The sequence below is a fragment of the Nuphar pumila genome, chromosome 9 (genome assembly GCF_984573655.1).
Source record: "Nuphar pumila chromosome 9, dmNupPumi1.hap1.1, whole genome shotgun sequence".
NCBI lineage: Eukaryota > Viridiplantae > Streptophyta > Magnoliopsida > Nymphaeales > Nymphaeaceae > Nuphar > Nuphar pumila.
In genome coordinates, this window is record NC_143257.1 from 288,513 (window position 1) to 360,601 (window position 72,089).

The following is a 72,089-nucleotide window of genomic DNA, read 5'->3' on the forward strand; positions in this document are numbered from 1 at the left end:
AGGGTGCTCTGACGGCAGCAAACAATGGCAAAGGGTAAGTCGTTAATCGGAGTTCCTGTTACAACAGATGATATATCGCCAAAGGGTGATCCAGAACGTTTAGGGTGACATATTGCAGAGGACTTTACTCCTTAAGGCGAAAACGATGATGATTTTAACCCTTTTTGGCAAGGAGACATTTTTGTCCTTTACTCGAAACATCGTTTTATGGCGCTAATAACGGAAAGGGTACTTAAGTCTTTGCAAATGCACCAGACTTTGATGCTAAGTGATGCTGACACACACGGGGAAATGAGCCCCACACATGCTTAAATACATGGCGCTCATTCAGACCCGAGAACACGCAACTGCGTGTTCCGGGTGGGGTGGGGGGGGGGGTGTCATATAACCTGCTTCAAATTTTTAGATGTAATTTGGTTCTTTTGGACTCACTACAAACCTATTTCTCATGGTCTGTCTCCTGATTTCCCTGTACTATACTGGTTGTTGAATGGAACGTGTTGTCTCAAACAAAAAAAAACAACGCAATTAAATGACGAAAGATTGTTGAAAACATTATGCATTCCTCCTGTTTCACCTAAAATGCATGTCAATGGCTCATCCAAACAGCCCTTTATGTTTCGTTGATCTTAGCAAATGCTTTTGTATCAGAACAGATATGAAACCATATAATCTCATCTGAAGTACTATCCATTGCCCGATTCAGGCATTTCGCAAATACAAACTCATCAAATCAGTGGTAGCAACCTAATACAAATCTAACCAAAGGGGGCTCAGCGTGGTTGGTAGGAGCTGTCAGTGCACATCTCCTTGTGGTGGGACGTTGCAGGTTCAAACCCCAGTGGTACGTTGAATAATAACTGGCGGGGATCTGCCTAACCCCAGCTTGCCTTTAAAAAAAAAAACTTGATACAAATCTAGCTCCCGCCTAGGCATATGCTGCATTCAAGAGTTAACTATTGAACACCAAACCGATGGAAAACAAACAATAGGCTAGATAAACCCAAATTCTACGTCACAAGTACAGAACAAAACCAGCGTTACATAAAAAGGAAATGTACAGAATTTCCACATCCATACATCAATATCGATATGTTTCCAATTTATACCATGATTAGACCAACTATAAAAGAATACACAAGAAAACACACCCACAAATGCCATAGGGTCATCCATCCATCCCATGTATCGCTCATAAACACAACTTCAATGGATGATTCTTCTTGGTCTGAAAATTTGGTCTCAATGACCATTTACAATCACATGAAGACAATCCATCACTAGCGTGCAACAAAAAACCAGACAGCACAAATCTCCATCCAGCACAACTCCACATTCTTGCATTGCCTTAGTTGATTTGATCGTAAAAATTGACACCAGCTGAAATAAATTCATATCGGCACCAAAGACATGGTCCAATCACTTCACATGATTCAAGACGAAAGCTGCAGCCTACCACTGGGTTTTCTCTTTCTCCAACCCTGATCATAACCCAACCTACATTAGAATGCTGAACCCCGTCTACATCACTGCTAAAAGAAATTTCCAAGTTTAAGCACTTACAAATGCTGCATAATAAACAAACGTCAGAGCAGCTAGCGCGATAAATGCAATCTGGAATACATTATACCTGCAAATGTATCATATCCATTAGAAGACTAAAAATGAAACAACCTTAAGCTGGGCTACAATTCCCTTTAAAATCTCGATTGCAGTCATAATTACAAAAGGAATGCTAGCTAGAGCAAACCTGTAAAGATATTTGATACCGCGAAGAGACTCCAAGGTGTGCCCAAAGATTTCTTGGGCAGCAGTTGCTTGTGCATAGTAAGCGAATGCAGTAGCACAAAACTGGATAACACTGAAGTTGGATAAAAATAAATACAGCATAAGATCAGAAAGTTGGCAAATTATACATAAAGCATAGGTTTATTTTTTCATGAACCAGAAAAAAAAATTAACAAAATCCCTGAACTTATGCAGGTGGCTTATATTTAACCAATTATGTTCAATGCCACCCATCCATATCAGCTAAGTTTAAATTTCCAAAGCCAAAACACAGCATATCACCATGATAAAGACAACCCAACCTGAGAGGTCCAACTAAGCCAGGTCCAATGGACACTCTCCCATTGACAGTCCCCTAGAATTCATATTTGCTGTCCATATAGGAAGTTCTCTTATCAACAGTAGCCTACTCTGCAACACCATTGCCATCAGTGTGTCCAGAGGTGAAAGACATTCTTAATAGAATTAACTAATAGTGGAATCAGGTGCTTAGGCCGAAAGGGCATGGACTAATGTTACTGCACCCACTTATTTGAATAGTTGAAACAGTTCTTCATGTTTCAGGGATCAATTTTTGTTTCGATTACAAAAAGAAAAAGGCAGATTAACAGGGAAACTATTCACTGGACGCTTAAGGGGCTAGTGTAAAGACGATCCACTCTGACGGATCTAGCATCAAACATCTGTTTCCAGGTATTTTGAATCTTCTCAAGCCTGATCGTGCATACTCTCCAGCCAGTGAATGCATATTGACTTCCATACTTTCCTCAAGCTATACATGGTAGCAAATTTATTTTCCTTTAAAAAAAAAGATATACATGGAAGCAGTAGAATAGCTGTTACGGTATTTTGTCTTTCCCATTTTAGTGACATGATATGCCTGCAGTGCAGCCCAATGGTTGTGCTTGAAAACAGACAACACATATCCTTTCTACAAAGATGACCCTCAACTCTCCCAAGAGTTGAGCATTTGCTTAACGCTCATATCAAGTGCACTAACGTTAAGCACACTGCTTATCAACATCTTTCAAAAATCTTGGCAGCTCGCTTCAGAAGTGTGAAACCACAATCCTTCTTTAACTCCTTTGAAACTTTATGAGGTGGCTTTCAAAGAAAAAACAAAGGCCTTGCCAAAATGTAATTGAATTTCCCTTGTATTGAAAATGCACTTTTCATGTTAGAAGAATTGTACATTCTTCTTAAGATCATGCTTTTTTTTTACAAAATCTAATATTGGCTATTTTTCATAAGGCTTGACAGATACATTCAAGTGAAAACACATGTTTTACCTACTTTTTTTATGGCACTTCCTACTGACTTCCATTATCTTTTCTTGTTTTCCCTTATGGTTCCTAAATGCTTCACACTTCATGCATTAAGACATTTGTTTCCTTCTCTCACCCACTTCTTCCTCAATAACTATGTTTAAGCCCATGCATAATCCTTACACTCTAAATGCACACTCCAAATCTGTATTTTCATTTACTGATCTATTATTTGTTTTGTTGGTCATCCTACAGACTTGTCTGTTCGAGTCCTTAAAAAAAAATGTCAATAACTTGTCACTTCATAGATGCTGATAGACAAACCAACTGAAATTCAAAAAGAAAAACATTGAGAAAGAGAGACCTGATCGAACAGAGAAGAATCAGTCCCACATTGAAAAGGAATGAATTCATTAGTGTTGCACCCCACCTGAAACATGGAGATAGACACATCAGCAGAGGACCCTGTTAGTTATAGAAACCTATTTTAAAGAAATGCCTCATTACTTCATGGGATGAATGGTGATGAAAACTAATCTCAAACCAAGCATCATTGCCCCTGCAATCACAGCAACCAGCAGGTAGAAGCAGAAGAATGCAAAAGCTGCAGTTCCAAGGAGTCCTGGTTTGAACAAGCATTCTCCAAGTCAGATCCATGAACAACCCCAGACGAAAGAGGGAAAAACAGAAGAAGAAGAAGAAATAAGTAAAGGTTATTTGCCGCATACCCCAAACATTGTCTAGTTTGACGAAGACCTCATTAAGGAATGGTGAAGGTGGACGGTGAACCAACAAATATATGACAATATGCACAATCCATGCCACTGAAACAACCAACCTGAGAACAGAATACATACAAGCAATGTTACAGCAATATATAACGTCATCAACAATACTGGAATGGACGTGAATAACTCTCTCTAAACAACAGTTGAAATTATTCAGGTCCAATATTACAAGATTGAGCAAACTGAGCAGTTTTGGATCCGAAGGTTCAATAAAAAATTTGCAGTCTCACAGTCTCACTACCCAACATGAACATAGGGTAACATCCTATCATATGATTCAGCATGCAAGTTTTGCCTTCAAGACAAGATAATTAAGGTCTGTCAGCCAAAAGATGCTTCCAGCTGGAAACATAATTAGACAATTCCAGAAATACTTCATGGTTGATACAGGAACACAGGAAAAATTGGTCGACTTTTGGAAATACATGGCCAAGGCCATTTAATTGTAAAACAAAATGAAATGAAAGCTTAGGCACTTTGAGGGGGTGAAGGCTTAAAAACTAACCCACTCACTTTCTCTCATGTGATGACATTGATCATATGGCCAAATTAATACCATACTTTAATTGGTTCATTTAGCCTTAGCCGTCATGCAGCAATGAGCAATCCATGGTAGCAGCTTTGAGTTGATGATGTGATGTGTTTTGGAGCTATCACTTATCCTGCATTACTTTTTCAATCCCTTTCATATTAATTCTCTTTTATATATAGAAAATACACAAAATACCCCTACTTGATTACCACTTATACGAAAAGGGACATCTCAAAGGTCACAACTAGACCATGGTGCAGCAACACAATCCATAGGATGCAAGACTTTGACAAGCCACAACTATTAATTTATGCATGTCCAACTGTGCATGTTTTTTATCCACAATCCAACAAGATAATTCAGAGAATGCAAATGCTGCCCTTCACAAGTTATAACTATCAGTGCATGTGTCTGTGCTCACATGCATGCGTGTATGCATATGTGCATGTACGTGCCTATGCATGTGTACAAAAAGAACCAAGTATACAAATTTCTCAAGAAATTCTTCACTCAAATAAATGGAGATATACTCATTAATACATTTTTTATAAAATCCACATTTACATAAACAATTATGGCACTCTCCACCAACACTCACCCAATGATGCCCAGAACAAGTTTTGCTAAGTAACCAATAACAGTCAGTGCCCAATCAGTCTCTGCCTGCAGAAAATGGAGAAAATAAGCATGACCATTGGTACAAATGGGCACAAAACTTGTAGTTACCAGGAATCAAATGACAATCACTTTTTCTCCGTGAGGGTACATCTCCTCCAGTGCCTTCATATCCTCTTCTAGAAGTAGCAACTCCTGCAAGATCAAGCAAAGCTTGTCACTGGTGTTCTCCAATATAACCCAAAAACAATTCTTTATGGTGAAATGCACAAGTCATCAAGGTGCAAATCTATCTATTTGAATCCCATGCAAGATCTAAAGATCCCTTTTGGACAAAAAGAGAAGTGAAAACAGGTAAATTCTGTAATGTGAAAGCACAAGATGCTTTTCATTGTGATTCTCCCTAGAAAAAAAGGCAGGCAAAACCCTTAAAAGTACACAGCAATGACAAAAAAGTAGAGGCTAGGGGGAGCTAATCAGGACAAGCAAATTTCAAGACAACAAATTCCAAATAAGACTACAGATAAAACAATTCAAAATCTTTTGATTACATATTCTGCTATCAGATGCAAGGGACAATCCCCAAAAAGTACAATTTTTAGGACATGATTTAACGAGAGAAGAGTTTTTTCATGATGTCATGATCTCTCTCTCTCTCTCTCTCACACACACACACACAATATGTATTATGTAGTTGTACAATCTAGTTGATAAATGCAAATGTGATCTACATGGTTTGTGTAGTGGGGATCAGCGCTTGGGTGGCTGGATTTGATCGTGAGAGCAGGTTTTCCTGGCAATTAAAAAATAATGGCTGTAAAAGCATTCAAAATTCTCAACTGATTGGATCATGTTTTTTACCTTGAAAACACAATCCAAAGGTGAAATCCTAACACCTCAATCATGTTGAACACATACACGGTGTTAGATTGACTAAAAAACACTTGCAACTATGATTTCTCAACTAGATTTCACATACAAACATTTTAGCAAATATATATTGACAAACCTATTGTGGTTATGGAGTCTAGACCATGATATCATACAGTGGTAGAAACTTTTGTTTGTGTGGGTCTAACCACCAAATACTGGATCTAAAGTCTAAACATACATATATGTTTAGCATGTTACTTATCATGTCAGCAAGTTAAATCATCTTCCAAATATCATAAGTTTCAATTTTCAAGATGATAAGAAATCAACTGCTCAAGATTCATGAGAATGGTTACAAATTTCCCAAACATCATATTAAAGTTAAACACATGAAAATAGTAAATAGATCATGCTAAACATGATCCAAAGTTTAGTTTTGGATTTTGGTGATTAGATCTATGTAAATCAGTGGTACCACCATAAGTTATGGTGGTTCATATATATATATATATATATATATGGGCCAATATTTGATGTTATTGAAGGCACAAAATTATATGAAACTAATGAGTTGAAAATCATAGATTTTAGATTTTTATTGTAGATTAAATCCTACTATGTGAAATAGCTTTCCCCGTATCCAATGAAAATACATTAAATGGCTTTCAGAGATAATTTATCTCTTTTATGTAGGAGCACAAAACATTTACAACAAAAAATTCATAATCTTTTGAAGTTGGATGTCTATCATAAACAAATTTTCACAAGGAGAAATATTTTGTAGGTTTGATGATGGCATTCGATTTATCAAATATGTTAAAGTCAGGACGGCTTCGGCCTAAAAAGATTCTGGAATATCTTTAGAAATAAAGAGAATCCTAGCAGTTTCCATAATATGTCTATGTTTTCTTTCCGCTTGCCCGTTGTGTTGGGGAGTTCTAGGACGAGACCTTTGATGGCAAATTTTATTTTGTTTTAAATAGTTTTGAAATTCATTTGACAAATATTCTCCACTCCAATCGGATCTAATTATGTAAATGTTGCTTTGAAATTTATTTTTGACTATCATATGAAATTCTTTAAAGAAAGAAAATACATCGGATTTTAAATTGAAAAAGTAGACCCATACATATCTAGTAAAATCATCAATAAATATAACATAATATGAATAACCTCATTTCAATACAACTGGAGAAGGGCCCTAAACATCTGAAGGCACTAACTCAAAGAGTCTTTTAGAAATGAAAGTTCTATTTGGAAAATGAATGGATTTCATTTTGCCAAGTATACAATTTTTGCACACATCTTTTTCATTACAAAATTTTTTCTTAAAAGAAAAAAATACATTTTTAAATAGCTTGGATGTCCAAGTCTTTTATGCCAAGTTTCAATATCATTATCTTGGACATAGTTGCAAAAAGATTTTGATGAAAGAGATCAAGATGTCATGAAATAGAGATCTCTTCTGTGGCCTTGCCCAATCCGTTTTTTGAACCAGAGATCCTGCACAAAACAATCTTTAGATGAAAAGAAGATTTCATATTCATGGTCGAAAATTTGAGATACGAAAAAAATGTTCAAATTTAACTTTAAGAACAACTCCAATTTTTTGAACAAAAAAAGTTTTGAAAATTTTTAGAATCTAAATTTTCAATACTTTTAAGTTTTAAAGATGTTTCATCGGTGGTAGAAACACAAGATAAATTTGGGTTAGTGCATATATCAGACAAGACATTCTCATGTGGGGTCATATAAAAAGAAGCTCCTGAGTCAATAATCCATGAGCACTCACCGGGATAGAAAGAGAAGGCAACAACGACACCTAATATAGAGGATGAAGATTTGAGCATTTGTTGAAGCACCATAATTAGTTGACAAAGAGTGTCTTTTAGTTCACCTCCACTTGCCTTCTTTCTCTTTCTTTGGTGTGGATTCTTCTACAGAAGCCACCTTGTTTCTAAGCTTTGGACAAAGCGGTCTAATATGACCCAACTCATTATAAAAATGACAAATTGGCTTTTTTCATCCTCCATAGTTGTTGTTCCATGAGTCATTTTGTCTCCTAAATGGTGGAGGTCTATATGTCCTTACATTGCTCCCAGACCTAGATATAGTCAATACTTTATCTCCTCTTTTAGCCATGCCAAGACAAGTTTCCACTTGACACACTTTGGCAACCACATCTTCCAAAGGAAGTGAAGATGTCCTATGAAGGAAAGAAGATTTATTCAAACTCTGAGTGTAATCCATAAAAAAAAATTAAAAAATTATTCATTTTCATTTGTTCCCACCTACGTTCCAAATTTTCGATACCCACCCACTTAGGTTCTAAAAGTGTCAATTCATCTCAAAGACGGGACAATGTACTAAAAAAATCACATACACACATGTCCCCTTGCTTGGCTCTAATTTTCTCTTGCAAGTAATAGTGTCTTGTAAGATCTTTTGATTATACATTTCTTTCATGAACAACCAAGCTTCATTTGCTTTTTTAAAATTGCAATATTAGCACAAATTTTTATTTCAACGTTATTCACAAACCATGCAAGTATCTTTACATGATTGCTCTCCCAATTTTCTATTTTTGATTGATGATTTTCAATAGATTTAGATCGAGCATCTCCTTCAAGAGCCTTTTCTTGACCTCTTTCAAAATTGGTGAGCTTGAGTTGAGGTTCGTGAATCGTGTTTGTCATATATCTCCAAAGCTTCTTTCCTTTGAGGTTGCCCACATCATGTGGTTGGTGTCATTGAGTTTGAAAGAGAGATCAATTTTGTGGTCAAGTTCCATTTTGAGTGATGGAAAGGGAGAAAGAGAAAAGTGTGGAAGAATATGTCCACTTGCAAGCACCACAAACACTTTATGGTCACTTTCCACAAGATCAAGAGCACTATGGCTCTGATAACATGTAATGAAATGAGTGAAAGATAAATAAAAGCCAATTAAGGGCATACAAAAGCACAATTCAATGTGCACAACCATCAGTCCACTAGGGACAACACAAAAAGCCAACTAAGGCTTGCAACAAAAATAAAAAATAGAGGATTTTATTGATAATATGCTTAGCTAGAAGCATTGTTTGAATGGGGACAATGTGTCCCTATTTATACACAAAGACACACGAGGCAAAGAGCCTTGGGAGCTCCCACAGATCCCCTTAAGGCTATCCTAATTACATTATTAGGACAAAATGAAAAAACAACTAACCTATCCCTATTGGACTGAAATAGTTACATGAAATAAAATGACCAAAATACCGCTCTTGGGAATTATATATATTCTTTTATATTTAAGAATATATACATATTTTAACAGCGCATTCCTAGGAAGATTATGATTCAAAGCTCATTTCCCGCTAAATAAAACTTGTGGGTGCAGATACGAGTGCAGATGCGGCAATGCGACACTTTAAAAACTTGGGTATATATATAATTTTTAACAATTTTAAGTTAACACTAATGAAATAAAAACAATTATCATATCATAAATTCATCATGCAATAAATCAAATTAACAATATGCAATTGCTATTCCTCGTCAATAAAAAATAACACCACACTAGTGCGGAGGTAAGGATATATTAATATATGCATGTATGTATGTACACGTGTATGTGTGTGCATTTATGTATTTATATATATAATATAGATAAAACTAAACTTGGTTAGGATTAACTGAATATACTTTTAGACATAAATGGACCTTAGTGTGGTTGACTTCACCTGACACAAAGGAAGTTGTATCCAAGTGTCGCATCGGCATGGGTGCGGGTGCGACACGGATGCAGTGCACTATTAGAAGAGTCTATGTTACATAAAGGGCAGTAAAAAAAGATACAAATATTTTGATTTCAAAACAACAAACTTTATGTTTCTATATATGTGACTTTCTTAGAAAATGAGAATGGTTTTGATAAAAACAATGAAAAAGAAGTAGATTATATTTTTTTATTTGATCTCGCTTCAAGAAATGATAATTCTAATCATGATAAGTTTTTGAATAATGAAGATGTTGATGATGACCATCCTAGTATGAGAGTATAGAACCTTGTGATAGTCATACTAAAGATAATGATATAATAGATGAAAGATCTACTAAAGATATATGTGTTTATACCCAGCGTGAGCAAAGCAACCCTCAAAATGCATTGGAAAAGTATTCTTCTCCCAAAGAGACTTTAGATCGAAATTTAGAGATTGATCATAATTCTTATATAGAAGAATTTGGTCTTAGAAGATCTAGTCGTACTTACATTCCACCAAATAGGTTTGTGTCTTATAGTCTTGTCCCCAAACTATAAAGCTCGCTTACTAGCATTATACTCTTATCATGAACCATCTAATTAAAATGAAGCTAAAAACTTCTCATTGGATGCCCTTATGAAAGCCAGGACATGGGAAATAACTACTCTACCTCTAGGAAAGAAAACCGTAGGTTGTAGACGGGTGTTGAAGGTTAAAACAATGATGGGAGTCTAGAAAGATTAGTTGCCAAAGGTTATTCTCAAGAATACGAGATTGACTATGAAGAAACATTTGCACTTGTAACTAAGATCACTAGTGTTAGATGTTAAATTGTAATGTGGTTTTTTGTCTTTGTATATATATATATATATATATACCCGATAGACGATAAAACTGTCTTTTTACACATATTCTCTTTTGAGAATATGTTTGTATTTTCTTTTTTTTCTTTTTTCTTTTTCCTTATATTAGACATGAGGGGGCCCATAACATACACGTTAGAGCCCCCTCCAACGGTTAGAATTATAACCGTTGAAGGGGATCCAACGTATATGTTGGAGCCCCTCCATGTCTCTAAGTGCCCCCGTTGTGTTTTTTCCTTAAGGCTTCTTATAAAGCCCTTTCACATTCAATAAAGAAGTTCATTTTTTTTATGCCCTTGTGCATGTGTATCTGTGCCATTGTGCACTTGTGAGAGTTCTCCATGTGCCTTTGTGCACAGTTCTTGTCTCAAGTATTGTGTTTGTAGTTGTGTACACATACTTTCTTTATAGAGATTTTCACATGGTATCAGAGCAAGGTTTTTGAAGAAAGAAGATCATGTACTTCTTCATATGATCGGGTGCCTCGAAAGACGTGCCTTCAATTCATATTTTTGGTGATTGGCGTGAAGACTTTCTTGAATACATTAGAAGAATACTACAACAAGATCTAAAATCTTAGTGTGGTACGTACCTTTGTCTCTCTTCTCTCCTCTCAAATGGGTGAAAAAGATTCTCTTTTCTCTCTTGGATTCAAGCTTAATGGCTCAAACTATCATGTTTGGGCCGAAAATATAAAAGCCCATATAAAATGAAAAGGGCTTTGGGGTTATTTCCAAGGCTCAATCCCGAAACCGGAGCCTAAAATCACTTTGGTAGAAAGAGGTGAAATTAAGATTCTTGAAGGAGAAGAGAGCACTAAAGCTTTTGAAGAATATAGAAAGAAACGTGAGGAGTGGGAAATGAAAAATTTCAAGATCCTATCATGGATCTTCTCATCCGTTGAAACAAGAATCAACACGAACATTATAAACTTTAAGAAAGCATCTCAAGCATGGGAATACCTTGAGAAAATGTACACGTCAAGGGACTTATCCCATAAGTACTACCTCCAAAAAGGGCTTTGACCCTTCTTCAAAGCGAAATGACCATTAGAGAATATTTTGCCGAACTCTCTTCTATTTGAGATGAGTTTGCCATGCTCGAACCAAAGTGGAGCGGAGAAGCCATAGAGCTTACACATAAACAACTTGAGAAAGTTAGGTTCTTTAATTTTTTGAATGGGATAAGGCCCGAATTGAGCAAATTAGATATTCTCTTTTATCTTCCTTCACTTCTCCCTCTTTTGAAGATGTCATTACAAAACTAAATGGAGAAAAAACTTGTATGGGCATAAGCAAGCAAAATCCAAGTGTTCTTATAATGCCTTCAAATCAAGAAGAAAATGATAGAGTAAATGTTGTTTCTAGGCCGGGGAACAACTTGAGAACATACAAACCCCCTCATTTTAAGAATCAAAATCAAGGATCTAATGGTGGACAAGGCGGAAGAAGGGACTATAGCAAAATCATGTCATTTTTGCAAAGAACCGGGGCACATCAAACCGGTTTGTCCCAAATGAAAGAAATTGTTGGCTATGACAACTACATCCCAATCTCAAAAAGAAGAGAGTTCATCTACTTCCACAAATGGAGCTCTCTCTAAATCAAATTATGGAAGCTCTTCAACCTCTTCTTAAGGGAGTCATTTTCGGAGCCACCGTGTCTACTTTTTCTCCTTCAGGTGAAAGTTCTTGGCTCTTAGACTCAGGTGCCTCATATCATGTCTCTAAACGCTTTTTCCCTTTTCAAATATTCGAAAAATGCATCACGGTGTTTTATTTCAACCGCGGATGGCACTTTTCTTGAAATTGAAGGTATTGAAAACTTTGAATCACAAAATTTCTTTATCCCCAAAATTAGATTTATACCAAAATTGAATTTAAATTTATTTTTTGTCTCTCAACTCTCGGACCATGGATGTGACGTTAAATTCTCAACTAATAAATGCTTAATACATGATCGTCGGTCTGAAAAGTTGATTGGGAAAGGCTCAAGGGAGATTTGCTATATGAAATCTCTTCAAATATCTAAAAACACTTTTTTGTAATATTGCCCAACATAAAGATATAAATGTTTGGCACAAAAGACTTGGACATCCCAACATCACCAAGTTATCCTATTTACATTTTGTCAAAAATCTTTGTAAAAGTACTTTCTCTTATAATGATTGCATTCTTGGAAAAATGAGAAGTACGCCTTTTGAACAAAGATCTATGTTTACCACTAAACCTTACGAAATTGTTCATTCAGATGTTTGGGGACCGACACCCGTTATATCAAAGGGAGACTTTATATATTATGTGATTTTTGTGGATGATTTCTCTCGATATTGTTGGATATATTTTCTCAAACATAAGCATGAAGTTTTTTCGTGCTTTGAATCATATCATATGATGATTAAGAACCAATTTAATAGCAATCTAAAGATATTTATGACCAATTCCGGAGGTGAATACCTCTCCAATGAATTTAAGAGGTATCTTAAAGACTATGGTATTCTTCACCAAAGATCATGTCCTAAAACCCCGCAACAAAATGGATTGGCCGAAAGAAAACATAGTCACATCATTGAAACCACTAGAACCTTAATTATATCCCAAAGCATTCCAAAAAGTTTTTGAGCCGAGGCGGCTCTTGCATCTGTTTATCTTATTAATCGTCTTCCATCAAAAAATTTAAATAAAATTTCTCCTTTTGAAATACTATACAAAAAAAGAACCCGATTATAATAGATTGAGAATTTTTGGATGTAAATGTTTTGTTCTTACGGACAACAATGATAAACTCTCACTAAAAGCCATTCCATGTGCTTTTCTCGGTTATTCTAAAACACAAAAAGGGTTTCGATGTTATGATACTAAGAATGATAAATTATATGTCTCTAGGAATGTGACGTTTTTGAAAAATGATAGTGGTTTCGAAAAAAATGAACCGCATTTAGAAAATGTCGACTACTCATTTCTATTTGACTTATTATCTAGAGATGATATTTCTAGTGATGATGAATTAACATGTAATAGTGATAATGAATTGGATGAAAACAACAGTGATTCCAACCCATCTACCACCCATCATCAAGAAGAAAGGACATCTAGAGATCCTATCACTTATATACATAGAAATAATTTTAGGAGTGTGATTGAACAATATAGTGAACCCAATGAAACTACCTCCACACATGATATAAATACTAGAACTGAAAGAACTAGGAAAATTCTCTCTAGATTCGTATCCTTTGATTCATTCTCACCTAAATATCGAGCTTTCCTTAGTGCCATTCACTCATATTTTGAACCGAAAAACTTTGAGGAAGCCAAAAAGTGTGTCGAATGGAGAGAAGCCATGAAAAATGAACTCAAAGCCCTTAGAAAAGCTAATACATGAGAATTTCAAACCTTTCCTAATGGAAAAAAAAACTATAGGATGCATATGAGTATTCAAAGTCAAAAGCAAGAGTGATGGATCTCTTGAAAGGTATAAAGCTCGCTTAGTAGCTAAAGGGTATAGTCAAGAATATGTGATTGACTATGAAGAAACATTTGCTCCAGTAACACGTATGGTCACTGTCAAATGCCTCATCACCAATGCTTCAATTCAAAAATGAAATATTTTTCAAATGAACGTCAAAAATGCTTTTTTGAATGAAGATCTTAATGAAGAAGTCTATATGGATGCTCCACCAGGTATGAAAATCCCTAAAAATAAAGTTCTCCGCCTTTGAAAAGTTTTGTATGGTTTGAAACAAGTTCCCAAGGCTCGGTACAATAGATTTAACAATGTAATGCTAGAAAATGATTTTTCTTCATGCTATACTGCCACTGCATTGTTTGTCAAGAAATCTGATGTAAGAATTGTTATATTGCTATTATATGTTGATGACATGTTGATAACAAGTGATGATACCAAAGGGATCAAGAGCATTAAATCCACATTGACAACAAAATTTGAAATGCCAGACTTAGGGTTTCTGACATATTTTTTAGGAATTGAGTTTACCTATTCTCACAGATGCTATTTTTTATCTCAAACTAAACTTGCTTGTGAGATTATTGACATATCAAGAATCACGGATGACAAGATTTGCGAAACTCCTAAAATAGTGGGTTCAAAAATGAAGATTGACAATGGGATTCTGCTAAGAGATCCCACACCTTACAGGCAACTGGTTGGATCATTAACATATCTCAGCATTACCAGACCTGATATCTCTCATGCAGTACATGTTGCCAGTCACTTTCAACATGCTCCTACAACTGTACATATAGCGTTATTCTACGGATTGTGAGATACATAAAGGGAACCATAAACAAGTACTTCTGTCCTCTTCTTCTGAATAAAATTTAATTGCTTATACTGACTCTGATTGGGGAGGTGACCCAAATAACCGTCACTCCACCACTGGTTTTTGCATTTTTAAGAGAATCCTTAGTTTCATGGAGATGCAAGAAACATCATAAAGTATCTCTCTCATACACTAAAGCTGAATATAGAGTCATGACAACCACTACCATGAAAATTGTCTGGATTCGAAGATTACTAGAAGATATGAATGTACGAGTTGAAGGGCCCACGAAACTATGTTGCGATAATAAAAGTGCAATCTACATTGCCAAAAATCACACATTTTATGAGCACACAAAGCATATTGAAATGGATTGCCACTACGTTCGTGAAGAGTATCTAAGAAAATTTATAGATCTTCTTTATGTGACATCAAAGTATCTAAGAAAAATTATAGATCTTCCTTATGTGACATCAAAGTATCAACTGGCAGACTTCTTCACAAAGGCGCTCTGTTCTACTAGATTCAACTTCCTCGGCAAACTTTCAGTTATTTTACCCTAAGTTTGAGGGGGGTGTTAAATTGTAATGTGGTCTTTTGTCTTCTTTGTATATATATAGAGAGATACATATACATATATATTTCATATATATATATATATGTGTATCTATCTAACTATATAAATATGTATAAATACCCGATAGAGGGTAAAACTATCTTTTTACATATATTCACTTTTGAGAATATGTTTGTATTTTCATTTTTTCTTTTTTCTTTTTTCTTTTTTCTTTTTCCTTATATTAGACATGAGGGGGCCCACAACATACACGTTAGAGCCCCCTCCAACGGTTAGAATTATAACCGTTGGAGGGGCTCCAACGTATATGTTGGAGCTCCCCATGTCTCCAACAATGTATAAATAGGGGTGCCCCCCTTGTGTTTTTTCCTTAAGGTTTCTCATAAAGCCCTTTCACATTCAATAAAGAAGTTCATTTTTTTTATACCCTTGTGCATGTGTATATGTGCCGTTGTGAGAGTTCTCCTTGTGCCTTTGTGCACACTTCTTGTCTCAAGTATTGTGTTTGTACACACATACTTTCTTTATAGAGATTTTCATATCAAAACCCTCATACTCGTTGCTTCCATACAAAAATAGCCTATCCATCAACTTGATGTCAAAATTGATTTTCTCAATAGAGAATTAAATGAAAAAGTTTATATGGATCCTCCGCCGGGCTTTGGTATTGATAAAAGACAAATCCTTAGACTTAGAAAGGCCTTATATGGTCTCAAATAGGCTCCTAAAGCCTGGTATGATAGATTCAGTAACGTTTTGACTCATTTTGGTTTTCATTCTTGTTATAATGACATTGCGCTTTTTGTCAAAAGTACAAGTACCAATATTGTTATTCTTCTACTATACATGGATGCCATGATAATAATAGAGAATGATTAGGGATGGCAGTGGACCGGGGGAAAGCGCCCCCCCCCCGTTTGGACTGGGGATGAAGGGTATGAAACGGGGATGGAGGCGGGGACGAAGGTTAAAATCCATCCCCATTCGGGGATGGAGGCGGGGATGGACGTACCCTTTTCCCCGCCCTGTCCCTGCCATTTTTCCCCGCCTCATCCCTGCCCCACCCCGCCTCATCCCCGCTTGAACCGGGGATGGAGGACATGAAATGGGGATGGAAGTTCTAATCTTGAGGCGGGGCAGGGGTGGAGACCTTGTCCCCCACCCCGCCCCGCCCCACTGCCATCCCTAAGAATGATGAAGGAGTTAGTGAAATTAAAAATGTTTAAAAAAAATTGATATGATTGATTTGGAATTTTTAAGATATTTTTAGGTATTGAAGTCACCTACTCTCTTAGGGGCAATATTCTCTCTCAGATGAAGCTTTTTGCGGATATTTGTGCTAATTCTAGAATTACAAATGACAAGAAAGTAGAGACTCCTGAAGTTGTCAATGAAAAGCTAAGACTTGAAGATGAGATACTTCTGAAAGATCCTACTCCATGTAGACAGTTGATCGGGTCACTCACTTATTTCACAATCACCAAACCAAACATAGATCATGTTGTTCACTCTGCTAGTCAGTTTCGACATGCCCCAACCACCATATATACATGAGTATTGCGTTATGAATTGTGAGATATATAAAGAATTTCATAAAAAAAAGTCTTTTTCTATCCTCATACTCATCTTTAAATTTACTTGCTTATACTGATGTTGATTGGAGAGGAAATCCAAATGATAGGGTTTCAACCCTGTGTTTTTTTAAGAGACTTCTTGATTTCGTTGAGGTGCAAGAAACAACAAAATGTTTCGCTATCATTTACTGAAGCTAAATATAGGGTTATGAATACGACAACTATGAAACTTTAATGGCTAAGAAATCTGCTCAGAGATATGGGAATAGACATCTCCAGACCTTCGAAGATGTGTTGCAACAACAAAAGTGCCATCTACATTACCAGCAATCACACCTTCCATGCACACACCAAGCATATTGAAATGGACTGTCATTATGTATGACATGAACATCTGAAAGGAGTTATTGAGCTATCATATGTTACTTTTGGGTACCAACTTGCTAACTTCTTCACGAAAGCTCTTGTTGCACCTCGTTTCATATTTTTATTTATCGAACTTTCAGTGTATACACCATAAGTTTGAGGAGAGGTGTTAATGTATCTATATATATATTCTTAAATATAAAAGAATATATATAATGCCCAATAGGGGCATTTTGGTCATTTTACTTCATTTAACTAGGTCGGTTCAATAGGGATAGGTTAGTTAGTTGTTTTTTTATTTTTTCCTAATAATGCAATTAGGATAGCCTTGAGGGGATATATGAGAAATACCCATAGAGTCGTTGGGATTGCTCCCAACAACTATAAATATAGCCGTTGGGAGCTCCCATCGACTCTATGGGAGCTCCCAAGGCTCTTTGCCTCTTGTGTCATTGTGTATAAACAAGGACACATTGTCCCCATTCAAACAATGCTTCTACCTAAGCATATTATCAATAAAATCCTCTATTTTTTATATTTGTTGCAAGCCCTAGTTGGCTTTTTGTGTTGTCCCTAGTGGACTTGTTATTGTGCACATTGAATTGTGCTTTTGTATGTCCTTAGTTGGCTTCTATTTATCTTCCTCTCATTTCATTACATGCGCATACCCCATTTTTGTCTCACTCATCTCGTTTTCTTATCTTTTTTCTCTCATACTAGTGAGTAATTGCTCACATTATCATTTCACAACATTCGGAAAATCCTTTGACATGCAGGGACAACATTGTGATGTGTCATGGCTAAATGATGCTTCAATCGAGAGATATCACCCGAAACCATATGATGGCAATAGTTGCACTCCATTTTCAATAGGTTTCAACTCACTACTTGAGTGCCCCATTGCCATGTCAGATCATTTGATGTCATCTTCTCCCAAAAAAAATCAATGGGAAACAAAAAAATACAGATTTGTTACCTTAGCCTACTCCCTTGAGTTAGAAAATGATGGAAATGCACTCTTACGTGAGAAATCTGCAAAATCTCTCTCCCTTGCGCAAGAATCGACCCCCAAATTGCTCTCACGCCTCTTAGGGTGTGTGAGTTCTCCTCTAAAGGCCTCTACGCAAATGAGAGAATCGGTCCTAGGGAAGTCTTTAAAACCCAAAATTTAAAAAGTCGAGTTTCGTCCCTTTTAAAGTGCGTCAAACACATTGTATGATACATGGTTTATCATACGATATATAAGTATATAACCAATACGGATTCGATACATGCTCGTAACGCGATACGAGTGTGTACGTATCGAGTTAGGCCATAATTATGATATGTATTATACAATACCATACGATATAGTACAATACTTACAACATTGATTATGACACATAAGTAGGTTTTTTAAGGGCTTCAAAAATCAACGGTCCACAATGCACTAAAATTTCATGACTCAAAAAATCATATTTTTAGATCAAAATAACATGATCCAAGGTTTGATCCTTAGCAAACAAACCATCCTGAACACATCGATGTGGTCAGATTGAATAGATAAAGCTTGAACCCATGATTTCAAGCCCAATAGTTCCATATAATTCCATGCTTCAATAGCACCAAATATTAACCCATATATATATATATATTAGGGGTGGCAATCGGGTCGGGCTAACGGGTTGGCGAGTCAGAATACCTCAACACGAACACGACCCGTTTATTAAACGGGTCGGATGTGGCAAACACGAGCATGACCCATTTATTAAACGGGTAACCCGACACGACACGGTTAACCCGTTTAATAAACGGGTCGGGTCGACACAACATGATTACACGACACGATGATCCATTTATTAAACAGGTCGACCCGATAACATAGACACGATAACCGACCCGAGTAACCCGAATAACCTGTCTAACCCGAATAACACAATTAGAAACACAAAAAAAAAATACATATTATACTTTTTTTCTACAAATCTCAATATAGAATTGTACTACCAACATTAACATAAAACATCAACATAAAACTTCACCATAAAGTCATAAACATAAAGACAACATCAACATAATTGTCTTACAAGTTACAACCATACTACAAACATATCCACCAAGTTGTCTTACAATCATCACGATAAACATAAATAATTAAACGGGTTGACCTGCCCACCTAACCCATTTATTAAACGGGTCAAACGGGTTGGCGGGTTGGCATACCCTTAACACGAACATGACCCGTTTAATAAACGGGTTAGGCGGGTCGACCCGTTTACGACACGAACCCGTTTAAGCCAAACCCTAACCCGGCTAAGAAGCGGGTTGGCGGGTCGGGTCAGATTTTGCCACCCTTAATATATATATATATATATATATATATATATATATATATATATATATATATATATATATATATATATATATATATATATACAAGCAAAAGCAAAAGACAACCAACAATAAGCATGCCAAAAGGAAATTTTGAACTATAACATAATCAAGGAAATAAATATCAATATAAGAAATACAATTGTATTATTGCTTACACATAACATGATGAGCACCACACAGAAGGCTGGAGGTAATCAAATGAATAATAACTAACTAATCATGATGAATTCAAGTAAATTGAACTTTTGAAGATTTCCTCTTTACAAGCTTAATGTCAAATGGTTGAAAGTTTTTATCCCACAAATGCACAAGCTTCATTTACTTGGGGCTGTAAAATCTCAATCCTAAAGGATAATGCCTCATGATTTGATGTAGAGGTAACTGAATTAACAGAATGCAAAACAAACATCAGCAAGGAAAAAGATTTTGGCTGCCAAGGTTTCATTCTGGTTTAAACTCATTGAAACACCTATGCATCTAGATGAGGCACAGCCTTGGGGCCCCAAACACATGCATGAACACTTGCACAGAACCAGGCAAATACACATGCCTGCACTGAGCACAATGAGACATACCGAATAGGGGAGGTCTCACCTACGCAGAGTTTAAAATATTAAACCCAAAGACCTCAAGTCTGTGAATTTGAAGTCAGAATTGGGGGCAATGGACTTGGCGGCCAAATAACAATATCAACCTGAGGTTCAAGTCATCCACTCAACTGTAATAAGATGAAGTCCACAAGCAAAAACTCTCAAAATACTCACAAAAATGTCTCTGTTCACAAATAGTGCTCAATCACAAGAACCACTAGGGTTCATACAAAATACCCAAAAAAGGGTATGCACAATGAAGAGAAGAAAAATGTATTTCATTAAGTGGGAGAAATCCCAACTCCAAAGATCATTTTACAACGGGGAAAGCCCCCATATTTATAGCTGATAAAGAAAGGTCATTGAGGGAGTCGCTGGGCTTCCAACGGCTCTATTTAGAGCCGTTGGGAGTCCAACAACTCTCTCATAAAGTTGCTTTTTGACTTTTGGTCAAAAAGCAGTGGCTAAAAAAGTCTAAAAAAATCATAATCATGAAGTTGCTTTTTGACTTTTGGTCAAAAAGCAAAGTGGCTAAAAAGTCTAAAAAAGTCCTAATCCTAATTAGATTAATTCTATCCTAATTAAAATACATAACTAGACTAAAAGGAAAGAAAAAAAGATTACATATGAGATAATTACATATGAGATTACATATTTTAACAAAGAAATAAAGATTACATATGAGATTACATATTTTAACATCATCCACTTTTGCACGAACCATGGATCTTAGGTGGGCCCAACCAAATGCCCATAGTTGGACAACCAAATGTACTGCAAAGTATAATTCTTTGATGCACTTTTTCCTTCTTTAAGATGGCTCCTTGTCACTCTACTTTTCCTTCTTTAAGATGACTCCTTGCCACTCCAGTTTCATTTTCTACAACTTTTAGAAATTATAAAATCCCTGATGTGAAATTAAATCAAACAGTAAAAAATGGAAGGAAACATAGTATGCACCACACCAATATAAACTAGCAGGAAAACACAAACATTTAAAAATAGAGACAGAATCTCAGTATACATCAACAAAGAATACAGAGGATTCCACTATTATCAACATAAGAAAGCTATTGAAAACATCAGGTAGTAAGATGGTATTGGTGACAAAAAAATGCTGATTTTAAATGGGAAGATTATATTTCCATTTCGTGAAATGAAATGTTTCCAATTGAGAGCACCTTTTCAACTGTCTTCACATTTTTCCTCCATTTCCTTCCCTTGGAACCACTTCTTTCTTCCTGATGAAGTGCATCTGTTGCTTTTTTCAACTCCCTTGCTTTTTTCCCTATTTCTGTTGCCTCCTACATAAGGGACCACATAATTGAACTTGTAATGGAATATGTATTTAAAACAAAGATTCCAGAATAAAACTATTCTCAACCATCAAAGCACCTTGATATATTGTGAACGAGTGATGACAGCTTTGGGACGTCGAATAAAGGAAAATATGAGACCCAAGGGCAGAGAAGCAATCCCAACACCTCCAAATATCTAAAAGAGAACATATGACAGCAGTTGTAAGAAAGTAATATATCTACTATAACAAGGAACTAGAACCAAATCATGCAACCAGGAATTAAAACATTGCACTCTTGAAATAGGAACAACAAAGATGAAATTCCAAAACAAAGACAGACAAAGCAAATTCGTACAAAAATAACAAAAAGTATAACATCCCTAAATAACATTAACCATCCATCATCTCCAAACACACAATAAGGACAAAGTACATGTTATTCGACCAACTTGCTTATGCACATCAGAAAACTAAGTCATCCGTATCTCTTAATAAATATAGCTCATCAATATTTCCTTTTATCCTTCTTTCAACCAGATGCTAGCAACTCTGGCCAGCTAACTTCCAGAAAGCTAGCATACCAAAAAACCCAATGAAAGAGAATACGAGGTGAGAGATCAAAAAACAGAAATTACCCAAGGACGATTACTATCTGCATCATAAAATATAAATGCTTAATGTACATTTTCAGTGCCTACGCATAACACACTATAAAAGAATTACAATAATTTAAACTATACACTGATATCAACATCTATGCACCAAGCATAGTTACCTACAGGCAACGATTTCTTTGACCTCCACATGCATCTTTAACACAAGCCACTCAATGCAAAACAAAAAGATGAACAGGCACTTTTCTCAAACTTTCTGTGTTTTCTTCCATTAATTTTCAAAATACCACTTGGATTTAATAGTTTGTACAGAGTGTACAGAACCTTATTGGGTTGCTTGCACAAGCTGGCAAAATGTCATATCACTGTGTTATAGACACTGTGCAGATTAAACATGAAATATATGGGCAAATGAAATACTCCTTGTCAAAATATTCTCAATGATCGTACAAAGGTTGGTCCACAGCTTATTCATATAACTCAATTTACCATTTGTTTATAAATGTAATGAGAGCCTGCAGCATATTCCAACCTTTGAGGCCTCTAAATATTTTTGAAAACACAACCAGGCCACTTGCATAGTACCTGTCACCCTCAACCAATGCCCTATAAAATTCTTGCTTACAGAACATTCTGTTCACATGTTGCACCTCTAAAAAGAAGTAATCAAATTTTGTTTATGCAGGGACGTTTCCTCCAGCAATCAAATTATACTAATGAATTAGCAGCTTCATTATGAAAATTTTGATTTTATCACGTTGAAAGCAACACCAAATAATTAAGATTTTAAAAACTGTGAAAAACTATGGTAGCTGGACACACCATTTCTCCATCTGTACCCATGTTGACAAGCGTCGACACCGGGACACACCATTTTACCCTCCGTACATACAAGTTTATATTTAATTTATAATTATATTTTCAGTATATAACTTTATATTTTCAGTATAGAATATATATTTTAGATGTAGCATATATATTTAGATTATGTTCAGTTTATTTTGAATTTATTTTGTATTTATGTGATATTCAATATATATACATGCATATATATACCCTGTCCCCTTACCCACATTTTTTGGAATTGCTGTGTTGTACACTCCGTACCTGTACCTGTATCCGCACCCAGGTGACATTGACATAGGTGAAAAAATGAAAAGAATAATATAAAATGGATATAATATAAGGGCAACTGTGCTAAAAATTTCTTCAGAAAATACACAATTCTGTGAAAATGACAGGAAAATACAAAAAGATTTTCCAAATAAAAATATCAGAAAAAATAAAAAAAGTGTGAATATAGATATTTGCCAATGGCCACTAAGAAGCAAATACTCTTGGCAAGATGTCTTGTCAAACGTGGCAGGTTGGTATAAGTTACAGACTTGCAGTAGCTTAGCTGAGGGGTCTCATGCTGATGCAGAGCAGGACCGAGCCCGGCCTATACAGAGTGACCCGGGCGTGGCCAGGAATCTCGGCACCACTGGGATGGACGATCGGACCCAGATGATGGATCCGATCGCGAGTCCGGTACCACGATGCAGGGGCGTGCCCCTGCGCACCTATTCCAGGCGAGTGAAGGTCTGAAGCGGCACCGCACCTCGACAACGTCCCAGAACCATCAGCAGCGTGGAGCTTTCTCGGGTCCAAGGACTGGATCCGAGACCCAGATCCATTTGCGCCCTACTAATACCCTGCTTTAGGGTTACATAGGGGAGAGAATGATTTATTTTTTTCTTTTCTGAGTTTTCCTCTGCATGTTCAGTTCTACAACAGCCTTTCATTTTTTTGACTTTCGGCACAGCCGCTATTTCCATTTCCTACGTTCCTTTCTTCATTATTCATTATAATTCGTTATTTTTTTTGTAAACACTTAAGAAAGCTGATCTCTCGCTGCATCAAAGTAGTATCAGAACACAACCCCTCCTCCTTGGTTGACGGCATGGCGCAAGAAGCGAGGGACGATCTTACGAGCAGGAAGGAACGAGAGGGATCAGATACCGGCAACGAGGATCCCATGATGCAGATGATGACGAAGATCCAGAAAAATATGCTACGTGTAAGCAAGGACATAGCCGGCAAGTCAAAGCGTTTGGATGGGATCGAAGGTCGGATAGTGGTCCTCGAGTCATCGGAGGAGACACACGCGACTTCTATGCTGAAAACGGGAGTGGGATTGGGCAGCGGTGCAGCCGGACACGCGGATGCCGCAGAGATCGAACCAGTCCAACCGACCTACCATCAATCTGCCGTGCAACTGGATGGCGTCGAGATGAGCCTGCATAGGGATGTTGGCCGCGCAACCATCCCGTAAATGGTACATATTTTGAACCCCGTCCCGATAGCAGCGGCGAGTCAGGTGATCGGTGCCTCCCAACCGCACCAGGGGGTCGTTGAGGGGCCTCCCAACATCGTCTCGGGTGCGCAGGCCTGGCTTCGAGCCACGGTGAAGGTGTTGCAGGCCAGACATGGCCTGCAGGGCCCGAGCCTGGCGCTGGGCCAGGCTGCGGGTGCGACTTCATCAGCCCGAGTTGAGGCTGAACTACCACCCCTCCCGGAGCTCGTGTGTGGGGGCTCGATCGCAGCCCACCAGTGAGCGGGGGGGGGGGGGGGGGGGGGCGGTCCCTTGTGGATCGGACCGAACCCGACAGGGTTCGGCCCGGAGCCAATTGTAACAGAGCCCAGACCCGGTTCTCGGGGACCACCCTTTGGGTCCCAAGGAGCGGGCCCGAGCCTTGAGCCCCATCACCCGACCTACCTAGTTGGGTCTGATTCGCGGGTTATCCCGAACCAGATCCAACCGAATAATTTTGAACCTCATGTGAGATCCACTACCGACCCTGTCTTGTATCGGCCCCGGACGAAGCTCCAGTTTGATTTCGAGCCGGGTTAAAACCAGACCCATCATGTTACGGATCAGGGATCGACTTCTAGCCAGGCCTTTGTTCCCGACAACTTGATCCATGATCTTACCCATCCCATTCTGGGTCCGACGAATAGTGTAGGTTTAGACCCGATCCAGATCCAATCGGGTGAGGCACCCTAGTATTTCACAGACCATACCCAATACCCATACAAACCCAGAACCTGACCCCATCCACTAACCCGTCCCAGATCCGAAACCCTGCCCCATATCCGACCCACTACTTCTACCATAACCCAAACCCTAACCCAAACCCATACTACCCCATTCCTACCAATCCAGGCCCAGTTAACCGACCAGCTATGTCACAGGGATTCAGCCAAGCAGGTGTCGCACCCGCGTCGACGCGACGCGATGTGGGTGCGCGTGCCGCACCCGATGCAGTCAACTCGACCCTAGGTGCGGTCAACGCACCCAGGGTCATTTATGCCCAACTTTTGGACTTGAAAAAAGAGGCCCGCTGAAATGGGCATGACAGCCAGAAAACTTAGGAATTGGTTTGTCAACGTGACGAGTTTCAGGACACAACTCTTCAACTTTCTTTACGGCAACCACATGTCGTAGCCAACTACCAAGGAGTCTCTTCTCCGAATCGTTTCTCTGGGTCAAGCACAGGCTAAACCTGCGAAGGTGTCTGGTTCAACAAGAATCGATTGACAGCGGTGAAGAGATCGATTCCTTCTAGATGCAAGTGTGACTCGTCGAGCATCTTCTGTCTCTTGAGTTGCTTCGTGGTCGAAGGGAAATGACCCTCATCGAATTCTGCGGAGGGGATTGCAGTCGGGAGATACCTCCATCTCTTGGACAGGATGTTGGTCCTCACCGCAATTTTGATGGGGAGTGAATAAGGCAATGCATTGATACCTGGTGGCTTTCTTCATCATTCACACATTTTACTGAAGATCTGACACCTCTTGTAGTTGATGAGAGCTTAACTTTTCATGAAAATCTGGATGGTCTCAGAGAACAACCATACAGTACTCTGAAAATTGAAGAGAGAACAATCATTCTGTTAAAATAGAGGGTTCAGGAAGGCGGAAGGGTAATGATGCCCATGTTGTCCTAGCCCGTACAGATCGCAGTCCACTGTACCTGCCTGCAAATATTAAATCAGATTTTGATTTCCTTCTGAGATATGGGTTGGGCTGGAGGTTGCATACTAGAAAAATTAATACAAAATATCTAAAGTCAATGAGTTGCCAGATTTTGGGGCAGGATGTAATGATCATGGACAATCCAACCTTTCTTAAGGGATGACCATGGTTACCATTCAAAAGTAGCTCAGTTACGTAACTAGGAGAGAATAACTAAAAGAGTCGAATGGGAAACCAAGCATATATGTCCTGGCCAGGGGGAAAATGGGGCCTCGCCCCGTTTGGATCGGTGTTCGTACCTTATTTGGTTCTTTTACATGTAATCAGATATCCATCAAATCCTGATATTTGTCTGATTCAATAGCAAAAAATTAAAACCATATATGCATCTAGCAGTGCTCGATTAAACTATTAAACTTGGCTCAAACCAGTAGAGCTTAATGAAGCTTTGAAACTCGATTAAGCTTGGTTAATGCAGTCTTATAATGATGAATTTTAGCATATATATAATTTTTGTTTTTAAAATGTACTCACGATAATTGTTTTTTATTTCATTAGTGTTACTGTTGTTAACTGTTAAAACTTCAAAATTATATATATATATATATATATATATATATAATTTTTTATATTTTTGCCCTCCTGCACCCCCGCACCCAAGTTTTTTTAAAATGCCGCATCCTCGCATCCGCACCCATGTGACATAGTCGACCAGTCCTTCCCCCGTTGATGGGACCCCCTACTATATCGGTGCCTCAACGCCGGCCGCAGATGGCTCCCACCCAAGGGCAGGCCAGACCGAGACAACATCAAGCAGCGACTATGCAGATCCCGCAGAGGCCAGCGCGACTTGAGCGTCGACCACATGTCAGTCAAGCCGTGACGAGGATGATGCTGCCTTGATGGACGATGAAGCCTTCTGAAATGAGTACCCTGCAGGAATGGTGGAACCTCGTCAACAAAGAGCGCCAGAGCACCCCTCCACCTACGGGGTGAAGCTGGACCTTCTAGAGTTCGCGGGACGATTCGACGCAAAGCAGTTCTTCGACTGGGCCTATGTCGTGCAGTTTTTCTTCGACTACCACTTTGTAACTGAGCACCATCGTGTCTCTCTAGCATCCGCTCGATTGAAGGGCCTAGCGCAAACATGGTGGGTTGAGCTACAAAGGTCGAGGGAACGACAGTGGCAAGAACGTGTGCAGACATGGGAAGAGATGCAAAGATTGATGCAATCCAAGTTTGTGCCATCGGATCACGCTGAGAGAGCCTACAAGGAGTACCTGACCCTGCGTCAAGGCACCCGTACCGTGGCGGAGTACACTGCTGAGTTTCATCGCCTATCCCTGCGAGTGTAGATCGAGGAGACCGCCCGACAGCAGGTCACAAAGTATATCTCTGGTCTCTGTCCTACTATTTCTGATGATTTTAGTTGTGTCACAGTCGAGTCATTGGATCAGGCCAGCAGTTATGCCATGAATGTGGAAGAAAAGTTGAAAAAGAGGCAGGAGTATAGAGTTTCCTGGAGCGATCAGACCAGTCGACCCAAGTCGAGTTTCTCAAACAGGGGAGCGAGCTCCCCAAGGAAGGAAGACTCAAAGTTTACCCCAAGAGTAGACACCAACAAACCTGACCAGTCCGGACCTGCCTTTCATACTAGGTCCAAATCCAAGCCTAGTGAGTCTACCATACGTTGTTTTAGGTGTCAAGAGTTAGGCCATGTTGCCTCCAAGTGCCCCACCATGACCAAGAACGCCCATTTCATAGAACCCGTGGTCGAGTCATCGTCAGATAATGAGTGAGGGTGAGTCCTTGGTTGAAGGGGAGCATGAAGGAGAAGTCGTAGAGTTTGATGGTATCGTCGAGAATCTATTATCTATTCGTCATGTCCTTGTTAAAATATATATGTCTATTTCACACACACACACACACATATATATATATATATATATATATATATATATATATATATATATATATATATATATATATATATATATATATATATATATATATATATATATGTGTGTGTGTGAAATACCTAACAAGGGTATTTTGGTCATTTTACATAGTTGGTTTTTAGAAACAACTATTTTATGTAATTAATATTTTTAGTTCTTTTATTTTTTTTATATTGAAAAGGGATTCACGCATAAGGGGCCCCACATAGAGCCGTTGGGGCTCCCAACGTCTCTATGGGGAGCCCCCAATGGGTCCCTTTTTTCAGCCCTCATTTTTTGTATAAATAGGGGGTTCCCCCTCTTGTATTCTATGGCCTTTTAGGCCCTCATTCAATAAAGCATATGTAACTTATGCCTCTTCGTAGGCTTATTGTGGTGTCCCTTAGTGAACCATTTTGTTATTTCCCATTGTAGGGTTGTGTTTATCCAATGTTAGAACTTATGAATGCATTATGCATTCTTGTAATTCATTTCCGCATACTTTCTAACATGGCATCAGAGCACGGTTATAATCAAGCTAGTCCTTCGGTGCATCGAAAAACGTGATGTTCAAAAAATCGAAAAAGTGGTGAAGTTTTTGTTACCTCTTTTCTTTCTCTACGTTTTGATGAAGCGTTTGTCATCTCTTATCTCTCTTCCTTCTACTTGGGATTACTTGGCATGTATTCTTACACTTTTCAAGTATTTAGCCCATGCATTACACATGAGAAAAACACTTGTTTTTTTTCTACCATTGAATATATATATAGATATATGTAAACATATATATACATATGTAGTATGTTTTAAAAGGAAATGTATGAAAATGTATGATTTTTTCTAAAATAGTATTTTAACCATCATTGAACTTATTTAAGGAAACTAGATATATGTAGTATGTTTTGAATCTTGAAGCCTTTTTGAAAATAACTCTAATATATATATAACCATGAATTATTTATTCTAGATGTTTCGTCAATCATTGTCTTATCTTAATGATTTGATAATGATATCTTATTTTATAAAATATAAACTTGTTTTTCACACACACACACACACACACACACACACACACACATATATATATATATATATATATATATATATATATATATATATATATATATATATATATATGATAATCGTCAAAATACAATTTGTATTTCATCCTTTATAGACATGCATATTCATGTTTGAAATTCTTGATTCGTTACATGCTTAAAAATGTAAAACTTTATACAATCATTTGCATATATGCTTAAACTTGATTGAAAGCATGTTTATTTTATGAGACATATGGCTTTAATTATTGCATGAGTGCTTTTTCTATGAGAATGTATGCACTTAGTCTCTCATATTGTTTCTTTTATCTATGCATATGCCTTGGTTCCTTGTTAAAACTCTCGTGTCATCTTTTGAAAATATGTATTTTTGTATTACAATTAATAGCATTAAGATGTTCTCAATATTTGAGAATGGTTCTAGATTTTTCATTTCTAGATTGTCGTGAATACATTTTGATAACCGTTTTGTAATGCTTTTTAAGCATTCTTTTACATAAATAAAATTGTTTATTCATGTGTGTTGTTCCTCTTTTACCCTTTTTATGGGTTTTGCTTAAAGTGTCTTTTAGACACCTCCCTTTGAGTGTTCGAAGAACATTTGTGGAAGACCACATTTTGCTTCATTACATGATAACTCAATGTTCTCTAAAATGTGATTGCATTATGATAAATGATTTCATAACCTTCTTTTGGCTTCATCCCTTAGTGGGTGTGTGTCCTCGCACTTTATGTGCATGTTTATTGGTTCATTATTGAACCTATTGCATTCAAAATCATCTTCTTGTGTGGGCTCTCTATCCCACTTTAATGAGATATTTTCTCTATTTTATGTATGCCTTTTTTAGCATGTTGTATTATGAGAGCTTTCGTGAGCTTCCTCTTCTTACATGATATAGAAATTTCATATGCATTATTTGCTTAATGTTTCATGATAAGTCTTTTTTGGTATAAATTAAAGAATTGATCATGATTAAGCATAATTCGTGTTTATGCAAAATTGTTGCTACGAGGCATATTGTTGTGATTGATTATATTGGACATTTGATTCGATTTTTTAATCGGTCCTCTTTGTAAAAACTTCTATTTGGAAAATGATTCCCTTGAGTGTTTATTGCCTTTTTATAGCATTTATATTTGTTCATCACATGTTATTTAATGCATCATTTGTTTGGCCTTATTGTTGTTATATTAGAGATGTTTGTTGAGGTGAGTTATGTGCACCTCGTGTTATGTCATTTTAGATTGTCAACTTGCAGTTTGACTCTAAAATGACTTGTTATGTGATCTCTAATTATGAGTGTGTCACTCGTTTATTTTGGCCATTGATTTTATTATGGATGCTCTTAATTATGTATACATGTGATGGATGTCTAAAGTTTCAAATCATAAGTGTTTTAAGATATATTGAAATTGATAATCTATTGAATGTTTGTCAGTACAAGCCTTATTGCCTCAAGTGTCTTCTCCTTTTATCCCTCTTATCTAAGTGTCATTATATGTAGACAAGACATATTGTTCACACCTTTGTGTGTGTTGGTAGCCCTTTGTTGGCTTTGTTCTCTTGGTCTAGTAGTTGAACACATTTGTCATGAGTGTCATCATATGTAAATAAGGCACATTGATTCACACCATTGTATGTGATTTCAGTCCATGCTGGCATTTGTGTCCTTGTTCTAGTCGCTAAGATGTATGCTCATGGTTGGCTTCTTTCACTCATTTCAAGTGTCATTTTATATAGACAAGAGATGTATTATCACACCTTCGTGTGTGTTTTAGCCCATTGTCTATACATACCTTGGTGTGTTTCTTTGGCTTTTAATGGCATTATATTTATGTTCTTGTTCTAGTAGCTTATACACTTGATTTATGGGTATTGGAGGACTAATGAGGTAGTTGCTTGTAGTGGATGAACTATTGTTGAAATTTGCAAAATTTCATTCATAATTTGTTTTTTTTAAGAAATACAAGTGGATCATATCATTGATATGCATATTTGGAAATCAATTTGATATTTTGGCATTTAATCTATGTATTAAATGCTTATGGTTTTTCGACCACCTTTGTGTTTGATATGCATAATGAGTTTTTGTATTTGAAATCATTTGAGTGAGATTTTCCTAAATGTGTAAGGTCCTCTCTACTCAAGTAACATTCATTCTTGACTCTTGGGTGGATGTTTTTAATATACTTAGTCAAATCATGTTTTTCATATGACATTTGTTTGACATATAACTTCTTCTCTCTAAAGATGTGAAAGACCCTATTGATTGACTTATGTGTGTTAAATATGCTTTTGTAAAGCCCCATCTTGGGATCTCATATATTGAAGTTCATATTCGTCGTGCCTTTGTGCATTTGTATCCGTGTCTTTGTGCACTTATGAGTGTTCTCCTTTGTGCCTTTATGCACTCTTTGTTTTTCTTGATTTTGTTACACAAAGTCTCTTTTTATAGAAATTTTTCTTATACCTTTGTGTACTTTTATTCAAGTGTGTCTTTGTACATGTTTTCCTTTGTAGTGTTAGTACTTGTAGTGCACATCTTTGAAGACTTTTTCACATTTAGTAATGTTCTCTTCTTAGTGTGGCTTTTGTACTCATATCCTTCTTCAAGAACATAGTGTGTTTTATCAATAGAGTATTTAAGTTTAAATCATTTTTGCATAATACTCAATTGAAATGCATGAAATATCTTTTGAATAGTTGTTTTGATGAAATCATATGGTCAATCTTATTTGATATCTTTTATTTAATTAAGATACAAACATATTTTTTATTTGGAGTTCTTTTGGCTTGTTCTACAAGATCGCCAAGATGAGATGAAAGAAATATCTATGATACATAGTGGAAGGAGCTTGGGGATGATCATTAAAGACAGTTTAAGGCTGACATTTGCAAAGTTCTTTCATGTGCTCTAAAGATGATGGCTTTCATTGAAGATTCTTTGAAGACTTAAAACCCTCCTTTTTGTATCTTCAAACTTTTTGTTATCCCCACGTAAAGTTTGAGGGTGGGGGTGTTAAAATATATATGTTCTCACATATATATAGGGGTATTTTGGTCATTTTACATAGTTATTTTTAGAAACAACTATTTTATGTAATTAATTATTTTTAGTTCTTTTATTTTTTTATATTGAAAAGGGATTCACGCATAAGGGGCCCCAACGATCACAAATGTCACCGTTGGGGCTCCCAACGTCTCTATGGGGAGCCCCCAATGGGTCCCCTTTTTCAGCCCTCATTTTTTGTATAAATAGGGGGTTCCCCCCTCTTGTATTCTATGACCTTTTAGGCCCTCATTCAATAAAGCATATGTAACTTATGCCTCTTCGTAGGCTTATTGTGGTGTCCCTTAGTGGACCATTTTGTTATTCCCCATTGTGGGGTTGTGTTTGTCCAATGTTGGAACTTATGAATGCATTATGCATTCTTGTAATTCATTTCTGCATACTTTCTATCAGTCCTAACCGCACCCCGAGAGTTGGCCCATGCAAAATGGTTGCGCAATAATATCTTTAGAACAAGGTGCAATTGTGAGGGTCATGCGTGTGATGTCATCATTGACACTGGAGTTTATGAAAATATGGTTTCTGAAAACGCCGTGTCCACCCTCAATTTAAAAACGGAAAAACTTGCTCAACCATGCAAAATGGCATGGTTCAAAAAGGGAAATGAAGTACCCATCACCCAACGATGCCTAGTCAGATTCTCTATAGGAGAGCATTACCACGATGAAGTGTGGTGTGATGTGCCCCCCTATGAATGCCTATCATATTCTCTTAGGACGTCCTTGGAAGTTTGATCGAAAGACTATTCACGATGGCCGTAGGAACACATACTCGTTTGTTTTCAAAGGGCATAAAATAATCCTCTTTTTCTATCAAGGAGACCGGTTTTCCCATTGTGGATAAGCCTGAGCGAGTTCCTCGGCTCGCGGGCCTATCCTACCGAACTTTCTTGAGTCATTGCAGGGAGGACAGTTATTGCTATGCCCTGGTGGCCAAATCGACTATGAGTATGTCATTGCACGTTCCCGCAAAAAATTGCGCCCCTTGTCGAAGAGTTTCGTGATATCATGCCAGACGACCTTCCTGATGGCCTACCTTCAATGAGGGTGGTGCAACATGCTATAGATTTTGTCTCTGGATCGAGTCTACCAAACCTACCTGCGTATCACATGATACCCGTTAGAGCATGCCCAATTGTTGAGACAGGTCCAAGAGCTACTGCAAAAGGGGTTCATCCATGAGATTGTTAGCCCTTGAGCAGTACCCGCCCTGCTCACTTCCAAGAAAGATGGATCAACGCGCTCGTGTGTCGATAGTAGGGCAATCAATCACATCACTGTCAAATACTGCTTCCCCATTCCCCGGTTGGATGACATGTTTGACATGTTGGGTGGTGCTTCCATGTTTTCGAAAATCGATTTAAAAAGCGGGTACCACCAAATCCGTATCCGGGAAGGGGATGAGTGGAAAACGGCATTCAAGACACGTGATGGGTTGTACGAATGGTTAGTCATGCCCTTCGGGTTATCGAATGCTCCAAGTACTTTCATGAACATGATGACCCAAGTGTTGCGTCCTTGTATCGAACGATTTGTCGGTCTATTTTGATGACATTTTGGTTTACAGTTCCTCTTTGTCTGATCATTTGAGTCATTTGCATCAAGTCCTGGAAATTTTGAGGAAAGAGAAACTCTATGTGAATGCCAAAAAGTGTGAATTCATTACGTCAAGCGTGGTGTTTTTGGGTTTTATAGTGTCGTCCGATGGAGTGAAGGTTGGTCCTGCTAAAGTTTGAGCTATTGTAGAGTGGCCTACCCCGCGGACTATAGGAGAGATCCGTAGTTTCCATGGGTTGAACACCTTCTACCGTTGTTTTGTGAAGAATTTTAGCACCCTAACGGCCCCTATCACGAAGTGCCTAAAGGGTACTAGTTTCCATTGGACCTTAGCCGCGAGGAAAGCTTGCACGCTCATCAAAGAGAAAATGACTAGTGCCCCCGTCCTAGCCCTTCTTGATTTTAGCGCAGTTTTTGAGGTTGAGTGTGGCGCTTCTAAAGTGCGGATTGGTGTCGTCCTGAGTCAGAACTGCAGGCCTATTGCGTTCTTTAGTGAAAAGTTGACTCTGTCGAGATGCCAATATTCTACTTATGATGTCGAGTTTTACGCCGTTGTACAAGCCCTTCGTTATTGGAGGCATTATCTCATTTATAAGGAGTTCGTCTTGTACACGGATCATGAGGCGTTGAAGTATTTAAATAGTCAAAAGAAGTTGAGTGCGAGGCACGCCAAGTGGGTCAGTTTCTTGCAAGAGTACACTTTTACGATTCGCCATCAATAAGGTAATCTGAACAAGGTAGCTGACGCACTTAGCAGGAAGAATAGTCTTTTAATGACTATGTCCGTGCAGGTCATTGGGTTTGGGCAGTGCAATGAGTTGTACCCGACGGACCCTGATTTTCAGCAAGTCTGGGAAGGGTGTCTCTCCTCTACCAGCACGGCAGACCCAAGGTTCACTATATATAACAGTTACCTTTTTCGAGGTAATCAGCTATGTGTGTTAGTGTTCTCTCTTAGGCTTCAGTTGATTTCTGAGTTACACGAAGGGGGACTAGCTGGGCATTTTGGACACGATAAGATGTTCGCCCTGTTAGATGAACGCTACTTTTGGCCCAAAATGCATAAAGACGTCAAATTTGTCCAGAGTTGTCGAATGTGTCAAGTCTCTAAGGGTCGAAGTCAGAATAGCGGTCTTTATACTCCTTTGCCCATCCCTGAGCGGCCTTGGGAACACCTCTATGGATTTTATTGTGGGTCTTCCCAGGACCTCGCGTCATTTTGACTCCATCTTAGTTGTGGTTGACCGCTTTTCCAAAATTGCTATCTTTGTTCCATGTAAGCGAACCACTGACGCCTCTTTAATAGCCTCGTACTACTTCAAGGACGTGGCCCGTTTCCATGGGTTGCCTCAATCGATCACCTCAGATCGTGACACTCGCTTTATGAGTCATTTTTGGAAATCCTTGTGGGCCTTATTGAAAACCAAGCTCCAGTTCAGTAGTACATACCATGGTTGTCAGTCGAGGAAGCGGGAAGCGAGGCACTTTAAAAAATTTAGGAAGCGAGAAGCGTGGGACGACTTAGAAGCAAATCACGAATCGTCTCGGAAGCGACCTAGGAAGTGAACCGAAAGCGACCTAGGAAGTGAACCGAAAGCGATCTAGGAAGTGAACCGGAAGCGACCTAAGAAGCGAACCGGAAGCGAAAAAAGAAAAAAAAATAAAAAATAAAAAATAAAATGAAAAAAGAGAGAAGCATGGAGAAGAGAGGGGGAAGTGTGGGGAAGCGCGCTTCCCCCATGCGTTTCAAAAGCGCGACGTTTCGCGCTTCAAAAACGAGTATCGGGGAAGCGTGCTTCCCCTACTGTAGGGGCACTTCCGGTAACTCTGGTGCATACCACCTGCAAACCGATGGCCAAACAGAAGTCGTGAACCGCACCTTAGGGAACCTACCGAGGAGTCTCGTAGGGGAGAATGTCACTACATGGGATCTAGTCTTGCCACAAGCCGAGTTCACCTACAATAGTTTCATCAACCGGTCCACAGGCAAGTCTCCTTTTCAAGTGGTTTATGGGCGTTCACCAACACATGTGGTGGATCTAGCACCCGTGAATAACCCCCAAGACCCAGCCCGAGACGCGTTTGATGTTGTTGAGTACATGTGTGATATTCACCGACAGGTCCGAGCCAAACTTGTTGAAAGTTACGAAGTTTACAAAGCTTTTGTGGACCAAGGTCGTCGTGATGTTCAGTTTCAAGTAGGTCAGTTAGTATGGGTTTATCTGCGTCATGAGCATTTCCCAGTGGGTAATTATGGTAAGTTGAGTCCTAAGAAACATGGCCCTTTCAAGATCCTCCGGCGATTGGGTCTGAATGCCTACCTCCTTGAACTGCCCGACGATTGGCACATTTCGCCTATCTTCAATGTGTCTGATCTATATTCTTACTGTGGTGACAATAAGTCGTCAGAGCCGACTTCTTCCCAACCAGGGGAGAATGATGCAGAGCAGGACCAAGCTAGGCCTATACAGAATGACCCGGGCGTGGTCAGGGATCTCGGCACCAATGGGATAGACGATCAGACCCAGATGATGGATCTGATCGCGAGTCTGGTACCACGATGCAGGGGCGTGCCCCTGCGCACCTATTCCAGGCGAGCGAAGGTCTGAAGCGGCACCGCACTTCGACAGCGTCCCAGATCCATCAGCAGCGTGGAGCTTTCTTGGGTCCAGGGACTGGATCCGAGACCCAGATCCATTTGTGCCCTACTAATACCCTGCTTTAGGGTTTCGTAGGGGAGAGAATGATTTGTTTTTTTCTTTTCTGAGTTTTCCTCTGCATGTTCAGTTCTACAGCAGCCTTTCATTTTTTTGACTTTCGGCTCAGCCGCTATTTCCATTTCCTACGTTCCTTTCTTCATTATTCATTGTAATTCGTTATTTTTTTTGTAAACACTTAAGAAAGCTGATCTCTCGCTACATCACATGCTCAAACCCTAGGAATGAGACTCTACATTAACTCAAAGGACATCAATAATTCCTTTACAAAAGCAAGCCATCCAGCTTATGGACTCTGAAAATCAAGTTCTTCAAATCAAGGCTGAAGTGATGTTTATAAAAGGGGAAGAAAAGCCTTAGCTGGATATCCACAACATTAAGAATTTAGAAGATAGAAGCTTAAAATGTAAGAGGGCCCCACTTCAACTATGTACATAAAAAGAGCAGAGAAAAGAAGCTACATGTTGATCACAAGTTTTGCTCATAATCAAATTACAAAGATTAGTCTTCTGAAGGACCACTCACAGTCGCAATAAACCTCTTTAAGTGTTTCAACTTAGCACAGATGTTTCATCCATCAACAGGAACAAACTTTTAAAAACCAAATCTCCCATATAATGATTGAATTCAGTTAAAAATAAATTAAACAAGTCATGGCACTTCCTGATAACTAGTTCAGGAACATTTCACAATCAAAATGAAACTATCAATAGCTCTCCTATGTCATGCGGCTGCTCTGTTTTGGCTCCAACCCCATATCCACTTCTGTTGGGAAACTTCATAACAATGGTCATAACCCTACATTTACAGCCATATCCATGTGACAGTCATGGCACTTCCTGATAACAACTATTTCAGGAATATTTCACAATTAAAATGAAACTATCAATAGCTCTCCTGCGTCATGCTAATGCTCAGTTTTGGCTCCGACTCCATATCCTCTTCTGTTGGGAAACATCATAACAATGGCCATGACCCTATATTTACAGCCATATCCATGTGACAGGCTATCACAATCACAATCATTACTCTAAATACTAGCAAGCTCAAATGGATAATTCAAGACAGGCAGGAACATACAGAAAAGAGAACTGATCCAACAATGGTTGCAAGAGCCACAACATATTCTGGGAACGTAGTGCGCATTGTCCAAGTTGTTTCTGAGGAAGGACTTGCAGAATAGGCAGCACACTGGAAAATAAAAGGATAACCAACAGGTCTTAAAAGTATGCTTTCTGGAGAAGCAACCTCAGAATCTGATCACTAGTCGATCTCAATTAGAGATGCAATGCTAATTTGAACCATCAATTATCGTAACTGCATACTACAGAAATCTAGAACCTGGTGGATGTTGTCAATGCATGGTTTAGATTTAGTAAAATCAGTCCAACTTGTGGGAAACGAGGTTGTGCTCGAAGAAAGATGCCTCACAGAGAAGTCAACCTTGCCAATAAGTCCTGAAATCATAAAAATAGGCAATAAGAATACAAGGTGAGAGAGCTTACAAGAACCAGCAATAAAGTTACAGAGAAGAAGACCTAGAAGCTCAGAAGAATTATGTGAATAGAACTGCAACTTGGTACGGTTTTAACCAAATGAATTTCAAATGCCTTGATGAAAATATGAAAGCATAAATCTTGTGTCATAAAATAGCAAATATTATAAAAAATTCAATTTTCTTCAACCACTGACATTTACATTTTGAGGACCAATCACATCAGGAATAAAGAGAATTACCAAGAGTAGGCCCCAGACAGAATCTCCCTAAAACAGCTATCGAAGACAACTTATTAGAGGAAATATCTAGCAGATAAGTTCGAATATTGAAGTAGCCAACTTAACCTCACAGTCAAACATTGAGAAAAATACAAATCCATCAGAAAAGAATCACCTAGATGACTTAGGTGACCATCTTAATCAACAGTAAATAATTAAAAACAGAACTACTTAAAATATGTATAGTTAATCCACACACACACACATATATCAGTGTTTACAAACTCGCCGAGTCAACTCGATGACTCAGTCATTTACTGGAACAAATTATTGAATGCCACTGAACTTAACAAAACTCGGTCAAGTCATGGCAGAGTCACAAAATGACTCAGCCAAGTCGTACACATATGATGTATTTTTTTTATATATATGCATAGTCACCGATATCGCTGATATTTTGAAAATATCATGATATTGTCAGTATTTCAAGGTCATCTGCTATTTTCCCGAGATTCTCAAAATAGCACCAGAACCTCAAATATCGCGATATTATTTTCTCGAGAATTTCCCGATATATTCCCAAAATTAAAAAAAAGCATCCTTTTATATATTGTAAGATGTTTTTTTGTTTCTTTTATATTCTAAAACCATTTCTAATTGTTTCTTTATATTTTTGAAAGAAAAATACTACAAAAATATTATTCTTTTTTTATTATTCATAGCTTCCAATTGCAATTTGAAACGAATTAGCCCTCCTTTCCGTTAAAATAGAACATGCACATGGATCTGGATCTGGATCTGGATCCATAAGTACGTCTATTTTAATTATGCAGCTGACGTTTTTCTCATTAATGGCACTTATGTAATATAAGTGTTATGGTGTAATATTTTAATCTCCATTTGTAACAGCCTTTTAATGATAAGAGATTAGGGCTCGATGGTGTGAAATACATTAGCTGCCCCAGCCATTGTGTATCTCCCTCTCTCTCCCTTTTCTCTGCTTTCTGTTTCTTGTGCAGGCTGAACAGATCCCTCACGAATTTTCACATGGTATCAGAGCAACGTTGCGGAACCCTACCAGAAGCGTGTTCAGCGAGATCTGAAAAAGGAGGTTTTGATTCCAGCGAGATCTGAAGAAGCAGGTTTTAATTTGTCTCTTCGTTTACTCTTCCTCTTTCCTTTTAACTCTATTGCTCGTTCATTCTTCTTCTTCATAGTACTCATCATCATTAACGGTTGCAGCATTAATGTCTGCATCTCCTTCTTCTTCATAGTACACTTCACCATCTGCAGCTTTCCTTAACATTAACGACTGCTGTCCGACTGCAATTTCTTCCTCTCTGATTCATTTTCTTTCTGTGGTTGTGAAACTTTTGTTTCCATATTGTTGGACATGCATATCAGTTTCTCTTTTCATTCTTTCTTATTGTTGTGAGACGTGCATATCAGTTTCTTTATGTGGTTATGAAACTTTTGTTTCCATATTACTGGAGGTGCATATCAGTTTTTCTTTTCATTCTTTCTTATTGCTGTCAGACGTGCATATCAGTTTTTCTTTTTCTTTCCTTTTGCACGTCAATCTCAATTTAAAAGGGGTTTACAATCTGCACGTCAATCTCAATTCTTTCAAATTAGTGTTTTCTGTGCAACGTCTATAGGAAGATTATAACAGTTTACAATCTGCACGTCAATTCAAAAAAAAAAGGAGGGTTTCCTTTCAAGGCATTGATAACACAGGTACATGTTTTATTGAAGCTCTATTGATTGATTAAGTGATCTCAAATCAGTTTGTTTCTCTTCATTCGTCTTGTTTGCTTACTCGTTGTCCCATTGATATGGATTACTCCTCGTCATCCGGTCCCTCTGTAAATTTCTTGAATCAGCTTGTTACGGAAAAACTTACTCATTCTAATTTCTTGACCTGGAAGAGACAAATACTTCTGTTTATACGGAGTCAGGATCTCGATGAACATCTGGATGGTTTTGTTCATGTACCACCATGTCTTATTTTGCAGGAAACCAGGGATGAGTAGGGTGACACAATTACTAAATCTGTTAAGAATCCAGAGTATACAGTTTGGAGGAAACGAGATCAGTCTTTGGTTGCTTATATTACGTCAACACTCTCCCAAGAAGTGTTGGTTACTCTTTCAGATGATTGCACTGCGGCAGTTCTATGGAGTAAGTTGTCTCAGACATACTCTCAAATATCAGAAGCCCAAGTTATGTACTTAAAAAATGAGTTTCAAAGTTTGAAGAAAGGTTCCATGACAGTTATGGAATACATAGGCCGCTTAAAGAGTATTACTGATCAATTGGAGGTTATTGGAAGTGCTATTTCAGATAAAGATAAAATTCAACAACTTCTCAATGGATTGGGCCCTGATTTTGACATGTTTACCACAGCTTTGTCCTGCCTTCCCCACTTGCCCACATTTGACGACCTTCAAGCGAAACTTCTCCAGCATAAGATGGTTATGAAACAAAGGGCAGAAGGAAATGAATCAGCTCGCTCTCATTCAGTCTTGGCTATGGACACTTCTGTAGGTTTTGGACGAGGAAATTGAGGGCATCAAGGAGGCCGAGGCAGAGGACGTTTTGGGCAGGGAGGACGTGGTATCTTACCTACACCTAATTTTTCAAGTGTTTTTAATGCAAGGAATCAGAGGAGAGTGCCCACTTGCTTCTTATGTAACAAAAGAGGACGCGTGAAAGTTGATTGTTGGTTTAATTTGCAGAACAAGGAAAAAATAAACAAAATTGAGAATAAGTCAGCTACTATTGTGGACACGAAAGCGCCATCTATAGATGTGCAACAACTTTTGCTATCAGCATTATCACATATGACAATCAAACAAAATGAACAAGGAGAATGGTACGTTGATTCCGGTGCTGCCACACATGTTACGGGTAATGCGGGTAAGTTATCTCACTTATTGCCTTATCTAGAAAAAGGTAGTATAGTTACGAGAGATGGAACTTATCACTCCATTAGCCATACCGGCAGTGCAAGTATTCCTATGTCAAAGTCCACACTTCACTTGTCCAATGTTCTTGTTCCTAATATTAAAAAGAACAGTCTCTGTAGCTAAACTTGTTGACTATATGAATTCTTCAATGGAATTTACTCCCTCTTTTGTTTATGTTAAGGATCTACGAATGAAGGAGACGTTCGCTAAGAGGGAGCGACGAGGAAACATGTATGGCTTCAAGGATATCCCCACAGTTCCAATTCTCCAGTTGAAGTCGTCCAAGCATTCTTCAGTGTCTTCGTCTTCAGAGTCTTTGTCTTTTATTCCATTGGAAGTTTTTAATTCATCTCATTGTAATAAGCCAGATAACTGGCACAGTCGCTTGGGACATTGTAGTCGGGGTTTCGTTGAAAGTCTTATCTCTGACGGTCTTCTTCCAGAGTCTAGTTTATGTTCCTTTTTAGAGAATAAAAAATGTTCATCTTGTGAACTCTGCAAAAGTCATGTTCTCCCTTTTCATATTATTAATAAAAAAGCTTCAGAGCCATTTGAAATTGTTTGCTCCGATGTTTGGGGACCCGCACCTATTCCTTTTCTCTCTAGCATTCATTATTATGTATATTTATTGATTCTTATTCCTGCTATACTTAGGATATATTTCTTGAAACACAAGCATGAAGTTTTCCAAATATTTCGAGAATTTCATTCGATGGTCAAGACAATTTTTTTTTGTAATATTGTGCACTTACAATGTGATGGTGAATGTGAGTATTCATCGAACGAGTTTATTGCCTTTCTTCGGGATAAAGGAATAAGTCGACAGGTTTCTTGCCCCCATAGCCCTCAACAAAATGAGGTTGCGGAGAGGAAACACAGGCATATTGTCGAGAGTCCGATGAGCATGTTACATGGCAACAATGTGCCCATTAGTCTTTGGACAGAAGTTTTTCACACATCTGTTCATGTCATAAATCGTCTTCCTATGGTACTTCTGAATCGGAAATCTCCTTATTACGTTTTATTTGGGCAACATCCCTCTTATGATGAGATGCGTGTTTTTAGTTGTACATGTTATGTGCATATTGATTCATCTTTGCGAAATAAGTTTCAGGACAAGGCCGCTAAGTGCAGATTTGTTGGGTACGCGGATGAATACAAAGGCTATCGATGCTATGACCCTACTACAAAACGTATTAGGACTTCCAGGAACGTTGTTTTCGATGAGCAACATTTTCAGATCAATGACTCTGAAGTGTTGCCATCTCGAGAAGTAGAGGTATATGATCCATGGATGAGCGCAGATCTTTTTGCCAATACAAAAGAGACATGTCAGGCAACTTGTCCTTCTTTCGACTTGAGTAGGGAGTTGGATGACTCACAGATGTATGTTGAGCCATCTTCAGTTGAACCACCTCCAGTTGCACGCTTCTCTGGACAGATATACACTAGAAGGAACAGAAATACAGGACTGAAGGATGTGGAAATCATCCCTAATGCTCCAACTCAAAGGCCTTCACGCATCAGGCATCCCATTCAGCGATGGGTGAGTTACGAGACCTTTTCTCTTTATTTTAAGCTATTTCTATCTCAGCTCACAAAGCAGAATGAACCCACTTGTCTTAGTCAAGCTCTTCAATCTCGTCATTGGATTGAGGCTATGAATGAAGAAATGGAAGCTCTTCATGAATGCCAAACTTGAGAAATAGTGCCTCGGCCGGAAGGAAAGAATGTAGTTGGCTCAAATGGGTTTATAAAACAAAATATAAGCCCGAAGAAAGTATCGACCGATATAAAGCGCGGCTTGTTGCTTGGGGATTTACACAACAATATGGTGAAGATTATGATGAAACCTTTAGTCCTGTAGTCAAAATGGGCCCAATTCATGTCATCATAACCGATGATGGAAGCTTAGCCAGATGGATGTTAAAAATTCATTCTTGCATGGAAATTTAAAGGAGGAAGTATATATGGAGCAACCTAATGGGTATGCCGAGAAGGATCCTACTGCCTGGATGTGCAAGCTAAGGAAATCTCTGTATGGGTTGAAACAGGCGTCTCGTTCTTGGTTTGAAAGTTTCTTCATGCAAATTCAAGGCTATGGTTTTAGAAGATGCTCTCTGGACCACTCGCTCTTTATTTACCAGAAGACGGAGATCGTTACACTTCTTATATATGTTGATGACATTGTGATCACTGGGAGTTCAGATAATCATGTGCAAGATGTGAAGCGTTTTTTGATGAAAACTTTCAAGAAGAAAGATTTAGGGGAGTTGAGGTACTTTCTTGGTGTGGAGGTTGACAGACAAAAGGACACATTGACACTCATGCAACAGAAATACACTCTTGATCTCCTGGAAAGAGTCGGGATGACGAATTGCAAACCAGTAAACACTTCGAGTGTATTACATCAAAGGTTGAGTTCTGAAGATGGCCATCTTTGTGTCAACCCTACAATGTATAGAAGCCTTGTAGGGATGCTGCAATATTTGACCTTTACCAGACCTGATATCGTTTATGTCGTCAATCAGGTATCCCAGTTTATGCATGCTCCAACGGAAGGTCATATGGAAGCTGTGAAGCGCATTCTACGCTATTTAAAAGGAACTATAGGAGACGAACTTGTTTACCGCAAGAACGATAACCTACATAAAGGACATGAACTCATCACTTGTACAGACGCAGATTGGGCAGGGGATCCAGATGAGAGACGATCTGTCTCTGGATATTATGTATATATTGGACACAATTTAGTGTCTTGGAGCAGTAGAAAACAAAAGGAAGTGGCACGATCAAGTACAGAGGCTGAGTACAGGTCAATGGTTGCAGGCACGGCAGAAGTTACATGGATTAGACATTTATTGAGTGATCTTGGGGAGACAATTATTTGATCATCTCTTCTATGCGACAATCAAAGCGCAATAAACATTGCGTGTAATCATATTCAACATAGGAGAACAAAGCACATTGAGATTGATCAACATTTTATACGGCAAAAAATCGAGATAAAAGAGATAAAACTACGTCATGTTCGAACAGAAGATCAAGTGGCAGACTTGTTTACCAAAGGGTTAACAGCACGTCAATTTTGGCTATTGAAGAGCAAGTTGTACATGCTCCAAAATCATGTACAACTTGAGGGAGGGTGTTAAAATAGAACATGCACATGGATCTGAATCTGGATCCAGATCCATACATACGTCTATTCTTTTAATTATGCAGCTGACGTTTTTCTCATTAATGGCACTTATGTAATATAAGTGTTATGGTGTAATATTTTAGTCTCCATTTGTAAAAGCCTTTTAATGATAAGAGATTAGGGCTCGGTGGTGTGAAATACATTAGCCGCCCCAGCCATTGTGTATCTCCCTCTCTCTCCCTTTTCTCTGCTTTTTGTTTCCTGTGCAGGCTGAACAGATCCCTCACGAATTTTCACACTTTCTTGGAGTGTTTTCCAGAAACCCTCTCCCTCTCTCTCTCTCTCTCTCTCTCTCTCTCTCTCTCTCTATATATATATATATATATATATATATATGGAATACATTTTCAGTCTCTAAACAAGAAAACCATTTTCCATTGTAAAAGGTTCAAATTTGCCTAATTTGCTTGCTTAGAAAAGTGTTCCCCACCTCTTCCCCTTGTAAAATATTTCACAGGTCAAAAATTCTCATGGATGCAAGACAGTTTCCTAACCCCGGAAATTGTTCTTAACACCAAGCTTTGCAGTCTGACCTTCTCCACCACTGCAGGATTCTTTTCTGTCAATTCATTAAAGGTTGAGAAAAAGTTTATCTTAGTGTAGTTCACAGTTGGATGGCCTGCTGTTCGCCAGACCGAACAGTAACTATAACACATCAGATGCTATGAAGATACAGGTGCACCGTGCATTACCTGTTTACCACTAAACTAAGCTCATGACCACTCTCTGCAGCTTCTTGTGGCCAAAGTGCAGAGAAACAAGTTACAAGCAAGAAAGAAAACAAACAAATATACAAATTTGTGGTGCACAAAGTTATTACTATTGCATTGTATAGATAGTTTTCCTTTGAACTATTGGAAGCCTCTAACCTCCACATTGTCAAACTTTCCAATGAATTTCTGATGAAGCAGCCACACAAGCCGAAAGAGAAGGTTCCAACTGATACAAATCATATTGATCCAAACCCAAATATCCAATTGCATGAGCTGGTGGGGCCCACACATGGGATGCCCCTCCATATGTTGCAGCGAGGAGCTTAGTGGGACCCACTCAAGGAACACCTCCCCTACTTTTGGAGCTCAAGGAAGGTCATGCAAGCTGAGTAATGGAGCTCTTAAGAAAGGAAGAAGGTAGAACAAGAAGCTGGTCTATTTCTAGAGTGCAAGATTCCAGAAACAGGTTAGTCCAATGAGGGCTTAACTAGATTTAGCCTAGGACCTTAGAAGGTTTAACTAAAATTAGGAGTACATTTAAATATTTTTCTGAATTGTGTAAGGGATTTATGAGGCCCCTCTGAGCCCATACATAGGCCTTGTTTCTAGCATTGAGTATGAGGAAATGAATTGAATCTTTCTCTCTAAATCTCGCCCCTCTCTCTCTTCTTCTCTATCTCACCTCTTTATCTCTATCAAGTGTCAAGGGTTCGACCCACTCAATCTCTCTCCTTGGTGAACAAGACCTCTAGTAAGTCGAGTCCACTACTTGGAGCTTAGGCTGCTACCCAAGGTCCAACTCAACCGACACATGACAACCCGAGTCCCGACGGTCCACACCTTCCCGAGCCGAAACCTAGTGGATCCGACCCCAACCAGCCAACCCAGCCTCTGTAGAATACCCCCCTTTGAGTCACCCTGACCCAAGTAAGTCAGCCAAGTTCGTTGCCTTATCCCAAACCTAAGCTTGAACCTACCTGAACTCAATTCAACCCACCTGATTTCTGTCGAACCTAGAAACTTCGTCAGACTTCATGAATTTACCCACAGCTCAAACCGTGAGCTATGTCACATGGACTCAGCTCAGACCCAAGTAAGTCAGCCAAGTTCGTTGCCTTATCCCAAACCTAAGCTTGAACCTACCTGAACTCAATTCAACCCACCTGATTTTTGTCAAACCCAGAAACTTCGTCAGACTTCATGAATTTACCCACAGTTCAAACCGTGAGCTATGTCACATGGACTCGGCTAGGGGGTCGATGCACCCGCATCGACACATCCCGACACGGGTGCGGACATGATCAACCAAGTGTCGGACTCGGTCAACGCACTGAGGCCGAGTCCGTCCACATTTTGGACTCAGTCAACTTTGACCGAGTCTATTTTTGCCCATTTTAGGGCAAAAAACTAAAAAAAATGATTTTATATATATATAGCCGAGTCTTATTATTGTTATATATATATATAGCTGTGTCCCCTAATGGGCACAACTTTGACCGAGTCTTATTATTGTTATATATATATATATATATTTAAAAAATATATATACACATATATATATAGCTGTGTCCCCCTGTCCAAAATTTTTGAAATTGCTTTGTACCCATGTCGCACCCGTACCCGCACCCATGTGACATAGACCATGAGGGATCTGAGACTAATTTTTGGACTCAGTGTTCTTCAATGTGTCTAGAACCAAACCCCCAAATTTCAGAATTTATTTTCCTATATTTGAGAACTCGATTTTACAATTCAGATCTGTCATATCCAAACTCAGTCAGTCCCTTTATAACCCTGAATTTTCCTACAACTTCCAAAAATCATATCTTCCTGTTCCCATGTCGTCTGCCCTTGAAATTTTAATCGAACCTAATTTAGGGTGTTCGGAGTCCGTAATCATCCCACCAACTTTGGGATTTTTCTATTGCACCGTTTGGGAGAACTAATTTTTCTCCCCGAACCCATCACAAGCCAACTTTCCTGTCTACCTGAGTTAACCCATTTCGACCTTGACCTAAACCTTGTTTGAACCCTTTGAACCCCAAGGCACAAGCACACACCACCAACCCTAGTAGGCTTGCAAGGTGCATGACATCTTTATAAGTTTCTCCCTGCCAGTGATGTGAAAAGTGTGCCTCAACGCGCAAAAAGTGCACCTCGAGGCGAGGCATGGCCCTTTTTGCCTTGAGGTGTGCTAATGAAGTGCAAATGTCTATGAGGCGTGTGACACATAGGCCTTGAGGCACACGCCTCATGGCGAGGCTCGCTTCAAGGTTGAGGCGCATGCCCTTAAAAAAGGGGTTATTTAAAAGATGAGAGAGGCATGATTATCTCTCTCTCCTTAGCCGAAAGAAAGAAGAAGAAGGAAGCTGAAGGTCTCTCTCTCGCTCACCTCTACCAAAAGGAAGAAGAAGGAGTGCCCATTAAGTATGTACCCCTCTCTCTCCTTCGTCTCTTCTTCTTCTCTGCCTCCTCCTCCTCCTTCCTCTACTGATCTTCTTCTTTTTCTATTCTTTTTCTCCTCCACCTTTTTCTTTTGTTTTTCTTCTTCCTTTTGTTGATCTTCTTCTTAAACTCCTTTTTCTTTTCTTGCTCACCGAAAGGAAGAAGGAGGGCCCATTTAGTACGTACCCCTCTCTCTCTTCTTCTTTTGTTCTTCTTCTTGTCCTCCTCCTCCTTCCTCTACCGACCTTCTTTTGTTCTTTTTCTCCTCCTCCTTTTGTTTTTCTTCTTCCTTTTGTTGATCTTCTTCTTCTTCTCCTTCTTTTGTTTTTTTTTCTTCCTTTTGTCGATCTTCTTTTTCTTTCATTCTTCTCCTTCTTCCTTTTCTTCTTCTTTCCTTCTCGTTTTTTCTTTATAGGGTCGGGTTAAAAAAAAGAGAGAGAGGCCCGATTGTTTAGGGCACTCCCCTTGTCTCTCTCTCTCTTCTTCTTATGTTCTCCTTCTTCTTCCTCTATCAATCTTCCCCTTCTTCTTGTTCTTCCAATATTCTTCTTCTTCCCTCCTACTTTTCTTCTTCTCCTTCGTCTTCCCCCCTTCTCATTCCCTAACTCTGTTCTTCTTCTTCCTTCATTTTTCTTAGTCCCTTCCTTTATTCTTCTTCTTCTCCTGTTCTTCTTGAACAATCAAGCTTGCTAATCAGGAAATTACTTTATTCTTGTTAATTAATTAATTATTGATTTAGTAATTCATTGATTTGTTGATGATTTATGCTTTATACGAGCAACATATTTGTATTATGTAATTGTGTTTACTATTTATAACTATGTGTGGTGTATAACACTATGTTGTCCTTTATACAAATATGTAGATTAGTTATTCCTAGTTATTTTGATTTTTTAGTTTATTTCTCATATGGATATTGAATGAATATCACCAATAGCTTAAACTTTGTAAAAAATTTTGTATTTTCGATTTGTAGAAGTGCATTTATTGTGATGTTGTAGAGTGCTTTTTGCTAGTTATTGTGATTTTCTTGAAGATTGTTTATTAAATTTGATATATTTTCAATTTGATGTTTTTTCAGTTCAAAAAATGGCACCTAAAGACCTGACATGGGAACATGGAAGTAAAGCTCCAAATCTCATCAATAACAAGAGCCTCATAGGGCATATACAATGCAAATATTGATCAAAAGTCACGAAGGGTGGGGTTGCAAGGTTAAAACATCATTTGGCTGACACAAGGCATAGAGTTCAATCTTGTCCTAACATAAACAATGAAGGAGCTTCTTCCGTAGGCTTTTACAAGAGTATAGGGAGGTTAAAAACAAGGAGAAAAAAATTATTTGAAATTGAAAAGAGTGAAATATATTATCGTTCAACATCATCAACAACCGACAATGAAATGAAAGTTGTTGATAGTGAGAAGACAACTGCAGTTAGTCAAATAGATCAGTTTGTGAACAAATAAGCACGACAATCTACAATCAATAGTGCTTTTAAGAAAGAAGAGAGGAATAATGTGTGTCATGATGTAGGTAGATTTTTTTATACAAATGCTTTAACTTTCAACCTTTGTAATAGTCCATATTTTGGCCCTATGTTGGAGGAAGTAGTAAACTATAGTCTAGGATTCAAGCCACATTCTTATTATGAAATGAGGATATGGATATTGAAAGATGAAGTGGAGCTTACACATCAGTTGTTAATAGAATTCAAAAAAACATGGCCTGAGGTTGGTTGTAGCATCATGGTCGATCCTTGGATTGATGGAAAGGGGAGAAACTTAATTATTTTTCTTGCTAATAGTTCATTTGGAACAATGTTCTTAAAGTCCTTGGATGCCAGTTCAATGGAAAAGACACTTGAAAATCTTTGTAAATTATTTGAAAAGGTTGTGAAAGATATTGGTGAAGAAAATATGATGTAAATCATCACAGATAATGCACCAAACTATGTAGCAGATAAGAACATGTTGCAAAAAGATAAACCACTTTATTGGACGCCATGTGATGAGCATTATTTGGATCTAATGCTTGAAGATATTGACAAAATAAGCATTTTTAAAAGTACAATAAAAAATGCAAAATGTATCATAAGATACATATATAATCATGCATGTGTGCTCAACTTGATGAGAAAGCACATAAATAAGGACCTTCTACGCCATGCAGTTACAAGTTTTGCAACATAATATCTCACTCTTCATAGCATTGTGTGTCACAAGAAAGAGTTGAAGTTTATGTTCTTATCTACAAAATTTTGATCAAGTCATTGCTTTAAAAAGCTTAAAGCTAAAAAGGTATTTCACATTATTGTTGAAGATAAAAAATTAGAATGCAGTGACATATGCAATTAAAGCAACAATGTCTCTTATAAAAGTGTTAAGATTAATAAATGGAGATAACCAACCTCCAATGGGATTTTTGTACGAGGCAATGGATAGGGCAAAAGAACAAATTGCTTCTAACCTTGACCATATTGGAAAAAGGTAAAAGCCCATATGGAATATAATTAATCGAAGATGAAATGTGCAACTTCAAAAACCTTTGCATGCAGCAAGCTACTTTTTGAACCCATATTTTCATTAATGATGACAATTTCAATGCAAAAGAGATTATGAATGAGTTCTATGATTGTATTAAAAAATTAGTGGTAGACAGTAGAGTTCGAATGAAGATTTCTAGGCAAGTAGATGCATATACGAATGTGAGAGGGATATTTGGCAGAGAAGTGGCAATGAAAACAAGAAAAGATAAAAGTTCGGGTAAATTTGCAACTATTTTGGTTTCTTTTGAAATTTATTTATTTGGTTTATCTTAAAAATGCAATTCTTATTATTCTTTTTCATTTTCATATTATCTTCGAATGAAACTGATTGGTGGAACTCTTTTGACCATGAGACTCCTGAGTTGAAGAATTTTGCAATTCAGGTTTTAAGTCTAACATGTAGTGCATCGGGTTGTGAGTGCAATTGGAGCACTTTCTCATTGGTATGTATATTGTTTTCATTCATGATTTGGAATTATATTATCACAGGTGCATACAAAACATAGAAATAGGCTAGAACAAGAAAAAATGAATGTATTAGTTTTTGTTATGTATAGCATAAAACTAAAAGAGGCACATCAAGAGAGGAGCTACAAGGGACCCTATACATTTAGATAATGTTGATCCTTATGATGAATGGATAGCTGAGAAGAAAGACCTTGTGTTGCCAGAAAGTCCTAATTGGTTGGAGGACTCATGGCTAGACCCAAAATTTGATATAAGTGCAATTAAGCATGTACTTATTAAAGAGATGACACAACAACAAGGATCACAAAGGAAGTCTAATAAGAGGAAGGCATCATCATCAAATGATCAAGGCATATTTGCTATTTCGCTTTCTTGTAGATAAATATTTGTTTTATTATTTATAACATTGCACATAATTCAATACATAATTTATTGTTAAAAGAAAAGGGAAACAAGCATGTGGAAGAAGAGAGTGTAGATGATGGAGAAACAGAGAATGAAGATGAAGAACCAGTTTATATGGATGACTCAGAGGACGACGACTTTGATGATAATGAGACACAAGAGGAACTTGATGGAGAATAAGGTCATGGGAAACTTTTATTGGAGTTTTTGGTTCTTTAGTTTTGTTTCTCATATGGATATTGAATGTATATCACCAGTAACTTAAACATTGCAAATTTTGTTGCACTTTCAATTTGTAAAAGTGCATTAATTGTTATGTTTAATAACTCTAGTTGTTGATATTTTATTAGTTTACTTCACAATTCATGCATTTATTTCTTTATTTTGTATTTATATTAATTGTTTTTTGTTCCTTGGTTAAACAATCACATCTTCTTTGTTGGATCAGTTAAATTATTGTGTTGCAGTAATTTCTTGGAATTCGTTTTATAATTTAGTTTAGATTCTCCGCTTAATATCCAATTATTCATTAATAGTACATAAATGATGCATCTTTATTTTTGTTTGTTATTTGGTCAATTTTTTAATATTTTTGTGAAGCTTATGTCTTACACCTTGCTTCATGAGCCGAGTCTTACGCCTCGCTACACCTCAATGCTATTCACAGCATTGCTCCCTGCACTTCCTCAAGGAGAATCACTCCACTTTTCTGGCCTTCCTTACAGGATACTATCAACCTCACAAAATGTTTGCAATGATGTAACCAATAGTTGGGTTTTACCCAACATAATCCAATTGTGTCATAGAAACTGATCTTCATCTCATCCAAGCAGATTCAAGAAGCTTATTCAGCAGGGTGAGCATGCTCAATTGCAAGTTGAACTTGGATTTGGCTTACACATATTCAAAATCAGAACCAACCCAAACAAAATGTGAACACCAGTTATCCTAGGCATAGTGACAAAAGTTAAAAACGGCAAAATCTCGGGAGTTAAAAACTCAGGAGATTTTGAAATTTTTCATAAATATTGCATTTTTTGGCAAAATCTCAACAATAAAAATAAATTAAAAAAATATAAAAAATAATTTTTATAGGAAAATATAAATAAAACACATTTAAAATGAAAATTTTGCGATAAATATCTGCTAAAATGGTAAATATTGCGATATTTGTTACGGACTGAAAATCTCGCGAGAAATTGTCGTTTTAAACTTTCAGGCAATTTCTCGCGATATTATCACGAGATTTTTATAAATCTTGCAATATTTATTACAGAGATCCTAGGTTTAGTCAGCACACACTTGGCTGAAATTGAGACCTGCCAACGCTAGTTTTAGTCAGATAAACCTGGCACAATCACCAAAAAGTCACCATGAAACAGTCCCACCACATAGGCCCTGCCCAAGTCCACCAGCTGATATGGAGAAGGTTGACATATTCAACCACTCTGATTCATCATTGAGGGTCTTCATCTCGGTTGGACAAGCCACCCACCAGGACATGCTAGTACAGGACAGACTCTGACACTGATCATTCCATATCTTTCAGAACAGATAATAAGCGAACAAAAATCAACTAAAATCACAGAACTTTTAACCCAAACTTACCCCTTTACTGAAAGTACTGGCACAGAGATAATATAAAGAGCCCAGTGATGCAGGAACAACTTCCAAGTATCCCAAAAGCACAGGCACAGTCACTGCTGACAGACCATTACTCAAGCAACAACTTTTAAGCCATAAGTCTATTTCACCAATTATGCCAACCAAGCATCATTAATCATCTTATGACTACTGACAGTGAATTCTAATGCTAGTGCACATAATCACATCATTAACCACCTTAACAATCCTTTCCAAAGTGAACAACAACAACAACTACGCCTTCATCCCAAAACAATTGGGGTCAGCGATATGAACCAAAAAAGAAATTCATTTTGGGTCTTCCACATGAATCCTTTTCCTCCAATCATTTTTATCCAATGCCATCTCTTCGGTGAGGTTCAAAGCATTCATATCCTTTCCTATCATCTCCATCCAAGTCTTCCTAGGCCTACCCCGACCTCTTTTAACTAATATATTTTCCCATTTCTCCAACCTTCTAACTGGAGCATCATTAGGCCTTCGCCGAATATGTCCAAACCACCGTAAACGATTCTCTCGCATCTTATTTTCAATGGGTGCAACACCTACCTTCTTACGTATCTCCTCGTTCCGAATCTTATCTTTTATTGTATTTCCACACATCCATCTAAGCATCCGCATCTCAGCTACACTCATTTTTTGAATATGATGTCTCTTGGCAGCCCAACATTCCGTACCATATAGTAAAGCGGGCCTAATAGTCGTCCTATAAAACTTTCCCTTCAACCGCAATGGCATTCTGCGATCGCACAGCACTCCAGTTGCACTTTTCCATTTCATCCACCAAACCTTTATCCTATGATTTACATCTCCATCAATTTCTCCATACTTTTGAATGATGGATCCCAAATATTTGAAATAATCATTCACCGGTATTTCTTGCTCACCAAGCTTCACTACACTCCCATCACTACTTCGTTGCTTACTAAACTGACATTCCATATATTCAGTCTTACTCTTACTCAACTTAAAACCTCTACCTTCCAATGTTTGTCTCCATAATTCTAACTTAGCATTAACCCCAGCTCTAGACTCATCAATCAAAACAATATCATCAGCAAACAACATACACCAAGGTACATTTTCTTGAATTGATCTCGTAATCCTTTCCAAAGTGAACAATATTAAAAACAGATTTAGCTTACCTTCATGGAACTTTATGAGAGAGGGGATTTGCACAATCATCATCAAAATGAAAAGATCAGTTTCATTTCCAACTAAGAAAACATCATCATGCGTGATACAAGTCGATAGCAACACTATTAGGTGATAAAGGAGCAGTCGATAAAAGTGGGAACAACAAAGTTTAGGAAAACTATATTATTATTACAATAAACAGCAAAAGCCTTCAATTCTCCTTCTGGTGAACCAATAGAACAAAATCATGCAGTTGTGACGGTAGTTCACCTGGGGAGAAATTGGTTTCGCATGAAATGAAATCAAGAATATAACTTAATTCACGTTCATAACTTATATAAACGTAAGCACCTGCCTTCGTATAAAAAATGGCTTCCCTTCACGCAGAGATCCCAACTACCAGTCAACCACCTCTCCACACATTTCATCCACTGGCATCAACACCACACCTCTAACGTCTGTGCCAATTCACTCGCTAATCAAGAGACTATTACATATCTGATGTCTGTCTAGTTTTCCGTTCTTCATGAACCCTGCTTTTCCGCTGAGAATTGCAGGCTAACCCTACATTCACATTTCTCATGAAATTCTGCAATGTCTTATATCTTAATCCACTCAAAGCGAACTAGATCTCTAGCGATGCAACATGTGTAACGGGCCAAAATGCACCAAATGCATATTAGAGATGTGCTTAGAAGACCAACAAAATGTGTATAAAATAAAACAAACAGATACAGAGTGAAATAATATACATAAAGAAGGAAGGGAAACACGCAGGTTTGCCGGATTCGGTTCCTGATTTATAATCTGAAATTGCAGGGGGGAGTAGAATTTTTCTTTTTGTTCCCCCTGAAAGGGGGTTGGGAAAAAACAAGCACATACACACACAAGGCCATGCATTCGGAATGAAAAGGATGGAGAACACTGACCATAAAGAATGCCAAGGACAAGACCACAGACAATAGCAGTAGCCACAACCCACATCAACGCGCTTATGATTCTCTTCCCGACGCTCCTATGAAACAAGAAACCCGCGCATCAATCAGCCAATGAAAAATGAAGGTAAAATAAAAAATAAAGAACGGTCGGCAGAAATGATGAGCGTCTGATGAGAGGAAGAAAGGAACGGATGGGATCCTCCGATTGGTGAACATACTTGTCCTGGTCCCCTTCGTAATAGAACATGGCAAAGGGGATGACGAAGAAGACGAGGACGGCATCGATGATGTAGACGGAGAGCCACAGATCTCTCATGGGGAGGGTGAGATTGCAGGCGCCGTTGTAGATGGCGTGGCGACAAGCTTGGCGGTTGGCGACATCGGCGGGGAGCATGAGGATGGAGATGCCGGCGATCGTGAGCCCAAAGACCACCACGATCTTGGGGAAGTAGGCCTGGTTGACATCGTCGGGGTGTTGGTAGGAGACGAGGAGGTACACGTTAAAGAGGAAGACGAGGACGCACACAACCACCGCAATCACAACAAGTATGAGGTTGAAATCCCCCATCCCTAACCAAATCCCTCCTCCTCCTCCTCCTCCTCCTCCTCCTCCCTTCGTCCAACCGAGACAGAGAAGGAGGGATCCGATCGAACAGATCTAGGGATTAGACGGAGCCGGGAGCAGGAGGGGCGTAGGGTTTCAAAATTCAATGATGACGATGACCACAACGAGAAATCATCGTCGTCCGTCCCGGCCTAAGAAGGAACGGGGGAGGATCGATTGACAACACAAGAGATGATGGGCAACGGGGAAATCGGTCGGTCCTCCCCCGTCTCTTTCTCCCTATTTTTTATGCTTAATTAATTTCGACCTCGTTTTTTCTCTTTCTAGTTACTTTATTAATAAATTTTTAAGCCGCATGTGCCAGCCTTCTTGCTTACTCAATCTTCTCGTCTTTGTACACGCATTTTCCAAACTAAACGACTGAACCTCGTCGGAAAGATTAAAAAGATAAATTCACGACCACCCGCCTGACTTATTATTATTTATTTATCGAAATTAGCAGAATCAAGAAAAAAGTGATATAGGAGGTCGTCTGAGTAATTTTAGAAAAAAGATGGATGCCTGCTTTAAAATTTTAATATGTGGACCTAATTTTGTCATAGAACACGTACCATAAATCATAGTCGGAGGTTGTATCTTCTCAATTGGATCTTATAGATTCACTTAACATAGTTTATTTGATAGAAATAATGTGTTTTGGATATAAAGTCATTAAATTTTGTTTCATCCAAAACTTACTTCTTGCTAAATAATGAATGTAGATTATATCTACAAGGTATGATCAACGAAAAAAGACTCCGAAAATTTGAAAATTTGCTTCTATTAGGTGGGAGTTGGTTCTCCTGGAGAACCCTATCAACACCAAGTGAATATAATTGTTGTAGCTGAGTGAGGATCACCTCTGAGGAAGCTCTGACAGTAACATCGGTACCTTGGTACCATCGGGGCTCCTGTTGTTTGGTTGGTAGACACTGTCAGTGCATGTCACCATGTGTTGGGACCTTGCAAGTTCAAAACCCAATGGTATTTTGTGTAACTGGTTGGGGGTCTGCCTACTCCAGCTTGCCTTTCAAAAAAAAAAAAAAACATCGCTACCTTGGTTGTTCATTCCTACCCATCAAAATAATGAACAAACTCATTGTGAGTAGGGGTGGCAATTTCTGACACGACCCGCCAACCCGCCTCTTAGGCGGGTTCGGGTTGGGCTTAAGCCAACCCGTTTAATAAACGGGTTGACCCGTGTAACCTGTTTATTAAACAGGTCGGGTTCGGGTTGGGGGTATGCCAACCCGCCAACCCGGCTGACCCGTTTAATAAACGGGTTAGGCGGGTGGGTCAACCCGCCAACCCGTCTGCCCGACCCGTCAACCCATCAGCCTGACCCGCCAACCTGCCTACCTGCCAACCCGACCCGCGAACCTGAAAACCCGTTTACCCGACCCAACCCATTTATTAAATGAGTTGGCGGGTCGTGTCGGGTTACCCGTTTATTAAATGGGTCGGGTTCGTGTTTGCCACGGCCAACCCGTTTAATAAACGGGTCGGGTTCGGGTTGAGGTATGCTGACACGCCAACCCGACCCCGATTGCCACCCCTAATTGTGAGTTCATTTTAAACCATTTTGATGTTGTCCATTTGAAACACAAACGATATAAAAAAAAAAAGTGGGGCCCATCCAAGTGATGAGCATCTGATCTGCTCAAGTTTTGAATGTCGTTTGTCTTGAGATCAATGACATCCATAAGTGCTATGCTGGAATACAGTCAGAGCATACTCTAACCTAATCCCATCTCAACCTAGCAAATGGTGAAACCTTTTTTTTTTTTCATTTACATCTAATACCATAGATGTGATCTACATGTTTTATTATTTAGTGGAAAGTAGCTTTTGGATCACTGGAATCCAACATGCATGCATAGATCTCTTGAATGATCTAAAACTCAATGTTATGTATCTATTTTTTCTATTCATAAAAACATGTTTTTTCTTGGAAAAACATGATTCAAGAGTCAATTCTCACTGAATCGAGCATGTTGAACTCGTATGTGAGGTTAGATTGTGCCAAAACAACTTGCATCATGAGATTCCAATTTCATTGTAGGTACAATTGGTTCTAACAAATATAAATCAATATATAAATTCCTTAAATCTTTTTAAAAATAATTTGACCTCTAAATAGGATAATAAAATTTTCTTTTACAAATAAAATAACTCATAAGAATAGTTTAATCATTTAATTTGACTACATCAAGGTTAAGTGCATTAATATAGTAGGTTGTACGTCCGACTAGATTTGGAGAGGGGGGGGAAGAAAAATCCAAGTTTTTCCAAACTCAACCTTAAGCCTAGGCGTGATTGAAAATTAGTAATAAAAAAAAATTCTTTATCGCCAACATTTTACCTCTAATTTGAAAAACAGTACCTCATTGTTTTAAAAAATATTGATATGAGCCACAACCCACAAGTTTTCTGAGCACTGTCAAATAAAGTCCATCATCATGGAAAACGTGATTTTTTGGGCTTCCTATATTGTTCTTTTAGATTTGAAAAATACTCGTTCACTCTCGTAAGAAGGAGAAGAGTATATTTTTTTTAAGTTTTTTATTATGGCAGCTATTATTGTAATTTATCTTACGATTGAACCTGAGCTTTCGGCAGTTTTCAGAAAAATAGAAACCCATGACAAGACCTCCAGAAAATTGAAGCCCATATTTGAAATTAAGGGAAAAAACTTGACTCCTAAATGATTTTTTTTCCAAAAAAAAAAAAAACTTTGGGTAACCTGTTGAGACGATCCCCAAAGGGGTGGTGCTTGGGTTGCGAGGTAACTCCTAGTGGATTTGTTAAGAGAATTCCAATCTCTTGATGCTTCTTGGGATGTTGTAAAAAATAAGGCTAAAAAAATGTCAAAAGTCAAAAAAAAATCACAAATAGAATAAACTAAAACGTGAAAATAGTCGTACGCTTTTTTTTCTCTCGCATAATATTGTTAGCAAACTCGAGATAAATTACCAAATTTTTATTTGAAAATTTTGCATTAAGGGGCCAACCTTTTAACCTTATTTTCAAATATGAGCCAAACTTTTTTTTAAAACGGTCAAATAGGGACCTAGGTCAATATTTATCATCTTGGAAAACGTTATGAAAACGTGTTTGGTCTTTCGTGTTGTCCCTTAAAAATTGAGTACTCATTCATCCTTACAAAAAAAGAAAAAGTAAACTGTTTGAATTTTGAACTCTTAAGGCCTGTTTGGAATCGCGGCGCTGGGATGTGCGTTTAGGTATTTGGTATTCTCGAGGCAAAATCTTGGTCAAGGTCCCGTTTGGAATCTCGGCGCTAGGATGACCCTTTCTCGTTTATGCATTTAGAGGTGGTAGCTGGCAAAGCAGCTGCCACTTCCTCAACTGCATAAACGCCCATCTCAGCTAACGATCCCAAACAAGCCCTTAGTGATATGATGACAAACAGAGGGAGGGCAGAAGAGGGGCTCTGTTTGTTCTTACACAAGTGGTGCAACTAGTCCATAATCCACCTTGTTTTGAACTCTTAAAATCTAAAACGATCCTAAAATATTTGATGTTTTTACCGAAAAAAATCCATACTTGTTTGAGAGCCAGAACCAATTTCTTGAAACGCGAAACCAAGAACTCACAAACAACTTCTGGGTTGGAAACTATATAAATTTCAAAACCATGGCACTGTCAACACATGGAAACCAGTTCTCATCCCATGCCAAGGTTCTCACAAAACAAGAAAATAAATTGCTTGTGTGGCATATTCCAATAGGTGTCACGCTGAAGGGCTTGAGTTAAAAAAAAAACAAAAGCTGATTAGATTAGATGTTGAAATAGATGGGATGAATTTTTTTTTTTCTCACAAAGCTGGGGTTAGGCAGAGACTTGTTAACTGAAAATTAAAAATAGCTACGTTTTTACAATGGAGGAGTCCAATCCGGACTCATATCCCAAGTCGGTTCCTTGGTCGCCCTATTGACCCTGCAGGAATCAGTGAACTATCAGCCGTGATGGAAGGGGCCTTCCCCATACTGGTGTGAACAGGGATCCCATCATTTGAAATAGGATGATGGCTAGGATTAAATGTATGATGAAACCCATCCTATTTCAATTGATGGGATCCGTTTTCCACTGGTGTGAGTCTCAACCATTTGGCTCACAGGAATTAGTATAGCTTCTGCAATTGAAGTGCGTCGTCTTTGCAGACCGTCAGAACGATTCGTTGTTCCAGCCTTGAGATTATGCCGGTTGGGAGGATTTGTCAAGTCAAATGCACCGGATTTATATCGACGACGATTCTGACCTTGAGTCGAGACAGTGGGCTTGAGAGCAATGTCTTCCGTTTTCGGTGGTTGGTTTCCTGTTAACGGGTCTGCAGAAAACACAAATCCAGGTGGCGACTCAGAGTGCCGGAGCAGCGTCTCAACAAATAACTTGTATTTTTTGAGGCTTCGGATTGTTGCATGTGGCCACAGAAGCCAGGTTGGATGAGGGTTCAGCTGATGTGGCTGAGGAAACAACCGTTGTGGCTACATGGGACGCCCTTGCGCAGATTGAGGGACGTGAGCAGTTGGGAAACTGCTCCGGGGAGACCGTTCGCCGGCGTCGGACGAACTTCCGGCCATTGCAGACTACCATCTGTGGAAGGGAACCCTTCTTGAGAATCTAAACTCGTCTGTGACGGCTGAAAATCTTTATTCTTCCTCTCATTTCATATAACAAAGAGATGTCTCTAAACAAGATGGAGAATCAAGGAGAATTGTGTAGCCTGAATCTTCGAAGGAGGCGTTTCTATGTCACGGTAATACTCTCAGTGCAAACAATGGCATGGAGAGTGTTACAGCGGAAACAAAGTCCGACCACGTCCTCTTGTAGGCCCCACAGAAAAAGCCACCTTTACCACTGAAACGGAGCTTTTTCTGCGACACCCTGAAAGAATTGAAGGTTCTGTCAACAAGATGGATTCTTCTAATTGTTTCCAAATCATTTCCAGCAAATTCACTAGATTGACATCTCCTAAACCAAGCCTAAGTGTCTATTAATTAGCAAAATGTGATTTCTACCAAAAAATCCACTTAAAAAAAAAGACCAGCTTACATGTTTGAACTTGAAGTGCCACCTTTTGGATAGAATCACAAAGCCCGCTTTGGATGACAGGTCGAGAAACCAAGTTTTATAAAAAATATGGTTGTCTGAAAACCTAGTTAGTACTTTTTTTTATAGGTAAAAACCTAGTCAATAATTGCTTTATGAAAGAACATGTAAACTTGGTGTTGCTGTTTGGATGACAGTTTAATGACTTGATTTTGTGATTTTTATTCTTTGTTTTAAAGTTTAAATCTGGTTAGCACATTTAACCAGGTTTTGGGTGTCATCCAAAATTCAACCACAATAGCAACTGATTGGCTCTTAAACTTTCTCAAAAATGGATTTTGGGTGTGCCGCATCCAAGATATAAAATTCTATCGAAGATAAGGTCTCTTTTCTTTCCAAGACGAGGAGGAAAAAACTCCAAAATACATGGTGAAAAACAAAGTACAACCACAGCATAGACCTTTGTTCTTTGTTCTTTTTTTTTTAACAATTCCTGGTATCTTTTCTTCTCCTTCAACTTACCTTTTCCGTGAAGCATTCAAATCAAACAATCTCACTTATGAATTTGCATTTCCTATCAGAGTTCTTTCACCATAATACGAATATATGAAAAGCATTGGACAGAACTCCAAGCCAACCTGATGTGTGATGGTTTGGTATATGCATCATGAGGGGGAAAAAAGAAAAGAAAAGGAAAAATGCAATTGAATTGTTCATGTTACAAATGGTTATATCAATAATCAATGCTTACGACATACAACTAAACCAAGCCCTACTTGGATTCTTTACGACATACAACATTTAGAGTCGTTCTAAATGTTGCTCAATAAAATTACGAATGGTAACTAATTTACGGAAGTGGTTCATTTGAAATCCGTCCATAACTTTGCTTACGATTGTCAGTCGATAGAAACCCTTTTAACAAAACACCTTTCATTATTTTGAAGAAAGAGAAGAGATATTGCTCAAAAAAATACAAAGAAGTCGGAGCACCCAACCAGCAGTATACAGAAAATTTTGTCATTAGTGGATGTCTCTTTTGTTTCTCCCATCCCAAACACCTGAAAATACAACAGAATTCTAGGAATTTCCTTCTTTATCTCGCAGAAACTTTTCATTCAAATTCACATTGGACTACACAAAACTATACACAGATTGCATATATTTACAAAACACAATAAAGACGATGAAGTTGTAAATACGTTGTAAGGTAGACGTGGTAGCTTAGCCTGGGGAAAACCTTCAATGCCCAAGTTATTGCCGCGTTTGTTGTGAAGACAAGGATTGGTTGCTGGCCCTGAAGGATCAAATGATCAATCCCATCATCTTTTGAGGACGTTTTGCCTGATCTTGTACCATCCTTTCTTGCATGCTCCGACCAATATCCATCCATGTCTGAAGAGGGACTTGAGTTCCTTGGCCCTCTGTTTCACCTGTTGCTCTATCCCACTGCCACCCATTCACGTCAGGCCAACCGAGAGAGAGAGAGAGAGTTATCTCTCGCGTTCTCGGCTTTTATAATTTTTTTTGTTATTCCTCATACAACGCTCATATTCTTCGCACCCCAAGGCCCAAACCGTCGGGTGTCTTCTTTCTTTGTCCTTCCTGCCAGGCCAGCCACCTCTGTTGCTTTCTTAACTTAATTTCCTCGTCCGATTAAATCACCCAGCATTGACTGATCTCTTCTTGGGCTCGCCTAATTTTCAGGGACAACTGTTGGATAAAAATAAACAGAATGCAAGGCAATGATAAAATTTTGGAGAAAAGCCTACCGTTTCCATTTCACCACGGAAACGCCGTTTTCCTGTTTTCCGGATAAATAGCTAAAACTGTAGTTACTGTACGAAGTCTTATAATAGACGTGGCAAATTTAAAGAGGGAATACTGAATACCGGGAAAATCGATATTCGTGCGAGTGGATTATTTTTTTTTACTGAGAAAGCTGGGGGTTAGGCAGACCCTTAACAGTAATACAACTATACCACTGGGATTCGAATTTGCAACGTCCCAACACAATTGGTGACCTTCACTAACTGCTCCGGCCAGACAAGGGGAGCCCTGTTTGTTCGTGTGAGTGGCTTTTGACAAAACAGACGACCTTTCCCTTTTAAGCCAACAGAGAAAGCCCAGTTTTGCATTTCTTTGGTCTTTCCCTTTGAAATGGGCAGAAGCTGTGAGAGAGAGATGTCCCTCCAAAGGCCGTAGTTATTGTGCTCAATTCGAAACTTAACACTAATAATTCACGCACTATAACTGTTCTCTTGCGACTTACAATGTATAGTTGCGCTTAGAGTCTGTTTTGATTTTGTTGAGTATGATATAAGCTGCTCGGTTCAGGTGAATCAATACCCCGAAGGGGCAGCCCGTATACTTGAATTGTAATAGTCTGCGGGCAAAATTATGAATGAAGTAAATGCGTTGAGCTTTTTTTTGTTCACCCCATTGTGATTGCTTCTTGTGATTGTAATTTCTCTCCCTCAACTCTCTCTTGCTCTCTTGCACTCTGATTACAAGCTTTCGCGACCGGCAAGCGAGCTGACAAGTAGGCTTGTGGCGATGATGAGGGATCGTCGCACCGCGCTGGCTCATTGAAGGAAATAGACCCGTGACAAGTAGTATCAGAGTTCGTTCTCGTGCTGGAAAAGGGACTCCAGAGTCAGTGTCGACAGACACGCCGACAGACTGCGATTTGTGAGCAAGACATCGTGGCACCTTATCAAAACTTATGCAACACCAAAGGCAAGGCACTTGCCGAAGCCGAGAAGATAGGTTCACCTCGGGGTCAAGAAGAGTTGGCTGCAACTGTTAACAAACTGGTGGAAGAGGTGACTTTGCATGAGGAAGTGATTTCACGCGCATGTGAATCATTCAATAGACTGAATGATGTGGTGGCGAGCCTGCAAGAGCAGGTAACCTTATTGATGGGGCAGGTCACTTCGTTGATGACTACAGTGGCTGACTTGCAGACTGAAGTAGGGGAGCTTCAGTTGAAGAACCGTACGTTACAGCGGACGGTGACCCTAAATGGCAGAAATGGTAAGAAGTCATCAAGGATTGATGCACCAAGATCCGCGAAATTCAATGGTTCTCGTGACAGCAAGGCCATTGAGAACTTTTTGTTCCAAGTAGAAGACTGCTTGGATATCCATAATGTGACCCTTGAAGATCTGAGGATTAAGGCTGCAACGACCTTACTTGATGGAGATGCTATCGCTTGGTAGAGGCAGAAACACAGTGACATGGAGAGAAATCAATATGCGATAGACACCATTGATGACTTCAAAATAGAGTTGCGCAACTACTTCATGCCAAGAAATGCGCAGAGACAGGCTTACCGGATGGTTCGTGAGCTCAAACACTCTGGTTTGTTCCAAGACTATGTTATAACATTTCAGAAGCTTATGCTGGAGATACCCAATATGCCAGAAGATGATATGCTCAACTGGTTTATTGTGGGACTTCAACCATGGGCACAGTCTGAAGTGGAAAGGAGCAACCCTCGTATTTTGGAAGATGCATATGTGGCGGCCGAACGCTTAGTCGACACTCAGCACAAGCCTTTCACTCCCTCAACCAAAGTCAGGAAGAAGCCTGACCACGGAGGCAAAAAGGACGAGCGACGTGATAATAAAGGTGAGGCATCGACACACCATCAATCCGAAAAGAAACAGAACTACACAAGGTATAACAACAGCAACAAGGGTGCAACTGTGACATGTTGGTTATCTGTGGTGATAGACATATCGTCAGGCAATGCCAAAAACGTCTTGTAAAGAACGACGGGCAAGCCAATGCTGCACAAGAAGAATGCAGCGATACTGAATGCAATGATACTGAGACCATGCAACCAATGATGAGGGTCATGCAATCGATTAACACAGCTAGAAGTTGTGCAGCTAAGAACATGCAGGTCAGTAAGAAACTTATGTACGTAGAAGTCATTATGAATGGAAAGTCTACTTCAGCAATGATAGACTCTGGGGCCACACACAACTTTGTCTCGCAGGAAGAAGCAGAGCGGTTGGGCTTAAAAACTGGGCCAAAGCAGAGGACCATCAAAATAGTAAACTTTGAGGCCAAGCCCATCCTTGGTGAAGCAAGAGATGTGGCTACTCAAGTGGGGAGTTGGGTCGGCAAAGCCAACTTTTCTGTGGTGCCTCTAGACGATTTCAAGGTGATTTTGGGTATGGAGTTTCTGCGAAGACAGAATGTTATGATGCTGCCAAAGTTTAACATGTTGACGATAATGGGGTCAGACCTGTCTCACACAGTGCAGTGTCTTACGCAGAAAGGCAAGTCTTCAGTTATATCGGCAATGCAACTGAAGAAGGGTGTCATACATGAGGAGCATACATTTTTAGTGGCAATGCGCGCAGAAGAAGGGAAGGTAGAAGCAGCAGTGCCGCCGACCCTAGCCCCACTATTGGAGGAGTTTTGGGGGGTGATGCCTCCAAAATTGCCAATGCGTCTTCCGCCAAGACGTGAGGTCGACCACAAGATTGAGTTGACCCCAAGAGCGAAGCCTCCCGCAATGGTTTCATACCGTATAGGGTCAGCTGAGTTGAAGGAGCTGCGCAGGCAGTTAGACGCGATGTTGGACGCAGGCATTGTTCGTCCATCAAAAGCCCCATTTGGTGCACCAGTCCTTTTCTAGATGAAACATGATGGCTCTAAACAGTTATGTGTGAATTACCGTTCTTTGAAGAAGGTCACGGTGAAGAACAAGTACCCATTGCCATTGATAGCGGACTTGTTCGATCAGCTAGGTAGTTCCCGTATCTTTTCCAAGCTAGATCTGCGATCAGGTTACTGACAGGTGAGGATTGTTGAAGGTGATGAGCCAAAGACAACTTGTGTCACCTGCTATGGTGCTTATGAATTTTTAGTAATGTCATTCGGGCTGACAAATGCTCTAGCCACGTTAACGACTTTAATGAACCAGATCTTCTACCCTTAGACAAGTTCGTGGTAGTCTACCTAGATAATATCATGATTTACAGCTGCAACATGGAGGAACATGTCGAGCACTTGCGAACAATATTTCAGGTGCTGAAGGAGAATGACCTCTGTGTTAAATGAGAGAAGTGTCTCTTCAGACAGAAGGAGATTAGCTTCCTTGGGCATGTTGTGGGGCGTGGTGTGTTGCGTATGGATGAGTACAAGATAAGGGTCATACAGGAATGAGTTCCGCCAAGTAAAGTGCCAGAATTGCGGCCATTCCTCGGTTTGGCAAACTATTATCGGTGTTTCATAGAAGGTTATTCCCTTATTGTTGCGCCCCTCACATATTTGTTAAAGAAGAATCAGGTATGACTCTGGACAGGAGCGTGCCAAGATGCCTTCGATGGTTTGAAGAAAACCTTAGTGAGGGAGCCAGTGCTGCGACTGCCTGATCATTCGAGACCCTTTGAAGTCCACACAGATGTCTCAGACTTTGCCATTGACAGAGTTATTATGCAAGATGGTCATTCGATCACATATGAGAGTCGCAAGCTGAAAGATGCAGAAAAGCGTTACACAGTGCATGAACGTCAGATGACCGCCATTGTGTATTGCCTGAGGACCTCGCGGCACTACCTCTTGGGTGCTGAGTTCATCGTCAAGACGGACAATGTCGCCACAAGCTATTTTTAGACGCAGAAGAAGTTGACGCCTAAACAACCTCGATGGCAGATGTTTTTACTTGAGTTCGACTTTGCCTTAGAGTACAAGGTTGGAAAGACCAATGTTGTGGCGGACGCCCTAAGTCGCAGGGCTGAATTGATAGCTGCACGTGCACAGCCTTCCGAAGTGCATTTAGAGGGCGCATTGCTGAGCCGCATCCAAGAAGGTATGCAGCAGGACCCGATAGCACAACACCTTGTTTCTCTAGCGCAGACAGGGAAGACTCAGCGATTTTGGCTACAAGATGGCCTCCTCGTCACAAAAGGGGGACGCATCTTTGTGCCGCGTTGGGGAAGCCTCCGTTGAGAATTGCTTAAGGAGTGCCATGATACACTATGGGCCGACCATCCTGGTCAGAAGCGGACCTTAGCACTCCTTGAGCGCGGCTACTATTGACCGCAGATGAGGGACGATGTTAAAGGGTATGTTTGAACATGCCTCATCTGCCAGCAAGATAAGGAAACAAACCAGAAGGCTGCCGGTCTCCTTGAGCCTCTACCAATTCTAGAACGTCCTTGGGATAGTATCTCTATGGACTTTATTGTTAGTCTGCCAAAGGTAGAGGGCCTTCGTTCTATTTTGATCGTGATGGATTGTTTCTCAAAGTATGACACCTTCATCCCAACTTTCAAGGAGTGCCCTATAGAGAAGACTGCAGAGTTGTTCGTAAAGCATGTGGTGAAACACTGGGGCATACCAAAGAGCATTGTGAGTGATCGCGATGCTCGCTTCACAGGTAAGTTCTGACGTGAAGTATTTTGGCTACTTGGCTCTGATTTGCTGTTTTCAACACGCTTCCATCCACAGACAGATGGCCAGACAAAGCACATCAACGGGATACTAAAGCAATACCTTAGGCACTTTGTTAGTGCCAATCAGAAGCTCCTTTATGTAGCACAGTTTTGTTATAATCTGCAGAAGAGCGAGTCTTCAGGCCACAGTCCGTTTGAGATAGCCACTGACCCCACACACTCTTGCCGCACAAGAAAAGAGAAGGCCATCCTTCACCTATCAGTTTGTTCGCGACTGACACAAGCAGAATGAGTTGGCGAAGGTATTCTTACACAAAACGGCAAAGAGAATGAAAAAGTGGGCGGACAAACACCGTCGGCCCACAGGGTTCCAAGTTGGGGACCAAGTGTTGGTGAAGTTATATCCTGGTCGCACATGCATCTTCCACGGGCGGCACCGCAGACTACTCAGAAAGTACGAGGGACCCTTCACCATCACAAAGAAGGTGAGCAAGCTGGCATATAAGCTGGAGTTGCCCCCAGACTTCAAGGTGCACCCGATATTCCACGTGTGCAACCTCAAGCAGTTTCATCCTGATGATGGAGACCCGGAACGCAGTGTATCACAACACGCTACCATAATGCAGAGGGCCCTGACAGCACAACGGGCCGAGAAGCATTTTAGTCAGATCCTTCGCCACAAGGTCAAATACTTGGAGCAAGCAAAGAAATACTTGGTGCAGTGGGAGGAAACAACAAAACCAACATGGGAGCCTGCATTCTGAATAAACAACCGCTACCCGGTTGAAGTTAGGGCTTACCACGAAACAGATGGCGCCGAGGACAACGCATGATTTAAAGGGGGGGGGCATGTTCCCTTGCGACTTACAATGTATAGTTGCGCTTAAAGTCTGTTTTGCTTTTGTTGAGTCTGATGTAAGCTGTCCGGTTCAGGTGAATCAATACCCCGAAGGGGCAGCCCATATACTTGAACTGTAATAGCCTGCGAGCAAAATTATGAATGAAGTAAATGCGTTGAGCTTTCTTTTGTTCACCCTCGTTGTGATTGTTTCTTGTGATTGCAATTTCTCTCCCTCAATTCTCTCTTGCTCTCTTGCACTCTGATTACAAGCTTCCGCGACCGCTAAGCGAGCTGACAAGTAGGCTTGCGGCGGTGAGGAGAGACCGTTGCGCCGCGCTAGCCCATTGAAGGAAATAGGCCCGTGACAATAACATTTATTTACAAAATTTAATAATAACCATAAGGTTTATGAGACACGTCAGATCTGTTGGGTTTTTTTTCTAAAAAGTATGTGGGTTTGCATCCAAGGCAAACTATTTCGCTGCTTTTTTTTAAGTTAGCATTTTGGAGGGAACTTTTTTTTTTTTTTTTAGTCTCACGTTGAAAAGTAAGAGAACTTTCCTTGGGTTTAGATAGAGTAAAGTGGTTCTTATGGACAAGGCTCATTGGTGCATGTCTTTAAATTTGACTCCTTGGATTTGGACTTAGCTTTGACTTTAAACCTAAATTTTGACTAGGATTTGGGTTTGGGTTTTGGTTCAGCAGGGCGGTTTTATCCCAAGTCTTTGACAAATCTTGTAGTGAGCCTTGGAGCAACCATTTTTTATCTTGACCTAGTCCACTTCAATTGCCTTTGACTATGACTTGAACTTGCCTAACATTCTTGCATGGTCCATTGCAGCCCTAGCCACCCTCTTTATTCTAGACCTTATCCCTTAGATTTAGTAGGGTTATTCTCAACCCTTTGAGAGTCCTTTATGTCCACTGATTGTGCTAAGATTGTGACTAACTCTCTCTTAACCGTTTGAACCCACTTATTGCACTTTATAGGCCTTGATTGCTAGCTATTGGGTTGGGACCTATATATATCCTAATCCTCTCTCATGCTCTCTATCGCCCTCTCTCTCATGAACTCTTTTTCTTGTGCTTTTGCGTTGTCTAGTTCGCCCTCCCTTTCTCCCTAGTGCTCTTCTTCTTTCTTTCTTTCTTTTAGTGAGCTTAGGCCTTGATTTAGTTAAGATTTTGTTTTAGTTGAGCCTAGATTTTATTTGGTTAAAGTCAAGAAGGTATTTAAGGTGATCCATATTAAGTTGTTTAAACTCACCTAATGTAGAACATGAGCCGACCTTTTCAAGTAAGAAAAAGTTCAATTGTATCTTAAAAGCAAAGTTGTACGAATACCTATTGCACCAAGGACTAGGTTTTAAATGGGACAACTATTGCTATGCTATATATATAATGCATCTATTGCATGCCTATGAACTCACTTGGTGCAAATTCAGTTGCCATTAGGAGTGTTAATGGATCGGGTTGATCCAGATTTGACCCGTACCAAACCCTATAGGGTCCGGGTATGGTGATAAATAAGAAAACCCGATTAAGACCCAGGTCTGCACCTGAAGGTCTGATTAATACATGGAGCCGGGTATAGTATGTAAAATTTTATACAAGGCCTGGATCTGACCTGAGTTTCGATTAAGACCCGTAATTTTTCAATGTAAAAATAATAATAAAATATTATTTTACTGGGTATGACCTGGGTCTGGTTCATGTAGTTTTTATCGAGTCCAAGTATGGTTTGCTTATGATGGGGTCCTATTAGACCAGATTCCATACCCCAAAATTGGGGCAAGGTCTCCCTCCCAACCAAACCCTGCCTGTCAACACCTCTAGTTGCCGTACCCTCTAAGTCTAATTTACCAACAAGATCTTGCATATTATCGACTGAATATCTACTTTCACATTTGTGAAAAGCAACTTGTTGAAGGAGCTAAGAATATGTAAAGAAAAAAGGGGGCAGCACAAACCCCATTCTCTAGATCAATTTAGCTAATTCAATAAGCTAGTTGCAAAGTAGTGCAGACAGAATCACTGCAGTTACCGTACGGGCTGTACAAGTTTCCCAATCATCAAGAGGAAATTGAGAAGAAACAAAAAATAACTCGCTGCCATCATGATACTGTTTTGATCACAGGCTTGCAATGCACACATACACACGTACGTATAAAAGAAATGTACAACAGAAGAGAGCTGGAAAATTAAGTGGATGATCCTGACGGAGATTAGGAGCAAGACGCACTTGGAAACTACCAGATCCATTCTTTCGTTATTTGGACTGTATTTGGGACTTTTGCCTACAGATAGCCGTTGTTGTATTAATTTGTGGTCAGGGACTGGGTGATTTTATAGATTAATGTAACACAGTTTTGTCAGATTTCACAGCCCACTGGCCGGCCCAGCCCAGCTTGCCACGGGCCAGGCTTGGCCCTATAAATTAGGCCCAAGCTTGGCTTCAACCGGGTGGACCCGTGACCCATGTATATATATAACATTATATATATATATATATATATATATATATATTATAATTTATATATAATATATATTATATAATAAAGGATGGAGAAATGGAAAAATATATTAGTTAAAAGAGGTCGGGATAGGCCAAGGAAGACTTGGATGGAGATGATAGGAAAGGATCTAGGACATCACATTAGATAGAAATGATTGGAGGAGAAGGATTCATGTGGAAGACCCTGAATGATTTTCTTTGTTGATTCATATCGCTGACCCCAATTGTTTTGGGATGAAGGCGTAGTTGTTGTGTATATATTATATAATAGGCCCGGCATGGCACAATTAGGCCCACGGGTCTAACGGGCAGTATGCAAATGACACGAGTCTTTTTTCTTTTGGGCTTAGGTCAGACCAATGCATTTATTATTTTTTTTGAATTTATATCCCCAAGAAACCACACCCGGCACCAAGACCTGGTCGCGCTGCCTCATTCGTGTTGGCAGCAAAGGCGTAGCTAGGGGGGGGGCAGGACTGGGCTGTAGCCCAGTCCTGCCTCCCGAAACAGTTTTTTTTTTTTAAAGCCCAGCCCTGATTCCATATGAAATAGATTTTTATCCATTTTTGTAGCCCAGCCCAGTCCTAGCCCAGCCCTGACAGAAGCAAATAGTTTGATTTGTCCATATGAAATAGATTTTTATTAATAATTGTAGACATTTTTTATTTTATCTCAATTTTTTTTTTCGGGGGCGCTGCCCCCGACCCCCCCCCCCCCCCCCCCCCCGACTATCACACAAATAAATTTCTTTTGCTACACCCCTGTTTGCCCCCCCCCCCCCCCCCCCCCTCACATGAATCCTAGCTACACCCCTGGTTGGCAGCATAAAACCCTGACACTAGGACCCCCACCCCAGTGCCTATGCTACCCATTGTCTTGCGCAGATGGGCGATACCCTTCACTGCCCTTTAGCAGCCAAAGCCCCACACCACTACGCCAACCCCACTTGGGGCTAAGACCAACGCATTTGCATCCCTAATTCTAGTTTATGCCATATATCTCGAGTCCACATTAGCCCTCGTGTGGAATCCGTTCGCTTATTGGTTCCCTTGGCTCCAGATACCGTACCAAAGCACCTTGAAGTTGAGGGTTCTAAATAAGACAAGGGGGAGGGGGCTGTTGTGGGGTACGACAAAAATACAGACATCAGTTTCTTTTGTTTTCTTCTATTTTTTTTTACGTCAAAGTCCGTAAATAAACAACAGCCCAACTTCTTGGTTATTACATTTTTCCTAATCTACTCCACATATCCCCAAAGCATCCAATTATTTCTTAGCAGTTCAGTCCAACAAACTGTTGTGGTTAATAAATTGAATGTTAGGACATTGTAACCATTTTATTTGACGCCAACTAAATTTTTTTAGGACGAAAAGTGGCTTGATCGGTTAAAGGTAGTAACTGAAAAGACCCAAAAAATGTTATAATTGAAACCCGAGGCAGTTTTCTACACTTATGGATTCCAGCTCCCAAAATCTCTTTGTTGAAAATATCTTAGGAACGTGATTAACTTACGTAAAAAATTTCAACATAACTTGTGTTCACAAAGGACCAATAGTGGCAGCTTGCAAATCCGACCCTGCAGATGCATTTGGCATGGTACATTTCCTAGGAATGGAATGTTGGATCATGTTTTTTTGACAAAAAAAATATGATTTTTTGATGCATGAATTTTTACAATTTTTTTGAGCAGCTGCTCATGCATCACAATCAGATGATTTAAGAGCCAGTCCCTTTAAAACCAAACATGTAGAACACATTGGTATGGTCAAATTTAAGAAAAAAAAGAAACAAACTCAAAAAATCTTGGATAACATTCTACTTCGTGGACCTAAAATATGAGAACTACTTTGCAAACTAAGCATTTCAGACTTTTTTTTTTGTAAATCCGATCATGCAGATGTGTTCACCATGGTGAACTAGATAGAAATCAACTGTTGAATAGTGTATTTTCGATGAAAGAAATGA

At 39.1% G+C, this 72,089-nt stretch overlaps 1 protein-coding gene across 1 annotated transcript; it reads right to left on the reverse strand.

Annotated features, from left to right (window-relative positions):
- Positions 1-975: 975 nt before the first annotated feature.
- On the reverse strand, positions 976-55,556 carry LOC149828104 (LIMR family protein At5g01460-like). Its single transcript, XM_090017373.1, has 14 exons — positions 54,900-55,556; positions 54,673-54,758; positions 37,843-37,958; positions 37,582-37,692; positions 21,624-21,722; positions 21,410-21,532; positions 5,121-5,183; positions 4,972-5,036; positions 3,782-3,891; positions 3,561-3,675; positions 3,418-3,483; positions 1,751-1,861; positions 1,564-1,630; positions 976-1,481 (listed from the first exon to the last, which is right to left on the reverse strand). Exons 1-14 carry the CDS (start codon positions 55,247-55,249, stop codon positions 1,434-1,436), a joined length of 1,530 nt encoding a protein of 509 aa, XP_089873499.1. The 5' UTR covers positions 55,250-55,556; the 3' UTR covers positions 976-1,433.
- Between the last annotated feature and the right edge of the window lie 16,533 nt (positions 55,557-72,089).

Coding starts and splice junctions, on each gene's coding strand:
- LOC149828104 (XM_090017373.1), bottom strand. CDS start 55,249: ATGGGGGATTTCAACCTCATACTTGTTGTGATTGCGGTGGTTGTGTGC. Junction 54,759..54,899: donor TACGAAGGGGACCAGGACAA/GTATGTTCACCA, acceptor CTTGTTTCATAG/GAGCGTCGGGAAGAGAATCA. Junction 1,862..3,417: donor ATTCTTCTCTGTTCGATCAG/GTCTCTCTTTCT, acceptor ATCCAACTTCAG/TGTTATCCAGTTTTGTGCTA.